The sequence below is a fragment of the Zea mays genome, chromosome 1, assembly GCF_902167145.1.
Source record: "Zea mays cultivar B73 chromosome 1, Zm-B73-REFERENCE-NAM-5.0, whole genome shotgun sequence".
Classification (NCBI taxonomy): domain Eukaryota; kingdom Viridiplantae; phylum Streptophyta; class Magnoliopsida; order Poales; family Poaceae; genus Zea; species Zea mays.
Genome location: NC_050096.1, coordinates 19,052 through 81,298, shown reverse-complemented (window position 1 = coordinate 81,298; position 62,247 = coordinate 19,052). Strand labels below are relative to the sequence as shown.

The 62,247-nt window shown below is 45.1% G+C and overlaps 2 protein-coding genes across 4 annotated transcripts; one reads left to right on the top strand and one right to left on the bottom strand.

The window, feature by feature from the left end:
* The first annotated feature begins 35,198 nt into the window (after positions 1-35,198).
* On the top strand, positions 35,199-40,045 carry LOC100382519 (uncharacterized). Of its 2 annotated transcripts, none has more exons than XR_004849689.1 (9): positions 35,199-35,706; positions 36,996-37,549; positions 37,779-37,981; positions 38,102-38,260; positions 38,382-38,537; positions 38,634-38,791; positions 38,924-39,042; positions 39,492-39,557; positions 39,711-40,045. XR_004849689.1 is itself a non-coding variant. In NM_001175256.1 (9 exons), the coding sequence occupies exons 1-9, from the start codon at positions 35,380-35,382 to the stop codon at positions 39,770-39,772; spliced, it is 1,560 nt and encodes a 519-aa protein (NP_001168727.1). In that variant the 5' UTR covers positions 35,371-35,379; the 3' UTR covers positions 39,773-40,002. The 2 variants fall into 2 exon arrangements, 1 of the variants encoding a protein (NP_001168727.1); NM_001175256.1 differs by having other exon boundaries at positions 35,371-35,706; positions 36,996-37,305; positions 39,711-40,002.
* A 1,045-nt stretch (positions 40,046-41,090) lies between these two features.
* Positions 41,091-46,692, bottom strand: LOC103644366 (uncharacterized). 2 transcript variants are annotated; one of them, XM_020544720.3, is made up of 9 exons: positions 45,981-46,692; positions 45,125-45,262; positions 44,795-45,040; positions 44,586-44,699; positions 44,295-44,477; positions 43,666-43,883; positions 42,817-43,278; positions 41,681-42,728; positions 41,091-41,598 (listed from the first exon to the last, which is right to left on the bottom strand). In XM_020544720.3, the coding sequence occupies exons 1-7, from the start codon at positions 46,668-46,670 to the stop codon at positions 42,933-42,935; spliced, it is 1,935 nt and encodes a 644-aa protein (XP_020400309.1). In that variant the 5' UTR covers positions 46,671-46,692; the 3' UTR covers positions 41,091-41,598; positions 41,681-42,728; positions 42,817-42,932. The 2 variants fall into 2 exon arrangements, with proteins under 2 accessions (XP_020400309.1, XP_020400304.1); XM_020544715.3 differs by having other exon boundaries at positions 41,681-43,278.
* Between the last annotated feature and the right edge of the window lie 15,555 nt (positions 46,693-62,247).

The following is a 62,247-nucleotide window of genomic DNA, read 5'->3' as shown; positions in this document are numbered from 1 at the left end:
TGCATATTTTCCGCATGCACAGTAAAAAGGGAATCCCTTAATTCATGGTGTTCGTAACTGCCATTAAAATCAAATCTCTTAATCAACTCCCCTAATCAACTCTTCTAATCAACCCCTAATCAAATCCATTGATTTATGGTGGTCACATGGACGTGGGAGCCGTTGGTTGAGAGTGAATCAACATTTACGCTGTTATCTATCACTATCTACGCTCCAACTTGAGAATTTTTATGATCAGTAATACAAGGCATCAGAGTTACCAACGTCTCTCACTTTAGCGTGGTATTTACGATCATAACTGAGGGTTTTTACGCTCAAAATTGAAGGTTTTTACGCTCGAACATGTAGATGTGTTCACCAGTGAACCACATGCAAGATTTTTACACAGTGTACCAAGTTGCATAAATACCTACATCGTGTAGCATGATTAGTATCAGTATATATTATAAACTAGTTATAACGAGCCTAGCTGCATGGCTGTTGGAGCGATCCTATATTTATGGAATCATCCATTTTTTTGCGCGCATGCAGTGGAAACGAAAATATCTTCCAAAATTTTCGCACATGCAATGAAAACTCCCATGATCTGCCATAATTATCAAATCTACCATAAAAATAGGATCTGCATGCATGCGCTTGCGCGTGTGCACGTGGTCCAGTGGCTGGGCGATGTTTTTATGCTATCTCTATGAACTATTTACGCTATTTCCGTGAAGTATTTATGCTATTTGCGCAAAAAAACAGAACCGTAATTTATGGCGTGCATCCCACGCGGGGTTGGGATGTTGGACGGGGGGTTTGACTGACGCGCAGGGGAGAGGTTTGACCTGGTGCACACAGATGCGGGATGTGGGTGGGCGTGCCGATGCGGTCCAACCAGGTCGTAGAGGTGGTCGGCCAGGGCTTCCTCTACCATTTGGAAGCCCTGGGCTTCCAATATACATTCTGTTGGATCTTTTATGGGCTGTGCCCATTTATCGAATAAACTCTATGGTGTGTAATGGTGGAGAATACCAATAGTACCACATTGGAAGTCCAATGGTCTTTTGCCTTGACTTATATGGTGGGATTTATTCCACTTAACTTGAGAAGTCAAGAAATGGACAAGGGCGTGCCACACGCGCGCGCGCGCGCCGCCGCCGCCGGCCGGGCCGGGCCGAGTGACCCTGTCTCTTCGACTGCCGAGTGACTCTGTCTCTTCGTCAGCCAGCCGAGTGACCCTTCTCCTTCAGCTGCCGACTTATGGCGTGACTCGGCAAGAGCTGGCCGACTCATGGCATAACTCGGCTAGAGCTGGCCGACTCTTGGCGTGACTCGGCGACCTTTCTCCTTCAGCTTCCCTCTGCGAGAGGTTAAATAGAGGAGCACCCCTGTCACTCGGTACACACAAGAAACACTTTTTTAGTCTCACAATCCAGCAGCCGAGTGAGGGTATTTCCATCTCGTGACTCTGCGCGCACAGAGAAGCGAGAGGGCAGGTGCCTCCGAAGCCGGTGACGTTCGAGACCTTGCACGGGGGATCGGCAATTAGGTTTTTGGGGAGCGTCTTCGCGACTGCCCAACGCGTCTCGATCGGATGACAAGAGAAGTTGGACAAGGATCAGGATCCTCGGAGCGCATGGGAGGGTATGATCAATTCAGTTCATTACAGTTTTATATTCTGCATATTATATATGTCGTATGTAGCTTTGCTCTATCGTATTATAATACGTTATATCTGTCTGTCTTAATTTTACAGTCATCCTGTTTATATCGTTATCTGTTTATTTCCAGTTGTTCTGCAATAATCCATGAACCATGTTTATATGCTTATTTTATTTATATGAGTTACATGTTTCATATGCTTTGTGTTCTCATGATCCATATTGTTATGGATATTTTTGAGATCACGTTTTCTATGTTTGATTATCTATTATATGTCATCATCATAATGTTAATTTATGGAATTAAAATAATACAGAAAATGCCTATATTTCTAACAATCCAAAAACCTAATGTTAGGCATTTTTCTGTCAGAGGTTTTGCTGCTGTGCTAAAGCCTGATCCTTTTGATGGTAAAAACTTCTTGATATGGAAAGCTAAAATGGAATTGTGGCTAACTGCAATGTCTTGTTTTCATGCCGCTGAGGGCAAGCCTGCAAACTTACCTCCTGAGGATGAGGCTAAGTTTAAGGCTGAAGACAACCTCTTTCGAGGAGCAGTAATTAGCGCACTGGATACTAAATTCCAGAAAAGCTATATCATCCTTCCCACGGGGAAAGAGCTGTGGGATGCTCTTGTTGGAAAGTTTGGAGTTACTGACGCTGGTAGCGAGCTGTATCTCATGGAGCAGCTGTATGACTACAAGATGGTTGAGAACCGATCTGTATTGGAACAGGCTCATGAGTTTCAGGCACTAGCTAAGGAACTCGAACTTTTTCCTTGTCCTTTGCCTGACAAGTTTGTGGCTGGCGGTATAATCGCTAAGTTGCCACCTTCTTGGAAGGACTTTGCTACCTCTCTCAAACATAAGAGACAAGAGTTCAATGTGGAAGAGCTCATTGGTACTCTTGATGTTGAGGAAAGGGCTAGAACAAAGGACAGCGGAAAAGGTGTTGAGACCTCTACTGCTAATGTGGTGCAGAAGAGAAACTTCCGCAAGTTTAACAAGAAGAAAAACCAGAACAAACAAGAGAATGCAAATAAGCCTGTTCATACAGCACAGTTTAAAAAGAAGAACAACAATAACAAGGGAAAGGGAGGATGCTTTGTCTGTGGCAGTGATCAACATTGGGCAAGAGAGTGCCCTGATCGCAAGTTCACTCAAGACAAGAAATCAGCTAATGTTGTAACCACTGAAACTGAAGAAGGAACATCTGGGTATGGTAATTCTTTACCATTTGTTCTTTCAGTCTGTAATTCACCTGAGTGGTGGATGGACAGTGGTGCAAACATTCATGTGTGTGCTGATGCCTCTATGTTCACTTCCTACCAGGTCGGGAGGTCTGGCGCCTTGTTGATGGGAAATGGGTCGCGTGCTCATGTTCTTGGTGTTGGTACGGTCATTCTGAAGTTTACTTCGGGAAAGACGGTGCCATTGAAGAGCGTGCAGCATGTGCCCTCTATCAAGAAGAATCTCGTTAGCGCTTCGATGCTATGTCGAGATGGATATAAAGTTGTTCTTGAGTCTAATAAATGTGTTGTGTCGAAACATGGTACTTTTGTTGGTAAAGGATATGATTGCGGAGGATTGTTCCGCTTATCACTGCATGATGTGTGTAATAAACTGGTGAATTCTGTTAATTTTTCTGATGAGTCAGATTTATGGCATTCACGGTTTTGTCATGCAAGCTTTGGCTGTCTTATGCGGTTAGCAAATATAAATTTAATTCCTAAATTTAACTTGGTCAAAAAGTCTAAGTGCCATGTGTGTGTAGAATCAAAACAACCTCGCAAGCCTCACAAGGCTGCTGAGGCGAGGAGTTTGGCACCTCTAGAACTTGTTCATTCTGATCTGTGCGAGATGAATGGAATTTTGACCAAAGGTGGTAAAAGATACTTTCTCACTTTTATAGATGACTCCACTAGATTTTGTTATGTGTATCTCTTAAAAACAAAAGATAAAGCGTTCAATTATTTTAAGGCCTATAAGGCTGAAGTTGAGAACCAACTTGAGAGGAAAATAAAACGGTTAAGGTCTGATAGAGGTGGAGAATATTTCTCTAATGTGTTCGATGAGTTCTGCGTGGAACATGGTATTATTCATGAGAGGACACCGCCATTCTCACCACAATCCAATGGGATTGCTGAAAGGAAAAACCGCACTCTAACAGATTTGGTGAATGCCATGTTGAGTACAGCGGGATTATCCAAGGCATGGTGGGGTGAGGCGATTTTGACAGCATGTCATGTCCTGAATAGAGTTCCAACAAAGAACAAAGAGATCACTCCATTTGAGGAATGGGAAAAGAGAAGAGTAAATCTCTCATATTTGCGCACTTGGGGTTGCTTGGCTAAAGTGAATGTGCCAATCAACAAAAGGCGTAAACTTGGGCCTAAAACTGTTGATTGTGTATTCCTTGGGTACTCTTTTCACAGCACTGGGTATAGGTTCTTAATTATAAAATCTGATGTGCCTGATATGTATGTTGATACTATCATGGAATCAAGAGACGCAACATTTTTTGAGAATGAGTTTCCCATGAAGAATACACCTAGTGATATAAGTCATGAGACTATAATTCCCCATGAGCACGAACTGTCGATTCCTATAGATCATGCTGAGGATTCTCACGTGCACATCCCTGAGGAGGATGACACTATAGTCACTCGAAAGAGCAAGAGACAGAGGGTTGCAAAATCCTTTGGTAATGACTTTATAGTGTACCTTGTGGAAGACACACCAACTACCATTAGTGAGGCATATTCCTCTCCTGATGCTGACTTATGGAAGGAAGCAGTAAGGAGTGAGATGGAATCTATTATGTCTAATGGAACTTGGGAGGTCGTTGACCGTCCTTATGGTTGTCAACCTATAGGTTGCAAATGGATCTTCAAGAAAAAGCTTAGGCCTGATGGTACAATTGAGAGGTACAAGGCAAGGCTTGTGGCCAAAGGATATACCCAAAAGGAGGGTGAAGATTTCTTTGATACCTACTCACCAGTGGCTCGATTGACTACAATTCGCACATTAATAGCCGTGGCAGCCTCTTATGGTCTTATCATTCATCAGATGGATGTTAAGACAGCTTTCCTAAATGGAGAGTTGGATGAGAAGATCTATATGGATCAGCCAGAAGGGTTTATTGCGGATGGTCAAGAGAACAAGGTGTGCAGGTTGATAAAATCATTGTATGGCCTAAAACAAGCACCTAAGCAATAGCATGAAAAGTTTGATAATACTCTTACAACAGCTGGCTTTGTTGTAAATGAATCTGACACGTGTGTATACTATCGGTATGGTGGGGGTGAGTCTGTTATGCTGTGCCTTTATGTTGATGACATTTTGATCTTTGGATCAAATCTCAATGTGATTGAGGAAGTTAAAAATCTTCTATCGAGCAATTTCGAGATGAAAGATTTGGGAGAGGCTGATGTCATTCTAAACATCAAGCTTGTTAGAGAAGCTGATGGTGGGGTAACTTTGTTACAATCCCATTATGTGGAAAAGGTATTGAGTCGCTTTGGTTTTAGTGACTGTGATCCTGCTCCAACACCTTATGACCCCAGTGTGCTATTAAGAAAGAATCGGAGAATAGCAAGGGATCAATTGACATACTCCCAGATCATTGGCTCGCTCATGTACCTTGCAAGTGCAACAAGGCCAGACATCTCTTATGCTGTGAGTAAGCTAAGTCGGTTTGTGTCGAAACCAGGAGATGATCACTGGCGTGCTCTTGAGAGAGTGTTGCGGTATTTGAAAGGTACTATGACATACGGTATTCATTATACCGGAAACCCAAAAGTGCTGGAAGGCTATTGTGATGCCAACTGGATTTCTGATGCTGATGAGCTTTATGCCACAAGCGGATATGTGTTTCTGTTTGGAGGTGGCGCTGTTTCCTGGAAGTCTTGCAAGCAGACTATCTTAACGAAGTCTACAATGGAAGCAGAACTCGCAGCATTAGACACTGCTGGGGCTGAGGCCGAGTGGCTTCGTGATTTCCTATTGGATTTACCGGTAGTTGAAAAACCGATACCGGCTATTTCCATGAACTGTGACAACCAAACGGTGATTACAAAGGTTAACAGTTCTAGGAATAACATGAAGTCTACAAGGCATGTTAAGAGGAGATTGAAATCTGTCAGAAAGTTGAAAAACTCCGGAGTTATTACTGTGGATTATGTCCACACATCGAATAATCTGGCAGATCAATTCACTAAGGGTCTATCACGCAATGTGATAGAAAGTGCATCGAGGGAAATGGGTATGAGACCCATGTGAGATCTACTCTAGTGGTAACCTGCTCTATGTGATCGGAGATCCCGTGAAGTAGAGTGGAGAAACAAGCTAGGAGCAGATTGTGAGGAAAGATCCCTTCTTTAACTCATTTCTGATGCACATCTTTCCTATCTGTAAGGCAGGATGGTTTTTACCTTAATGTATTCCAAGAGTCTTATAAAGGTGAGATGTTGTCCTACAGAACATCTTCTGAGGAATACACCTATATGAGTCAGACTGCTAGTCACAGTCTATGGGACTTGGGTAATCCCTAAATACTCATGAAAGGCACTGAAGTGTGACTTATATGCTTCTAAACAGCGGGAATACCCTTCTGCAGCCTAGTATCAGCAAAGGATTTGAGTGAATCTTATTTCGCACAAAACTGTCAATTCAAGGCATAGTCCATTGTTCAGTTGTGAATGAGTGAAACTCTTATTCTAGATGGATGTTCAACTTAATAGTCTCCATCGAAACACTGGTATATCAAAGGATTGTGATTCTGATACTTCATCATTACAAACCCTAGAGTTTGGTGGGGATTGTTGGATCTTTTATGGGCTGGGCCCATTTATTGAATAAACTCTATGGTGTGTAATGGTGGAGAATACCAATAGTACCACATTGGAAGTCCAAGGGTCTTTTGCCTTGACTTATATGGTGGGATTTATTCCACTTAACTTGAGAAGTCAAGAAATGGACAAGGGCGTGCCACACGCGCGCGCGCGCCGCCGCCGCCGGCCGGGCCGGGTCGGGCGTGGCGTGGCGTGGCGTGGCGTGGCGTGGCGAGGCAGGCAGGCAGGCAGGCGAGCGGGCGGGCGTGGTGTGGTTGTGTTAATTTTTAGCACTCACTAACCGCGTACGTCAGCCGAGTGACCCTGTCTCTTCGACTGCCGAGTGACTCTGTCTCTTCGTCAGCCAGCCGAGTGACCCTTCTCCTTCAGCTGCCGACTTATGGCGTGACTCGGCAAGAGCTGGCCGACTCATGGCATAACTCGGCTAGAGCTGGCCGACTCTTGGCGTGACTCGGCGACCTTTCTCCTTCAGCTTCCCTCTGCGAGAGGTTAAATAGAGGAGCACCCCTGTCACTCGGTACACACAAGAAACACTTTTTTAGTCTCACAATCCAGCCGCCGAGTGAGGGTATTTCCATCTCGTGACTCTGCGCGCACAGAGAAGCGAGAGGGCAGGTGCCTCCGAAGCCGGTGCCGTTCGAGACCTTGCACGGGGGATCGGCAATTAGGTTTTTGGGGAGCGTCTTCGCGACTGCCCAACGCGTCTCGATCGGATGACAAGAGAAGTTGGACAAGGATCAGGATCCTCGGAGCGCATGGGAGGGTATGATCAATTCAGTTCATTACAGTTTTATATTCTGCATATTATATATGTCGTATGTAGCTTTGCTCTATCGTATTATAATATGTTATATCTGTCTGTCTTAATTTTACAGTCATCCTGTTTATATCGTTATCTGTTTATTTCCAGTTGTTCTGCAATAATCCATGAACCATGTTTATATGCTTATTTTATTTATATGAGTTACATGTTTCATATGCTTTGTGTTCTCATGATCCATATTGTTATGGATATTTTTGAGATCACGTTTTCCATGTTTGATTATCTATTATATGTCATCATCATAATGTTAATTTATGGAATTAAAATAATACAGAAAATGCCTATATTTCTAACACATTCCCTATATATATATACATAGGGAAGGTATAGGGAATATATATATATTTATATATATAGACACACACACGTTACTGGAGGGTTACGGGGGCCAGGGCTGCTGGCCCCTGCCCTTGTTCTCGGGCATGTAGTTCGCGCACAAGGACTCACGCCCCATCGACCCTGCAAGGACTCCAGAGAGAGCTATCTAAATAGGCTAAAGTGATAGTCTCCTCTCTGTTAATAGAGCTGATATAGAGGAGTGGGTTAATCCCTCCCAGCACATACAACTTCGACCAACCTATATATACTTGCCTTGAAGAAGTTCTACGAACAAAGTAGGTGGTGTTTATGTGGTAGGCTGACTGAAGATGTTGAACTGAGTTTTTTTTCTAGAGATATTTACATTGTAGTATAAGTTTAGTTTTGTATTGGTTGTTGCCAAATATTTTTGTCAGTTATTGAAATCGATGATAATATATGTGTTGCTTATTTTCATGTAATTATTTTGCATTATTATTTTATCGAATAATTTGTATGTCGTCGCAACACAAGTGGTAGTGCTTCAAACTATCTTCAGCAGTTTACCCATTCCTATTTTTATATTCAAACTCCACTCTACGAACAGTACAGTGTACATTACAAAAGAATGTTTTAGGTGACTATATATCGATGAAAAATTTGTATTTTTGCCACTGCAAAGATTGTCTCTTATTTATAATGGCCACTGAGTATCTGACTTGTGGATCCATCTGAGTTTATGAAATGTGGGTCTGATGGCATTTTTGCAAAAGGCCATTGTTCATAATGGCAAAAATACAAATCTCTCATAACCGTTGCAGACAGCCTGCTGCTTGGGGAGTTAATTTCAAACATAGGACTCCGAAGGTGGTGCTTTTCACATATAGAGGAGCGCCTTCGTATCTTTCAAAAATAAGACTATCCCACAGCTCACACGCTTTCTTGTCTGCTAATGACCCGTGACCTTTTGCAAGGACGTTTCTGCCCCTCTCTTCCTCGAGTCTCTCACAACAGGAAAAGAAGAAACGTCCGACGGCCCCATTATTTCCGACGGTTACCTAGTAAACCGTCGGACGTAATATTATCTCCGAGGGCCTGAGGTAGCCGTCGGATGTGATGTTATCTCCGACGGCTAAACTGACAGCCGTCGGAAGTTAAGATTATCTCTGACGGCGTCTAGAGCTGCCGTCGGAGATTAATGATTTCAAGGTAACGGCGCCAGGGCCGTTTCGATTTTCATTTTCTCTCTCTCGCGCTCGCTGCTCTCTCTCTCTCTCTCCGCGCCGTCGCCTCGCCGCCGTGCCCGCTTCCTCGCCGCCGCGCCAGCGCGCTCGCCGAGGCCGCCGTCGCGCCTGCGCGCTCGCCGAGGCCGCCGTCGCGCCTGCGCGCTCGCCGAGGCCCCGGCCGCGCCCGTGCGCCCGCCGCCGGCCCGTCGCCCGCCGCCAGCCACCGTGCGCCAGCCCCGTCCGGCTCCCCACGCCCGCTGTCCGGTGTCTCCCCACTACCGCTAAGTGAGTATCCTTTTTCTTAGAATTGTATGTATTTATGTGTTTGATTGTTTAGTTTGTTATGTCCGACGGCCAAAATTTGATTATGTAATTAAATTAGCTTGTTTTAGTTCATTTAGTGGTGCTTTAGATAATTTAAATTTTTAATTTCCGAGGGTAATTATTATGCCCTCGGAAATAAGGTCATTTTATATGATTTGTCACCCATAACAATGTTATTTTTCGTATGTAATATTGTATTGGTGGTTTAATAGTTTAATTATTTAATAATGCACGATGATTCTCGTTATTCATAGTGTATCGTAGTGTCAACAAACGAAACCTAGGCGTCACCCGTTTCGGCCCAACATACCTCACATGCGTCGCAAGATGCCAAAGGACATGTACCAGTCCAAGAAGTTGCTCTCGGGTCTCGGTATGCACTACGAAAAAATCGATGTCTGTGACAATAATTGTATGCTTTTCTGGAAGGAGATAGCGAATGAGAAGAAGTGTACAGTATGTGGTGAGCCTAGATTCGTAGAGGTTCAAAACGAAGATGGTGTGACCGTGACGACCGAGGTAGCACGTAAGCAACTTCGTTACATGCCTCTTATACCTCGGTTGAAACGTTTGTTTATCTCGAAGAATACAGCCAGACACATGAGATGGCACAAAGAAGGCGTACGTGAGAATCCCGATGTCATGGTGCACCCAGCTGATACAGATGCATGGAAGGCACTAGATGCGTTTGATTCCAGCTTTGCTGCCGAAGTGCGAAATGTCCGCCTCGGTTTGGCAACGGATGGTTTCTCGCCTTTCAATCTAACTGCACCGTCCTACTCATGCTGGCCCGTCTTTGTTGTTCCATACAACCTTCCGCCAGCGCTTTGCATGAAATATGAATTTATTTTCTTGTGTCTTATAATACCTGGTCCGGATCATCCTAGAACAAAGATCAATGTGATGATGAGACCACTGATTGAAGACTTGAAAGTTTTGTGGGAAGGAGTCGAGGCGTACGATTGTTATAAGAATCAGAAGTTCACCCTGAGAGCTGCGTATTTGTGGTCGATTCATGATTTTATGGCTTATGGTATCGTTGCTGGATGGAGTTGTCATGGGATTCTAACATGTCCGATATGCGGTGAAGACACTTTATGCTTCCGGCTGAAGTTTGGTGGAAAGATATGTTACTTCGATTGCCATAGATGCTTTTTGCCTCAGGATCACCCGTTCAGGTTCGAGAGGAACGCTTTTAGAAAGGACACGATTGTGACGAGGGGACCACCCAAGCGTCTTAGTGGTCCAGAGATTCTTGCAAGACTTAATGATTTGAAACTAAACGAACATGGAAATCGGTTTGAAGGTTTTGGAACCGAGCATAATTGGACTCACAAATGTGGTCTATGGGAACTCCCTTATGTGAAAGCCTTGATTCTGATGCACAACATTGACGTCATGCACCAGGAATGAAATATGGGTGAAAGCATTATCAGTACTTGCCTGAATATCACTGACAAAACAAAAGATAACCCTAAGGCTAGAAAAGACTTGGCCTTAATTTGTAGCCGACCAACTCTGGAGCTAGGAGAGAACGAGAAGAAGCCACGTGCTCCTTACTGTCTTAAACCTAAAAGGAAGAAACAATTGATGAAATGGTTGAAAAACTTAAAGTTCCCTGATGGTTACGCCGCGGGCTTTAGAAGGTCTGTGAATTTGAAGACGGGCAAGTTTTCTGGATTGAAGAGTCATGACTATCACATAATAATGGAAAGACTCCTTCCTGTTATGTTCCGTGGTTTTGTGAAAAATGATGTGTGGAAAGCGTTAGCGGAGCTAAGCTACTTTTATAGACATCTTTGTGCTAAAGAAATAAAGAAAGAGATGATGGAGAAGCTTGAGCAACAAATACCGGTTTTGGTATGCAAACTTGAAAAAATATTTCCTCCGGGTTTCTTCAATCCGATGCAACATCTACTTGTTCATCTACCATACGAAGCTAAGGTAGGTGTGAAAGGGAAATGTGCCCTTGGGCCATTTCTAAGTATTTTGGTGATTGAGTGTGAAAGGGAATTAGGCTTACACCTAAGTCCTAAATAATTTTGGTGATTGAATTGCTCAACACAAATCTTTGGACTAACTAGTTTGCCCAAGTGTATAGATTTTACAGGTGTAAAAGGTTCACACTCAGCCAATAAAAAGACCAAGTTTTGGTTTCAATAAAGGAGCAAAGGGGCAACCGAAGGCACCCCTGGTCTGGCGCACCGGACTGTCCGGTGTGCCACCGGACAGTGAACAGTTCCTGTCCGGTGCACCAGGGGACTCAGACTCAAACTCTTCACTCTCGGGATTTCTCGGAAGCCGGCGCGCTATAATTCACCGGACTGTCCGGTGTGCACCGGACATGTCCGGTGCTCCAAGGAAGCGCGGTCTCCGGAACTCGCCAGCCTCGGGTTCGCGTGGCAGCCGCTCCGCTAAAATTCACCGGACTGTCCGGTGTACCAGCGGAGCAACGGCTCTTTCCGGCGCCAACGGCTCCCTGCGGTGCATTTAATGCGCGCACAGCGCGCGCAGACGTCAGACATGCCCATACCGGTGCACCGGACATCAAACAGTACATGTCCGGTGTGCACCGGACACCCAGGAGGGCCCAGAAGTCAGAAGCTCCAACGGTCAGAATCCAACGGCAGTGATGACGTGGCAGGGGCACCGGACTGTCCGGTGTGCACCGGACTGTCCGGTGCGCCATCGAGCAGACGCCTCCAGCCAACGGTCAAGTTTGGTGGTTGGGGCTATAAATACCCCAACCACCCCACCATTCATTGTATCCAAGTTTTCCACTTCCCAACTATTACAAGAGCTCTAGCATTCAATTCTAGACACACCTAAGAGATCAAATCATCTCCAATTCCACACAAAGCCCTAGCGACTAGTGAGAGTGATTTGCCGTGTTCATTTGAGCTCTTGCGCTTGGATTGCTTCTTTTCTTTCTCACTTGTTCTTGAGATCACAACTCCATTGTAATCAAGGCAAGAGGCACCAATTGTGTGGTGGCCCTTGCGGGGAAGTTTTGTTCCCGGCTTTAATTTGAGAAGAGAAGCTCACTCGGTCCGTGGGACCGTTTGAGAGAGGGAAGGGTTGAAAGAGACCCGGCCTTTGTGGCCTCCTCAACGGGGAGTAGGTTTGCAAGAACCGAACCTCGGTAAAACAAATCTCCGTGTCTCACTTGCTTATTCGATTGGGATTTGTTTTGCGCCCTCTCTCTCGGACTCATTTATATTTCTAACGCTAACCCGGCTTGTAGTTGTGTTTATATTTGTAAATTTCAGCTTCGCCCTATTCACCCCCCCCCCTCTAGGCGACTATCAATTGGTATCAGAGCCCGGTGCTTCATTAGAGCCTAACCGCTCGAAGTGATGTCGGGAGATCACGCCAAGAAGGAGATGGAGACCGGCGAAAAGCCCACTACAAGCCATGGGAGCACTTCATCGGAAGAGTCCCGCACCAAGAGGAAGGAGAAGAAGAAGGACTCCTCCAAACGGAAGGAGAAAAAGGCTTCCTCTTCTCACCACCAAGAGAAGAAGGAAAAATCTTCTTCCCACAAGCCGCATCGGAAAAGCGACAAGCACAAGAGGATGAGGAAGGTGGTCTACTACGAGACCGACACTTCATCAACTTCTACCTCCGACTCTGATGCGCCCTCCGTCACTTCTAAGCGCCAAGAGCGCAAGAAGTATAGTAAGATCCCCCTACGCTATCCTCGCATTTCCAAACATACACCTTTACTTTCAGTCCCATTAGGCAAACCACCAACTTTTGATGGTGAAGATTACGCTAGGTGGAGCGATTTAATGCGATTTCATCTAACCTCGCTCCACAAAAGCATATGGGATGTTGTTGAGTTTGGTGTGCAGGTACCATCCGTAGGGGATGAGAACTATGATGAGGATGAGGTGGCCCAAATCGAGCACTTCAACTCTCAAGCAACAACAATACTCCTAGCCTCTTTGAGTAGAGAGGAGTATAACAAAGTTCAAGGGTTGAAGAACGCAAAGGAGATTTGGGATTTACTCAAAACCGCGCATGAAGGTGATGAGCTCACCAAGATCACCAAGCGGGAAACGATTGAGGGGGAGCTCGGTCGGTTCCGGCTTCGCAAAGGGGAGGAGCCACAACACATGTACAATCGGCTCAAGACTTTGGTGAACCAAGCGCGCAACCTCGGGAGCGTAAAGTGGGATGACCACGAGGTGGTTAAGGTTATTCTAAGATCACTCATTTTTCTTAACCCTACTCAAGTTCAATTAATTCGTGGTAATCCTAGATATACTAAAATGACCCCCGAGGAAGTTATCGGGAATTTTGTAAGTTTTGAGTGCATGATCGAAGGCTCGAGGAAGATCAACGAGCTTGATGATGCCACCACATCCGAAGCCCAACCCGTTGCATTCAAGGCAACGGAGGAGAAGAAGGAGGAGTCTACACCAAGTCGACAACCCATAGACGCCTCCAAGCTCGACAATGAGGAAATGGCGCTCGTCATCAAGAGCTTCCGCCAAATCCTCAAGCAAAGGAGGGGGAAAGACTACAAGTCCCGCTCCAAGAAGGTTTGCTACAAATGTGGTAAGCCCGGTCATTTTATTGCTAAATGTCCTATATCTAGTGACAGTGACCGAGGCGACGACAAGAAGGGGAGAAGAAAGGAGAAGAAGAGGTACTACAAGAAGAAGGGCGGCGATGCCCATGTTTGTCGGGAATGGGATTCCGACGAGAGCTCAAGCGACTCCTCCGACGACGAGGACGCCGCCAACATCGCCGTCACCAAGGGACTCCTCTTCCCCAACGTCGGCCACAAGTGCCTCATGGCAAAGGACGGCAAAAAGAAGGTTAAATCTAAATCCTCCACTAAATATGAATCCTCTAGTGATGACAATGCTAGTGATGAGGAAGATAATTTGCGTTCCCTTTTTGCCAACCTTAACATAGCTCAAAAGGAAAAATTGAATGAATTGGTTAGTGCTATTCATGAAAAGGATGACCTTTTGGATTCCCAAGAGGATTGTCTAATTAAAGAAAACAAAAAACATGTTAAGGTTAAAAAGGCTTATGCTCTTGAAATTTAGAAATGTGAAAAATTATCTAGTGAGCTAAGCACTTGTCGTGAGATGATTGACAACCTTAGAAATGAAAATACTATTTTAAATGCTAAGGTTGATTCACATGTTTGTAATGTTTCAATTCCCAATCTTAGAGATGATAATGTTGACTTGCTTGCTAAGATTGATGAATTGAATGTATCTCTTGCTAGCCTTAGATTAGAGAATGAAAATTTAATTGCTAAGGCTAAAGATTTTGATGTTTGCAAAGTTACAATTTCCAATCTTAAAGATAAAAATGATATTCTTCATGCTAAGATTGTGGAACTTGATTCTTGCAAACCCTCTACATCTACCATTGAGCATGTCACTATTTGTGCTAGATGTAGAGATATTGATGTTAATGCTATTCATGATCACATGTCGTTAATTAAACAACAAAATGATCATATAGCAAAATTAGATGCTACAATTGCTGAGCACAACTTAGAAAATGAGAAATTTAAATTTGCTCGTAGCATGCTTTATAATGGGAGACGCCCGGGCATTAAGGATGGCATTGTCTTCCAAAGGGGAAACAATGTCAAACTTAATGCCCCTCCTAAAAATTTGTCTAACTTTGTTAAGGGCAAGGCTCCCATGCCTCAGGATAACGAGGGTTACATTTTGTACCCTGCCGGTTATCCCGAGAGCAAAATTAGGAGAATTCACTCTAGGAAGTCTCACTCTGGCCCTAACCATGCTTTTATGTATAGGGGTGAGACATCTAGTTCTAGGCAACCAACCCGTGCCAAGTTGCCTAAGAAGAAAATTACTAATGCATCAAATGAACATAGCATTTCATTTAAGACTTTTGATGCATCATATGTTTTGACTAACAAATCCGGCAAGGTCGTTGCCAAGTTTGTTGGGGGCAAACACAAGGACTCCAAGACTTGTGTTTGGGTACCCAAAGTTCTTGTTTCTAATGCCAAAGGACCCAAAACAGTTTGGGTACCTAAAGTCAAGAACTAAATTTGTTTTGTAGGTTTATGCATCCGGGGGCTCAAGTTGGATACTCGACAGCGGGTGCACAAACCACATGACAGGGGAGAAAAGGATGTTCTCCTCATATGAGAAAAACCAAGATCCCCAACGAGCTATCACATTCGGGGATGGAAATCAAGGTTTGGTCAAAGGACTTGGTAAAATTGCTATATCTCCTGACCATTCTATTTCTAATGTTTTTCTTGTTGATTCCTTAGATTACAACTTGCTTTCTGTTTCCCAATTATGTCAAATGGGCTACAACTGTCTCTTTACTGATATAGGTGTCACTGTCTTTAGAAGGAGTGATGATTCAATAGCATTTAAGGGTGTGTTAGAGGGTCAGCTATACTTAGTAGACTTTGAAAGAGCTGAACTCGACACATGCTTAATTGCTAAGACTAACATGGGTTGGCTCTGGCACCGCCGACTAGCCCATGTTGGGATGAAGAATCTTCATAAGCTTCTAAAGGGAGAGCACGTTTTAGGATTAACAAATGTTCATTTTGAGAAAGACAGGATTTGTAGCGCATGTCAGGCGGGGAAGCAAGTTGGAGTCCATCATCCACACAAGAACATCATGACGACCGACAGGCCGCTTGAGCTACTCCACATGGATCTATTCGGCCCGATTGCTTACATAAGCATCGGCGGGAGTAAGTATTGTCTTGTAATAGTGGATGATTATTCTCGCTTCACTTGGGTATTCTTTTTACAGGAAAAATCTCAAACCCAAGAGACTTTAAAGGGATTCTTGAGACGGGCTCAAAATGAGTTCGGCTTAAGGATCAAGAAAATAAGAAGCGACAATGGGACGGAGTTCAAGAACTCTCAAATTGAAGGCTTCCTTGAGGAGGAGGGCATCAAGCATGAGTTCTCTTCTCCCTACACACCTCAACAAAATGGTGTAGTGGAGAGGAAGAATCGAACTCTTTTGGACATGGCAAGAACCATGCTTGATGAGTACAAGACACCGGACCGATTTTGGGCCGAAGCGGTCAACACCGCCTGCTACGCCATCAACCGGTTATATCTTCACCGAATCCTCAAGAAGACATCATATGAACTCCTAACCGGTAAAAAGCCCAACATTTCATATTTTAGAGTTTTTGGTAGCAAATGCTTTATTCTTGTTAAAAGAGGTAGAAAATCTAAATTTGCTCCTAAAACTGTAGAAGGCTTTTTACTTGGTTATGACTCAAACACAAGGGCATATAGGGTCTTTAACAAGTCCACTGGACTAGTTGAAGTCTCATGTGACGTTGTGTTTGATGAAACTAACGGCTCTCAAGTAGAGCAAGTTGATCTTGATGAGATAGGTAATGAAGAGGCTCCATGCATCGCGCTAAGGAACATGTCCATTGGGGATGTGTGTCCTAAGGAATCCGAAGAGCCTCCAAATGCACAAGATCAACCATCATCCTCCATGCAAGCATCTCCACCAACTCAAAATGAGGGTGAGGCTCAAGTTGATGAAGGGCAAAATCAAGAAGATGAGCCACCTCAAGATAATGGCAATAATCAAGGGGGAGATGAAAATAATCAAGAAAAGGAGGATGAGGAAGAACCAAGACCGCCACACCCAAGAGTCCACCAAGCAATACAACGAGATCACCCCGTCGACACCATCCTCGGCGACATTCATAAGGGGGTAACCACTCGATCTCGTGTTGCACATTTTTGTGAACATTACTCTTTTGTTTCCTCTATTGAGCCACACAGGGTAGAGGAAGCACTTCAAGATTCGGATTGGGTGATGGCAATGCAAGAGGAGCTCAACAATTTCACAAGGAACGAGGTATGGCATTTAGTTCCACGTCCTAACCAAAATGTTGTAGGAACCAAATGGGTCTTCCGCAACAAGCAAGACGAGCATGGTGTGGTGACAAGGAACAAAGCTCGACTTGTGGCCAAAGGATACTCCCAAGTCGAAGGTTTGGATTTCGGTGAAACCTATGCACCCGTAGCTAGGCTTGAGTCAATTCGAATATTATTAGCCTATGCTACTTACCATGGCTTTAAGCTTTATCAAATGGACGTGAAAAGTGCCTTCCTCAACGGACCAATCAAGGAAGAGGTCTATGTTGAGCAACCTCCCGGCTTTGAAGACAGTGAGTATCCTAACCATGTTTATAGGCTCTCTAAGGCGCTTTATGGGCTCAAGCAAGCCCCAAGAGCATGGTATGAATGCCTAAGAGATTTCCTTATTGCTAATGGCTTCAAAGTCGGCAAGGCCGATCCTACTTTGTTCACTAAAACTCTTGACAAAGATTTGTTCGTATGCCAAATTTATGTTGATGATATTATATTTGGGTCTACTAACGAATCTACATGTGAAGAATTTAGTAGGATCATGACAAAGAAATTCGAGATGTCGATGATGGGGGAGTTGAAGTATTTTCTAGGATTCCAAGTTAAGCAACTCCAAGAGGGCACCTTCATTAGCCAAACGAAGTACACTCAAGACATTCTAACCAAGTTTGGGATGAAGGATGCCAAACCCATCAAGACACCCATGGGAACTAATGGGCATCTCGACCTCGACATGGGAGGTAAGCCCGTGGATCAAAAGGTATACCGGTCGATGATTGGTTCATTGCTTTATTTATGTGCATCTCGACCGGACATTATGCTTTCCGTTTGCATGTGTGCAAGATTCCAATCCGACCCTAAGGAATCCCACCTTACGGCCGTGAAACGAATCTTGAGATATTTGGCTTATACACCTAAGTTTGGGCTTTGGTACCCTCGGGGATCCACGTTTGATTTGATTGGTTATTCGGATGCCGATTGGGCGGGGTGTAAAATCAATAGGAAGAGCACATCGGGGACTTGCCAGTTCTTGGGAAGATCCTTGGTGTCATGGGCTTCAAAGAAGCAAAATTCGGTCGCTCTTTCTACCGCCGAAGCCGAGTATATTGCCGCAGGCCATTGTTGCGCGCAATTACTTTGGATGAGGCAGACCCTGCGGGACTATGGTTACAAATTAACCAAAGTTCCTTTGCTATGTGATAATGAGAGTGCAATCAAAATGGCCGACAATCCTGTCGAGCATAGCCGCACTAAGCACATAGCCATTCGGTATCATTTTCTTAGGGATCACCAACAAAAGGGAGATATCGAGATTTCATATATTAACACTAAAGATCAATTAGCCGATATCTTTACCAAGCCACTTGATGAACAATCTTTTACCAGACTTAGGCATGAGCTCAATATTCTTGATTCTAGAAATTTCTTTTGCTAGCTTGCACACATAGCTCATTTGAATACCTTTGATCATATCTCTTTTATATGCTATGACTAATGTGTTTTCAAGTCTATTTCAAACCAAGTCACAGGTATATTGAAAGGGAATTGGAGTCTTCGGCGAAGACAAAGGCTTCCACTCCGTAACTCATCCTTCGCCATCGCTCCAAGAAAAGGACTTTGTCTTTGGGGGAGAAAGTAAAAGTCCAAAGCAAAAGGACCGGATTTCGTCTTTGGTATAATCTTAACTCATTTACTTATGACCAAAGAGGAAGATAGTACTTCGAGGGCTCTAATGATTCCGTTTTTGGCGATTCATGCCAAAAAGGGGGAGAAATGAGCCCAAAGCAAAAGGACCGCACCACCACCAATTTCAAAACTTAGTGTTTTCCAAGAAGTATTTATCAATTGGGATCCTGTTGTGTTCAAAAGGGGGAGAAAGTAATATTTCAAAATGGTATATCAAAACCCTCTTGAACACTAAGAGGAGGATTTAATTTAGGGGGAGTTTTGTTTAGTCAAAGGAAAAGCATTTGAAACAGAGGGAGAAAATTTCAAATCTTGAAAATGCTTTGCAAACTCTTATTCATTTACCTTTGACTATTTGCAAAAGATCTTTGAAATGAATTTACAAAAATTTTTGCAAAAACAAAACATGTGGTGCAAACGTGGTCCAAAATACTAAATAAGAAAGAAACATTCCATGCATATCTTGTAAGTAGTTATATTGGCTAAATTCCAAACAACCTTTACACTTACATTATGCAAACTAGTTCAATATGCACTTCTATATTTGCTTTGGTTTGTGTTGGCATCAATCACCAAAAAGGGGGAGATTGAAAGGGAATTAGGCTTACACCTAAGTCCTAAATAATTTTGGTGATTGAATTGCTCAACACAAATCTTTGGACTAACTAGTTTGCCCAAGTGTATAGATTTTACAGGTGTAAAAGGTTCACACTCAGCCAATAAAAAGACCAAGTTTTGGTTTCAATAAAGGAGCAAAGGGGCAACCGAAGGCACCCCTGGTCTGGCGCACCGGACTGTCCGGTGTGCCACCGGACAGTGAACAGTTCCTGTCCGGTGCACCAGGGGACTCAGACTCAAACTCTTCACTCTCGGGATTTCTCGGAAGCCGGCGCGCTATAATTCACCGGACTGTCCGGTGTGCACCGGACATGTCCGGTGCTCCAAGGAAGCGCGGTCTCCGGAACTCGCCAGCCTCGGGTTCGCGTGGCAGCCGCTCCGCTAAAATTCACCGGACTGTCCGGTGTGCACCGGACTGTCCGGTGTACCAGCGGAGCAACGGCTCTTTCCGGCGCCAACGGCTCCCTGCGGTGCATTTAATGCGCGCACAGCGCGCGCAGACGTCAGACATGCCCATACCGGTGCACCGGACATCAAACAGTACATGTCCGGTGTGCACCGGACACCCAGGAGGGCCCAGAAGTCAGAAGCTCCAACGGTCAGAATCCAACGGCAGTGATGACGTGGCAGGGGCACCGGACTGTCCGGTGTGCACCGGACTGTCCGGTGCGCCATCGAGCAGACGCCTCCAGCCAACGGTCAAGTTTGGTGGTTGGGGCTATAAATACCCCAACCACCCCACCATTCATTGTATCCAAGTTTTCCACTTCCCAACTATTACAAGAGCTCTAGCATTCAATTCTAGACACACCTAAGAGATCAAATCATCTCCAATTCCACACAAAGCCCTAGCGACTAGTGAGAGTGATTTGCCGTGTTCATTTGAGCTCTTGCGCTTGGATTGCTTCTTTTCTTTCTCACTTGTTCTTGAGATCACAACTCCATTGTAATCAAGGCAAGAGGCACCAATTGTGTGGTGGCCCTTGCGGGGAAGTTTTGTTCCCGGCTTTAATTTGAGAAGAGAAGCTCACTCGGTCCGTGGGACCGTTTGAGAGAGGGAAGGGTTGAAAGAGACCCGGCCTTTGTGGCCTCCTCAACGGGGAGTAGGTTTGCAAGAACCGAACCTCGGTAAAACAAATCTCCGTGTCTCACTTGCTTATTCGATTGGGATTTGTTTTGCGCCCTCTCTCTCGGACTCATTTATATTTCTAACGCTAACCCGGCTTGTAGTTGTGTTTATATTTGTAAATTTCAGCTTCGCCCTATTCACCCCCCCCTCTAGGCGACTATCAGAGTGTCAACACAAGTGCTTAAATGTGAATCAATACCCATGGATGAACAAAGTGCAAATCTAGAGCAAAGGTATGTTTCTAAGTCTTAGTACATTGGTTTTGTGTACTAATATACTTGTCTAAGTATTAGAAACAGGAAGAAGAAGAAGAGAAGAAAGTTGGCTGTGTACAGCCAACAGGCTGTTTCGGTCTGGGGCACCGGACTGTCCGGTGGTGCACCGGACAGTGTCCGGTGCGCCAGGCTATCTCGGCCGAAGAGGCCGCTCTCGGGAATTTGCTGACGGCGTACGGCTAAAATTCACCGGACTGTCCGGTGTGCACCGGACTGTCTGATGAGCCAACGGTCGGCCAGGACCAACGGTCGGCCGCGCGATCAGCGCAGGACACGTGGCCGAGCCAACGGTCGGAAGGGGGCACCGGACTGTCCGGTGTGCACCGGACATGTCCGGTGCGCCAACGGCTCCCGCATCTGCAACGGTCGGCTTCGCCATTTAAGGAAAGGAATCGGGCACCGGACACTGTCCGGTGTGCACCGGACTGTCCGGTGCGCCCGACGACAGAAGGCAAAGATGGCCTTCCAGATTTGTTCTCAACGGCTCCTAGCTGCCTTGGGACTATAAAGGGACCCCTAGGCGCATGGAGGAGTACACCAAGCAACTCTTGAGCATTCTTGATCATCCACACTCAGTCTTTGCGCATCCGTTTGTGATTCTAAGTGATTCGAGCTCTGTTCTTGTGAGAAACTGTGAGATAGTCTTTGAGCTCGATTCTTGGCCGTGTGTGTGCGCATTTCGCTGTAGATTTGTGTGTGTTGCTTCCCTCCCTTACTCCGTGTTTCTTTGTGAATCTTAAGTGTAAGGGCGAGAGACTCCAATTTGTGGAGATTCCTCGCAAGTGGGATAAAGACAAGCAAGGCAAAATACTGTGGTATTCAAGTGGGTCTTTGGACCGCTTGAGAGGGGTTGATTGCAACCCTCGTCCGTTGGGACGCCACAACGTGGAGTAGGCAAGTTTTGTACTTGGCCGAACCACGGGATAAATCACCGTGTCTCCTCTGTGTTGAATTCTCTGTGATTGTCGTATTGTGCAAGATCTTCTCTTTAGCCACTTGGCAATTATTGTGCTAACCTCTAACAAGTTTTTGTGGCTATAAGTTAAGTTTTTACAGGATCACCTATTCACCCCCCCTCTAGGTGCTCTCAATTGGTATCAGAGCCGTTCTCTTCACAAAGGGACTTACCGCCCGAAGAGATGGATCCTAAGGGGAAGGGAATCGTGATCAACGACAAAGAGAAGGAATCCTTCGTCAACGAGCCGAAGGACGACAAGCCTACCGACTCCGGCTCGGGGCATAGACGGAAGGAAGGGAAGAAGAAGAAGACAAGGCGCATCAAGGAGATCATCTACTACGACGATAGTGATGAGTCTACTTCTTCCCAAAAGGATGATGACAACGACTACAAAAAGACGGTCAATTCGAACTTTTCATTTGATTATTCTCGTATTCAACATAGTTCGAATTCGCATTTGCTTTCCATTCCTCTTGGCAAACCTCCACACTTCGATGGGGAGGACTACGGATTTTGGAGTCACAAAATGCGTAGTCACTTATTCTCTCTCCATCCAAGCATATGGGAGATTGTGGAGAATGGAATGAAATTTGATAGCTCGGATAGCCCTATGCTTATAAATGAACAAATTCATAGAAATGCGCAAGCTACTACTATTCTCTTAGCGTCTTTGTGCAGGGAAGAGTACAATAAGGTGAGTGGCTTGGACAATGCCAAGCAGATATGGGACACCCTCAAGATCTCTCACGAGGGGAACGACATCACCATGCTCACCAAGATGGAGTTGGTGGAGGGCGAGCTTGGACGATTCGCCATGATAAGGGGAGAGGAGCCAACTCAAACTTACAACCGGCTCAAGACTCTTATCAACAAAATAAGGAGCTACAGAAGCACACGTTGGACGGATCACGACGTCGTCCGCCTAATGCTCAGGTCCTTTACCGTTCTTGATCCTCATCTCGTGAACAATATTCGTGAGAATCCTAGGTACACGATGATGACGCCCGAGGAAGTACTTGGAAAATTCGTGAGCGGGCGGATGATGATCAAGGAGGCAAGATACGTCGACGACGCGTTGAACGGTCCACTCCATGAGCCTCAACCCATTGCTCTAAAGGCAACGAGGAGCAAGGAGTCGCTACCTAGCAAGGTGGCGCAAGTTGAGGCGGCCGGGCTCAATGATGAAGAGATGGCTCTCATCATCAAGAGATTCAAGACGGCGCTAAAAGGTCGAAAGGGACAGCCAAGCAAGGCCAAGACCAAGGGAAAGCGATCATGCTTCAAATGCGGTAAGCTTGGTCATTTTATTGCTAACTGTCCCGAAAATGATAGTGACCAGGAGCAAGGGAAAAATGGGAAGAGAGAGAACAAGAAGGTTTACAAGAAGGCCAAAGGCGAAGCACACCTTGGAAAGGAGTGGGATTCGGATTGCTCTTCGTCCGACTCCGACGACGAAGGACTCGCCGCCACTGCCTTCAACAAATCGGCTCTCTTCCCCAACGAGCATCACACTTGCCTCATGGCAAGGGAAAAGAAGGTAATCACTCGTAATGCTAATACTTATGATTCTTCTAGTGATGATGAATCTAGTGAGGATGAAATTGATTACTCTAGTTTATTCAAGGGATTGGATAGAACTAAGATAGCTAAGATTAATGAGTTGATCGATGCCCTAAATGAAAAGGATAGAACCTTAGAGAAACAAGAAGACCTCTTATATGAAGAACATGATAAATTTGTTAGTGCACAAAACTCACTTGCTCTAGAAGTTAAAAGAAATGGAATACTTTCTTGTGAACTTTCTACTTGTAATGAAACCATTTCTTCTTTAAAAGGTGAAATTAACGATTTAACTGCTAAACTAGAAGTAGCAAGTAACTCGTATGTTGAAAATATTACAATTTGCACTAGGTGTAAGGATTTTGATGTTAATGCTTGTAGTGAACACTTAGTTTCAATTTCAAAACTAAATGATGAAGTGGCTAGTCTTAATGCTCAACTTAAGACTAGCAAGAGTGAAGTTGATAAAATAAAATTTGCAAGGGATGCCTACACAGTGGGTAGACACCCCTCAATTAAGGATGGTCTTGGCTTCAAGAGAGAAGCCAAGAACTTAACAAGCCATAAGACTCCTATCTCCACCAAGGAGAAAGGGAAGGCTCCTATGGCTAATAGTGTTAAGAAGAATCATGCTTTCATGTACTATGATAGAAGATACTCTAGAAATGCTTTTAGAAGTAATGATGTTTTTGATTCACATGCTTATGACTCTTATGCTATGACTGCTTCTAGTTCTCATGTTATGCATGGTAGAAATGTGTTTAGAAGAAATGTTGTTCACCAAATGCCTAGGAGAAATGTAGTTCATAATGCTCCTAGGAAAGTAGTGAATGAACCTTCCGAAATTTATTGTGCTCTAAATGCTTCCTTTGCTATTTGTAGAAAGGATAAGAAAATTGTTGCTAGAAAGTTAGGGGCAAGATGCAAGGGAGATAAAACTTGCATTTGGGTCCCTAAGAATATTTGTGCTAACCTTGTAGGACCCAACATGAGTTGGGTACCTAAGTCCCAAGCCTAAATTTGCCTTGCAGGTTTATGCATCCGGGGGTTCAAGCTGGATTATTGATAGCGGATGCACAAACCATATGACGGGGGAGAAGAAGATGTTCACCTCCTACGTCAAGAATAAGGATTCCCAAGATTCAATTATATTCGGTGATGGGAATCAAGGCAAGGTAAAAGGGTTAGGTAAAATTGCGATTTCTAATGAGCATTCTATCTCTAATGTATTTTTAGTAGAGAGTCTTGGATATAATTTGCTATCTGTTAGTCAATTATGTCATATGGGGTATAACTGTCTATTTACAAATGTAGATGTGTCTGTCTTTAGAAGAAGTGATGGTTCACTAGCTTTTAAGGGTGTATTAGACGGCAAACTTTATTTAGTTGATTTTGCAAAAGAAGAGGCCGGTCTAGATGCATGCTTAATAGCTAAGACTAGCATGGGCTGGCTGTGGCATCGCCGCTTAGCACATGTGGGGATGAAGAACCTTCACAAGCTTCTAAAGGGAGAACACGTGATAGGTTTGACTAACGTGCATTTCGAAAAAGATAGACCTTGTGCAGCTTGTCAAGCAGGTAAACAAGTGGGAGGAGCGCATCACAGCAAGAACGTGATGACCACTTCAAGACCCCTGGAGCTGCTGCATATGGACCTCTTCGGACCTGTCGCCTATCTGAGCATAGGAGGGAATAAGTATGGTTTAGTTATTGTTGATGATTTTTCCCGCTTCACTTGGGTGTTCTTTTTGCAGGATAAGTCTGAAACCCAAGGGACCCTCAAGCGCTTCCTCAGGAGAGCTCAAAATGAGTTTGAGCTCAAGGTGAAGAAGATAAGGAGCGACAACGGGTCCGAATTCAAGAACCTTCAAGTAGAGGAATTCCTTGAGGAGGAAGGGATCAAGCACGAGTTCTCCGCTCCCTACACACCACAGCAAAATGGTGTGGTAGAGAGGAAGAACAGGACGCTAATCGATATGGCGAGGACAATGCTTGGAGAATTCAAGACCCCCGAGTGTTTCTGGTCGGAAGCCGTGAACACGGCTTGCCACGCCATCAACAGGGTCTACCTTCATCGCCTCCTCAAGAAGACTTCGTATGAGCTTCTAACCGGTAACAAACCCAATGTATCTTACTTTCGTGTATTTGGGAGCAAGTGCTACATTCTAGTGAAGAAAGGTAGAAATTCTAAGTTTGCTCCCAAAGCTGTAGAAGGGTTTTTGTTAGGATATGACTCAAATACAAAGGCGTATAGAGTCTTCAACAAATCATCGGGTTTGGTTGAAGTCTCTAGCGACGTTGTATTTGATGAGACTAATGGCTCTCCAAGAGAGCAAGTTGTTGATTGTGATGATGTAGATGGAGAAGATGTTCCGACGGCCGCTATACGGACCATGGCGATTGGAGAAGTACGGCCACAGGAACAAGATGAACGAGATCAACCTTCTTCCTCAACTATGGTGCATCCCCCAACCGAAGATGATGAACAGGTACCTCAAGTGGAGGCGCTTGATCAAGGGGGAGCACAAGATGATCAAGTGATGGAGGAAGAAGCGCAACCGGCACCTCCAACCCAAGTTCGAGCGATGATTCAAAGGGATCATCCCGTCGATCAAATTCTGGGTGACATTAGCAAGGGAGTAACTACTCGATCTCGATTAGTTAATTTTTGTGAGCATTACTCCTTTGTCTCTTCTATTGAGCCTTTCAGGGTAGAGGAGGCCTTGCTAGATCCGGATTGGGTATTGGCCATGCAGGAGGAGCTCAACAACTTCAAGCGCAATGAAGTTTGGACACTGGTGCCTCGTCCGAAGCAAAATGTTGTGGGAACCAAGTGGGTGTTCCGCAACAAACAGGACGAGCACGGGGTGGTGACGAGGAACAAGGCTCGACTTGTGGCAAAAGGTTATGCCCAAGTCGCAGGTTTGGACTTTGAGGAGACTTTCGCTCCTGTGGCTAGGCTAGAGTCCATTCGTATCTTGCTAGCATATGCCGCTCACCATTCTTTCAGGTTGTACCAAATGGATGTGAAGAGCGCTTTCCTCAACGGGCCAATCAAGGAGGAAGTGTACGTGGAGCAACCCCCTGGCTTCGAGGATGAACGGTACCCCGACCATGTGTGTAAGCTCTCTAAGGCGCTCTATGGACTTAAGCAAGCCCCAAGAGCATGGTATGAATGCCTTAGAGACTTTTTAATTGCTAATGCTTTCAAGGTTGGGAAGGCCGATCCAACTCTTTTTACTAAGACATGTGATGGTGATTTGTTTGTGTGCCAAATTTATGTCGATGACATAATATTTGGTTCTACTAACCAAAAGTCTTGTGAAGAGTTTAGCAGGGTGATGACGCAGAAATTCGAGATGTCGATGATGGGCGAGTTGAACTACTTCCTTGGGTTCCAAGTGAAGCAACTCAAGGACGGCACCTTCATCTCCCAAACGAAGTACACGCAAGATCTGCTAAAGCGGTTTGGGATGAAGGACGCCAAGCCCGCAAAGACTCCGATGGGGACCGACGGACACACCGACCTCAACAAAGGAGGTAAGTCCGTTGATCAAAAAGCATACCGGTCAATGATAGGTTCTTTGCTTTACTTATGTGCTAGTAGACCGGATATTATGCTTAGCGTATGCATGTGTGCTAGATTTCAATCCGATCCTAAGGAGTGTCACTTAGTGGCGGTGAAGCGAATTCTTAGATATTTGGTTGCTACGCCTTGCTTCGGGCTCTGGTATCCAAAGGGGTCTACCTTTGACTTAGTTGGATACTCAGACTCCGACTATGCTGGATGTAAGGTCGATAGGAAGAGTACATCGGGGACGTGCCAATTCTTAGGAAGGTCCCTGGTGTCATGGAACTCTAAGAAACAAACATCCGTTGCCCTATCCACCGCTGAGGCCGAGTACGTTGCCGCAGGTCAGTGTTGCGCGCAACTACTTTGGATGAGGCAAACCCTCCGGGACTTTGGCTACAATCTGAGCAAAGTCCCACTCCTATGTGACAATGAGAGTGCTATCCGCATGGCGGAGAATCCTGTTGAGCACAGCCGCACAAAGCACATAGACATCCGGCATCACTTTTTGAGAGACCACCAGCAAAAGGGAGATATCGAAGTGTTTCATGTTAGCACCGAGAACCAGCTAGCCGATATCTTCACTAAGCCTCTAGATGAGAAGACCTTTTGCAGGTTGCGTAGTGAGCTAAATGTCATAGATTCGCGGAACCTGGATTGAATTGTAGCATACATGTACTTATGTTTTTGATCATGTTCCTTTTTGCATTTTGTTGCTTATTATGGTGCTCAAGTTGTACAAACACTCCCTGGACCTCACAAGTCCGTTGCAAAGTGATGCACATGTTTAGGGGGAGATGTGTTACAACTTGACCCTTTGCAACTAACCATGTGCTTGAGTTTGATAATTTAGTGTCGAAGGAGGATTGAAAGGGAAAAGGTGGACTTGGACCATGAAAGACTTCCACTGCACTCCGATGAGAGGGTAACTAATTCCAAGTTCATCTCATGAAATCTTATTGCCATTTGCTCTTAATTGAAGACCTTGGTGAGGCAATGGGGTTAAGAGACCAAGATTGATCCCGTTTTGGTGCTTGATGCCAAAGGGGGAGAAAATAAAGGCCAAAGTGATAAATGGATCAGCTACCACTTGAGAGATTTTGAAAATAGTAGAATAGAGTTTTTGTTGTGTCAAAAGGCTTTTTTTCTCGTATTGTCTCTATTGTCAAAAGTTGGCTTCTTGTGGGGAGAAGTGTTGATTATGGGAAATAGGGGGAGTTTTTGAAATCTTTGATCAATCTCTTTTGGAATGACTCTCTTTATGCCTCAACATGTGTGTTTGACATAGAAATAGAGATTTGAGTTTGATTTGCAAAAACAAACCAAGTGGTGGCAAAGGATGATCCATATATGCCAAAATTGAATCAAAACCAATTTGAGTTTTTATTTGAAGTGATTTTGCACTTGTTCTAGTTGCTTTATGTTGTGTTGGCATAAATCACCAAAAAGGGGGAGATTGAAAGGGAAATGTGCCCTTGGGCCATTTCTAAGTATTTTGGTGATTGAGTGTCAACACAAGTGCTTAAATGTGAATCAATACCCATGGATGAACAAAGTGCAAATCTAGAGCAAAGGTATGTTTCTAAGTCTTAGTACATTGGTTTTGTGTACTAATATACTTGTCTAAGTATTAGAAACAGGAAGAAGAAGAAGAGAAGAAAGTTGGCTGTGTACAGCCAACAGGCTGTTTTGGTCTGGGGCACCGGACTGTCCGGTGGTGCACCGGACAGTGTCCGGTGGTGCACCGGACAGTGTCCGGTGCGCCAGGCTATCTCGGCCGAAGAGGCCGCTCTCGGGAATTTGCTGACGGCGTACGGCTAAAATTCACCGGACTGTCCGGTGTGCACCGGACTGTCCGGTGAGCCAACGGTCGGCCAGGACCAACGGTCGGCCGCGCGATCAGCGCAGGACACGTGGCCGAGCCAACGGTCGGAAGGGGGCACCGGACTGTCCGGTGTGCACCGGACATGTCCGGTGTGCACCGGACATGTCCGGTGTGCACCGGACATGTCCGGTGCGCCAACGGCTCCCGCATCTGCAACGGTCGGCTTCGCCATTTAAGGAAAGGAATCGGGCACCGGACACTGTCCGGTGCGCCCGACGACAGAAGGCAAAGATGGCCTTCCAGATTTGTTCTCAACGGCTCCTAGCTGCCTTGGGACTATAAAAGGGACCCCTAGGCGCATGGAGGAGTACACCAAGCAACTCTTGAGCATTCTTGATCATCCACACTCAGTCTTTGCGCATCCGTTTGTGATTCTAAGTGATTCGAGCTCTGTTCTTGTGGGAAACTGTGAGATAGTCTTTGAGCTCGATTCTTGGCCGTGTGTGTGCGCATTTCGCTGTAGATTTGTGTGTGTTGCTTCCCTCCCTTACTCCGTGTTTCTTTGTGAATCTTAAGTGTAAGGGCGAGAGACTCCAATTTGTGGAGATTCCTCGCAAGTGGGATAAAGACAAGCAAGGCAAAATACTGTGGTATTCAAGTGGGTCTTTGGACCGCTTGAGAGGGGTTGATTGCAACCCTCGTCCGTTGGGACGCCACAACGTGGAGTAGGCAAGTTTTGTACTTGGCCGAACCACGGGATAAATCACCGTGTCTCCTCTGTGTTGAATTCTCTGTGATTGTCGTATTGTGCAAGATCTTCTCTTTAGCCACTTGGCAATTATTGTGCTAACCTCTAACAAGTTTTTGTGGCTATAAGTTAAGTTTTTACAGGATCACCTATTCACCCCCCCCTCTAGGTGCTCTCAAGGTGGTCCTGTCCAGTATAGATGGATGTATCACATCGAAAGGACACTAAAGAAGCTACGTGCAATGGTTGGTAATAAGAGACGAGTTGAAGGGTGCATCGCCGAGGAATTCAAATACAAAGAGATAGCATCGTTCACGGGCCTGTACTTTGCAGAGGAACACAACGTCAACGCGCCTGCGTTGCGGTACCATGTCGACGAAGAGCCCCCTTGTAGTGATCTTGAAATTTTTCAATGGAGGGGCAAAACTGTAGGACCCAGCACAGCATACTGTTTCACCAATGACGAATGGAAGACTGCTTTGCTCTACATGTATAACAACATGGAAGAGATGAATCAGTTTCTCCTGTAAGTGCAATCTTAATTTTTAGTCATTGTCGCTATCCTGTTTTTTTCTTATCCTAATAGGTTTGTTTCCTTGTACTAACAGTGAATTTGATTCTCAAAATTGGATGTCTGGTCGTGAACCAACATCGAACCAACGTGATCAGATTCGTCGAGAGGGAAAAGATGGGGGACCTAATTTCTTGTGTTGGTTTCGAGATTATGTAGATAGGAATGACAATATACACCCGGACCTTCGACAACTGTCCCTAGGAGCAGTAACTGTCAGACGTTATGGTCGGTATGATGTCAATGGTTTTCGTTTCCGTTCTACAAGGTTTGAAGATGCTCATCCTCTTGCAGCCACAACCAATTCCGGAGTTGTAACTAGAGCTGTCGATGATGAAGGGAAAGTGACTAATTATTATGGAGTCATTAATGATATACTTGAGTACAAGTTTTTCGGAGATAAACAACTAAAAGTGGTGTTCTTCGATTGTGATTGGTTTACTCCCAATAGTGCAACGCGAGAAAACCAATATGGTATGGTGGAAGTCAAACACAATGATCGATTACAAGGCCACGACACTATAATCCTTGCCCACCAATGCGAGCAGGTGTATTATATGACATATCCATCCAAGAAGAAGAGTTTGGTTGATTGGAGGGTAGTGTACAAAGTTAATCCTCGTGAACGACTATATGCTCCTGGTGATGCTGGTTATGTTGAAAGTCAAATCGAGCAGGAGGTGGGGGCTGCTGAGATTTTCCAAGATGATGAACTTACCGGCACGTTTAACGTACAAACTGAAATGTTGGAAGAATCCTTACTAGGCGATCAAAATGATGTAGAGGTTCCTCCAAAAAGAAAACGAGTGTCGAGAAAGAAGAAAGCTACTTGGCGTCCATTGAATCGACAGAAACAACTAGATCCTGATTTTGATTACGATTACAATTGATGAGTATGGAATTGCATTTCATTATTTGTTTCATTTTTTTACTTTGTTTCATTATTTTATATTTCATTATATATTCATATTTCGATTGATGTACTAACTTTTTTTTGTTAAAACAGGATGTCAAAGAAAATGCGGTCTATTGCTCGGAGTTTGCTTGGGACGAGGAGCAGCTCGAGGAGCGAGGACTCAGTGTTTCAGGGTACAGGTTCTTCCATGAGCAGACGCAGAGCGTTGGCACAACTTTTGCCTCCATACGATCAACACGATGTAAGTTACTTGTTAAATTACATTATGTAAGTTACTTGATGTTGCATGACGTAAGTTACTTGTTTCATAGGATGCTGAAATCGAGCGACAGTCGAGAGAAGATGCTACAGTTGGTGCGGTGGTAGAGGACCATGCGGTAGATGATGCGAGAGACGATGCGGGAGATGATGCTGAAGACGATGCTGGTGGAGATTCAGCAGGTGTGGATTCTGGTGCTGGTGGAGATTCCGCAGCTGGGTCTGGATCTTCTCGAGTTAGGAGAACGAGGAAGCTGCATTTTGTTGGACCACCTCCGGAGCTTCCACCCGAGTCCCGGTTTTTGATAAAGCCAAGTGGAAAGTGAGTGACATAGTCTTTGTTTAATTGTTATCGCAAGTTATGTATTTATTTCTACATTGTTTTGTGCTTGCAGGACTTGGATCGACGACTCATTCACAGGCACAGGACACTATAGGCAGGTGAACATGGTCCTTGGTAATCTTGTTCGTCTCCACTGGCCTGGTCTTGTGACTTTGCCTAGTGGCGAGTCTGTCCCCGCCACAACTTGGGAGCACTATCGCTATGGTGTGTGTAGAACGTTTGGCAACACACAGGCACTAGTTTGGGATGCATTCTGGGTATGATTTTTCTTTACTAATTTCTCTATCTCATTTTTGTTTCTAATGGTTGCTTGTATGATATAACACTGTTTTTTGCAGAAACGGTACAAGTTGCCCGAAGATGGGTCATATGATCTGAACGCTCGTTACGTGTTTGAGTATAACGCGAACGATGTCGTTGCAGATGCAATGTACTATGCACGACTTCAGGCTATAAAGGCATGGTACAGGGCAAGTGATGATGACCGGCCAATGCCAAAGACCAAGGCGGAGTGGTCATCAATTTACCTTACGGAGGAGCAATACCTTGAGGTAAACAAGTTGTTGCATCAATTCGTTTGTTTTGGGTACATGTTAATGCATCAATTCGCTTGATTGAAAAACATTTCATGTAGGTGTCTGTGCCTTGGATGGCCACCCGATCAGAGGGTTATCAGGCCTTGTGCAGGTGGTGGGCTTCCCCTGAGTTTCGCACCATTTCCGAAAGGAACAGGGGAAACCGTGGTACTGAGTCGTTCCACAACTACGGCGGCGACGGACATGTGCGCTTGGCTAAGCGAATGGTATGTCATAGTATGTTCTAACTTCGAAATACATAGAAGTGTGTTATTCTAACTTGTATGTACAGGAAGTCAAATCCGGTCGTACGCCCACGGATGTGGAGGTGTATATGCAAGGGCATAGGAGTTCTGATCCTCAGAATCCTGATGTTTTATGCACTCAGACTGCCACGGACCGTCTAGTGAGTTTTTGGTACTCGTATGTGTTTGTGCATCAACTTGATGATGCATTTATATTTGGTATGTTTGCCTCCAGGCTTCATATGGGCAGGAGATGGTTGAGCGCCATGGGCAGGACTACGACTGGAGGAGCCAGCCAATCGACCCTCAGGCAACATATGCTAGCGCAGGAGGACAAGCCCATGGACGGTGAGAGTATTTCATTTGGATTTCAAAGCTTGCGATTGAACTGAGTCCATGGTTTACTCTACTAAGTCCATGGTTCACTCTTGTAGGTTGGGTATTTTTGATTCTACGATTGATTCTAGGGAGCTGAGATGCCGTGGACGACAGTCCGCATCCTCGTCCTCACAGGCGTCTCGTTCTCGATCCTCTGCCCAGGACATAGAGATTGCAGTGTTGCGGCAGCAGGCAGATTATCATCAAGCAGTTTTGAGGCAACAGATGGAGTACCAGAGGCAGCAAGCTGAGTACCAGAAGAAGAAGGACGAGTACTATACGAACCTCTTGGCCCAGAATCAAGCTCTCCTCTCGGTAAGTTGAAGTAATATTTTGTCCGTAACCAATACAAACACATGATGTGTACCTTATTTTCTCAACAATTACTTGCATCTATTTTGTAGCAACTGGCACAAAATGCGGGCGTCCACATGCCAACATATGGGATGCCGCCTCCGGACCTTGCACCGCCGCCGCCAATGCTGTCGCCTCCACCTCCGCCACAATTCCCTGTGGTATGTACATATATGCCCTTATGTGTTTCAAATAAAGAACTTAGTGGTTACTATCTCATATGCGTGTGTTACAGGGCTTTGAGACACCTCCCGCTTCGGTTGCAGCACCTGGAGATGCATCTGGCCATGACGATGTCGAGACTTCGTGGGTGAACAACCTCTTCACCACCCAAAGTCCAGCCGGAGGAAGTGGCCACAACTCTAACCAACCAGGTGACGACTGGCAGGCTTAGTTGGTTTGGATTCAACTCCAATACACTTTTCTGGAACTTATTAGTTTAATTATGATATTTGAATGAATTTGGAACTATATGAATGTGGGTGAACTTAAGTTCGATATGTGGACATTTGCGAGATGTGAATGTATTTGTGGGATATGTGGCAATTTGTGAGATATGTGCTTGTGGATGAACTAAGTTCGTGATATGTTTGTGTATGTGATTGTCGATGTATATGTGTTTGTGGATGTGTATATGTTTGTGATCTATGAATGATGTGAAATCTGGAATTTTATGGCTGTTATATTGTATTTTGTGAAAAACGAACAAAAAACAGGGAAGTTTCTGGCTTCCCTGGAATTACTTATTTCCGACGGCCAAAAATCAACCGTCGGACATAATATGGTATTATCTCCGACGGCTTGCATGGTTCCCGTCGGAGATAAAATTATAATATCCGACGGTTTGTCTGGTCCCCGTCGGAGATAACAGGTGTGGGCCCACTGACCGCCGTGACGGCCGTTACACGGAATTATTTCCGACGAACACTGTGAGCCGTCGGACATAGATTAATTCCGACGGCTGCCGTCGGAGATAGTACTATTTCCGACGCTTTACAGCCGACGGACACCTGCCGTCGGAGATACGTCTTAAGCCGTCGGAAATAATCTATGTCCGACGGCGTAGGTTTTACCTCCGACGGTTTAGGTCGTCGGACGTTTTAGGTTTTCCTGTTGTGTCTCAGCTCCATTACTGAGGACAGAAACCTCTCCACGCCGACGCCAGAGTTCGTCCACGCCACTCGAGCGGCGGCGGAGCTGCCTACGCCACCGGCCACTCGAGCGCTCCTCTCCCTCTCGAGCTCGCCATATATCTAGAATGGTTGTTGTTTTCTGCTTTCCGGTGCTGCTGACATGGTGCCGCATATATGGCGTCAGTTTGCTGCTTTCCGGTGCTGCTGCATATATGGGAGTTGGCGTCAGTTTGCTGCATATATGGTGCCGCATATATGCTGCTCATATGCTACTGCTTGCTGCTTTCTGGCATCAGTTTGCTAGCTGCAAAAATAAAGGCAATCACAGGATTGAACAGCACCCTTTTCATAAAGTCTCAGGTTTGAAACAAGCCACAGCTTAATTTCCATACAGTCACTGGTGGCATACATAAAGTCGCCATACAAAAGGAGGCTCCAAAGCACAGCATACTACATATAGTCTTCAAACCAGCATACTACATATAATAGTCTTCGAAGCATTGGTGGCATACAAAAGGAGCAGCATCAAACAACCTGAAGAGGACAAAGAGATGAAAGGTGCTGGGGGTTCATCACCGACGGCGAACTGTGGGGAACGATGGCCGGGGAAGGATGCAAGGCAGCCGCCATGAGCGACGACAGATCCACGGCGCCATGGCAACTAACTGTGCGGGCGCACACAGAGCTTCCAGAGGACTCACAAGTTGACGTTAGTGAAGGATCCAAACCGGGCGCCGTGGGGACGGTGGATCCATGCCGCCAGGGCTCTCCGGCGCGGCGATGGCGACCTCCAAGGCAGGCTCGGGACCAGAGCCCAGTATGCCAGTAAGTGATGGCTGAGGAGGGGCAGCCTGGTCCAAAGACGCAGATGCTTCAGTAGTTACGACTTACGAGTAACAGCCTGTGGGTGCGTGGAATAGTCTCATTTTTGAAACATACAAGGAGCTCCTCTACATGTGAAAAGCGCCACCTTCGGAGTCCTATGTTTGAAATTAACTCGCTGCTTGGGCCGTGCGCCTGGGCCCGCCAGCAAATCAAAAAGCGTGGCAGTCCCTGGGGGGGGGGGGGGGGGGGGGGGGGGGTCGCCGCCTGAACCATTTGGATTCCCTCACCTGGAATTCGAAAAACGGCGACTACTCCCCTAGAGCAGATCCATCTAGACTCTAGAGTACATCCGAGGGGGAAGCGAGCAGATCGATGGCGATGGCTGAGAAGGTGAAGGAGAAGATGCTGATGCTCCGCAGCAGCGACAACCAGGAGTTCGAGGTGAAGGAGTCGGTGGCGATGCAATCGATGACCCTCAAGAAAATGGTCGAGGACGGCTGCGCCGACAAAGGCATCCCGCTCCCCAACGTCACCTCCCACATCCTCGTCAAGGTCATCGAGTATTGCAACAAGCACGCCGAGCCGACCGGGCCGGGCGACGCGGCCGGCACCACCAACAGGTCCGCCGAGGATGAGCTCAACATCTTCGACGCAGACTTCGTCAATGTAGAGCACTCCACCCTCTTGGACCTCATCCTGGTGAGCCCCCTCCCCCTTCCTCCCCTTGATGGAAAACCTGGATACCTTGGATATGATTATGCGTCCGTTGGACGGTTGGTAGCCAGATCGGTGATTGGTTTTTGAAATAATATTAATACCGTTGGGTTAGGTTATGGATTTTTGTTGGAACTGTTGATTCTCCTGGATTATACTTGTTGAGATACTGTGTCACGGTTATTCTTTTGTGATTTTTGTGTATTTGCTACCATCTGGCGTTGGTTAGGTCAAAATTTGTCACTTCCTTTTTGTTGGTATGACTATTGAAATACCTGTATAGAGGATAATAAGGGTGGTGTCTATCCGCCTTATGATCGATCCTGGATATTTTGTCAGTTGCACAAATTTTTGTTTACCATGGATTTCACCATTTGGTAATTTGAGCTACTAAAGTAGATTGGAATGAAAACGTGCGATCAGTTTATTTCAGATACCCTAATTATGTGTACCAAGTATGCTGTTGCTGTGTTTTCTAAGGTAGACTGGATTGGAACGAATAATTTTGTGCACCATACAGTAAATGTTGCCGAAGTTACTCTTAAGGACTCCATGAGATTTTTTCTTCGGTACATTTGGCCATGTCATGATTATTAAGCAATGTGATATCTCTTAATGTTTTCCTTCACTCCTGTTGTGTCATTGTAGCTGAAAACTCGGAAATAGTAATGCAATGTCTGTTCTTAGGCTTAGTATGAGTGTCTTAATTAAGTACTGTGAAACTGGTGATTATTGACTCGCAGCATTAATGCATCATGGTAGTCAGGTAGGAATTGATACCATATATTCAAGTAGTTCGTTTGATGCTTAAGGTATCTGAAATGACACTTGTGCCTGATGCATTGCGAATGGATCTAACTGTTATCTGATACCACCATTCTTTATACATCCTTAGAGAAAAAAAGAATTACTGAAACTAAATTACATGACTTATGCTTGGCCATGGAGCCCTCGAATTGATTCATATAAATGTTTAGCTGCTACTACTTACTAGATGTTGGTAGGATTATATTTTTGCATCTAGGAGAAACCCATACACTATGGGATCATAATGTGCTGTAACTACATTAGATCTGATGCTCGGATGCTAGCAAACAAGGTGCTGAAAAATTATTACTCAGACATTTAGACACTTGGTTGCTTGAATGTATGCGTCTATCTGCGCACCCCCATCTATTTGTGATTGATTTCCTTGCTGGTGATTGTTGACCCTTTTATTGATGTTTCATATTCACTGCTCAAAATACATATTTAGTATATGTTTGCCTTGACAGGCTGCAAACTACCTGGACATCAAGGGGCTCCTGAACCTGGCCCGCCAAACCATTACAGACTTGATCAATGGGAAGATGCCTGAGGAGGTCTGCAAGACCAACATCAAGAACGACTTGACCATCCCTTCCACGTCGGCCTTGGCCACCACAATGCCCTCCTCCGAGCGAAAGCAGATGGAGGCCAGGTTTATCGCCTATATGCAAGAAACTGCTGAGGAGAGGATGACTGGGTTTGCTGTTCGTGGTGAAAAATACAGAAAGCATGGTGAACGTCCGCCACAACCACCATTGGAGATAGTTAAATACCCAGGTCTATCTACCTGTGCTTATCCTCTCTTGGAATTGAAAGTGGAATTGGAGTTAATTGTTAGCTATGCTTTCCACCTGTGATTTGCGATCTAATTTATTTTACCTCTGTAGTTCTGTTTGTTGCTCTATCCCTTCCCGTTCTCTTTCCTTTAGCTTTTATTTCTTTGTTACTATATTAAATGATAATTACAGAAAGCATGGTGAACGTCCGCCACAACCACCATTGGAGATAGTTAAATACCCAGGTCTATCTACCTGTGCTTATCCTCTCTTGGAATTGAAAGTGGAATTGGAGTTAATTGTTAGCTATGCTTTCCACCTGTGATTTGCGATCTAATTTATTTTACCTCTGTAGTTCTGTTTGTTGCTCTATCCCTTCCCGTTCTCTTTCCTTTAGCTTTTATTTCTTTGTTACTATATTAAATGATAATTTTGTTTGCTTCTAACATATTCATTGCTCGCTCTCCTGTGCAGCTCTTTTGGAAAGAGCTTGGGGATGGGATTCGATACTGCCGTACTGTCCTGTGAATTCTTGGCCCCTATACAAGACTTACCTCCAAGAATATTATGAGCGCAATTCTCGTGAAGTATTGGCTCATCAAGTGGAAGCTAATGCTGCCTCTGGTCCCAATCTCAACGGGGCTGATGAGAATGATCTGGCAACTCTGTTCAACTTGGTATCTTCCTGCCTCTGACTTTCTCCCTCTGCCCAAAACCTTGTTGTCCTGCTAACTATCTGTAGCCCGATTTCCTAATTTAATTTGTATTTGCACAAATTTTGAAATGGTGGTATCAAGTGTATCAGTAGGGAGGTTCAACTTTTGAATCTGCTGAAGCGCCGTGATCAAAAACACAATGTTGATGAGATCAGCCTGAATGAAAAGCTCACCAACTGTGCCCGTCAGATAACTTTTGTGGAATATGCTGGTTTTCCTTTCCCCAGTGTTGCCTTAAAGGTTTGTCCATCCCTGCTCCAACAAACGAAGCCAGAATGCCTCCTTAATTTATAGATATATTGTTCATTCTTCATTGAAGTTTATTAACTCTATTGTGCCTATTGCAAACCATGGCTTCAAGTGCATCATGGCGGAGTCTGATCTGTTGTGCATGTTGCTGATGTGTGGGACTGGAATGATATCCCAAGTCAACATTTGCTCCAGGATTCGAAAGGTGGCCTTCAGATTTATGACCTACAAAGGACCTGGATGTTTTGCTGCTGCTGCCACCATGATGGTACAAGCTTTGCCTGTGCCAAAACACAGACTGTTACCAACTTAATCTGATGTTTTATATTTATGAACTTTGCATTATTTGCAAACTAATTTCTAGGCCACCACAAAGGAGGCCAAGTTGATGAGTGGACTGCTGAGGAACAGATGTAGGGAAAATAATGGTCCATTTTCAAGGAGTGTCTTTATCAGGAAATGGACCATTGCAGCTATGTTCAGAATATGTGAGGAATGTTCTCCTGTGGAAGAGTCTACAGGGTATGATCTGCACAACGGCATAATCCTTTTGTTGCGCATATATTATTGTTTTCTCTCATTATATACAAGTTTTATTTGCAAAATCGATTTTCTTTGCTGAGAAGCTAATGCATCGCTATGCACTATAACCAGGGGCTACACTGCTACTAAATTGATACTTGATGGATCTGATGACAAGAATCCTTGTGATAAGGAACTAGTTAATAAGGACAACCTGCTGCAGAGGAACAAGATAAATCAAAAATACCAAGGTAGAGGTTTCTCTTAAAATCGGCTGCTAGCTCAAATACGTTGGCACATTTATGTTTTCGGTTGCGGAACCCCGTATCAATGAGCATTCTTCTCTTAAAATCGGCTGCTACCTCAAATAAGTTGGTATGTACTAATGAGCACTGAATTATGACAATGACAAGATCTCCTCTGAGGAGGAGGAACTACCAAAAGAAAACCACCTGGAGGAAAGGAATGAGGCAAAGAAAGACGAATGCTGTCTCAATGAGAATTGCACTGCTATCTCAAATATGTTAACTGATAATGTTTCTTTCATGGATATCCTTGCTGACACTGGTAAAAGAGAAAATTCAAAGAAAATTGTGCGTCTAGCTTGAATGTGTTCTCTCTTTTATGTTCATTTTTTAGAGAAAAAAATTTCTTATGTTTGTTACACGGATATCCTTACTGACTTCACTGAATAATATAGGACTGTTCAAAGGAAAAACAACTAAATGCCGACACCCTGTACAAAAGCAAGAACCAGGAGATGGAGGTACGTGCTTCAAAGAAAATTGCATTACACTCTGAAATGTGTGAAACTCTGCTAAGAGACAGGCATACTGACTTAATATGTTCACCGTTTTTGTTTTAAAATAGGTTGTGGAAATCACAGTTCTAACGAATGTAATATGATACTTTTATGCAGCAACGCCCGCATCACCCAGTCCGGCCAATCCCATCTCAACTGTGGTGCAAAAACTTTGGTAAGAAGGAATACTGAAGGACCTTCCAAACTAGCATGAAGTGCGGGCACCTTGCTTTTCTTTTGCCTTCTTTTTGTGAAAACGTGTGCTTAGCGACAATGCTGGCTAAGTGTTAGAAGCATCTCTGGAATGCTTCGTGTAGTATCTTTTGACTCTCTTTTCTTTTGTCGTCTCAATCATGTTACATGAGAAATGCCTGATGGACTCAAATAATGAACCGGTGATTCAAAAACCAAAAGCCTCTGATGAATCTATTTGAGGGTTTGGATCTTGATCATGTGATTGTAAACATGGCATGTCGTTTGCACACTTAGGGGGTGTTTGGTTACACCCCGCTAAAATTTAGCTCATGTCCCATCGAATATTTGAACCTCCGTTTCGGGTATTAAATGTAGTCGGATTATAAAACTAATTTATCAGCCGAAGATTAAAAGACGAGACGAATCTAGTCCAGTTGGTTGGGTCTATATTTCATACTCCTATTTGAAAGTCAAACGCTTGATGTGACCCGGGCTAAACTTTAGCAGGGGTAACCAAACACCCCCTTAATCGTTTTAGTAACATGGCAAGGTTACTAAAACGATAAAACGTTGAAACGCTCATGGGTGAAGTTTTAACTTTTAAACGTTTCAACGAAGTTTAAACGTAGTTTTAAACAACATAGAAAAAATACCAATATATCATAATTTCAGACAATAACATGAAGTTAAATATCAAAATAGAGAGGTTAGTGGCTTACTAAAAATTCACCCATGAGCCGGATTGGACCCAAAAGTAACTAACAGACTGGACCTAAAAGTAGCTAATGGTCTAAAACGCAAGAAACACCGCGTTTTACAGTTTAGAACGCGAAAACACCAAAACACGGTTTCAACCTCTAATTCGAGTTTTAACGTTTAAACGTAGTTTTAATAACACTGTTCATAAGCCTCGTGTATGTGTGGTTGGCTGACGGTGATGGTGTGCCTACGCAAGTACGTATCAAGGTTCGTTTTCAGAAGCGAATGTACTCCCTTGCAAATTATGCTGTTCCGACTTTGCTACTACATATTTAGACATGATTTGTATATCTAGGATTCTAGGTAGGTAGCAAAAGCTACTGTTAAACTAAAGTTGTTCTGACTTTTTTTAGCTTTTACTACTTGTCCATGTTTTAGTTTTTAAGTTTGGTCAATTCTAGATAAAAAAGTATTATTCAGGCACCGTTTGGATCTTTTGAATTGAATTCCATTCTAATAATTGTAATTTAGACAAAGATCAATTAATCAAATATGGTTTTATGTGGAATATATTTATATGCTACATTTATACTGTAAAGGAGCGAGCCAAAAAAACATGTTATAAATTGTAGAGTAGAAACGTAGTTTGAAGATACATAAAGTCAATTCCATTCTATAAATTTGAGATAACTTATTTTTTAACATTGTAAAGTGGTGGAATGTCAAATTCCAAGCTAAATAGCCTACTCTATTAAATAGATTCTAATTCCTCCAAAATAAACGGATCCAAACGACACCTAAACGAAAATATGAAATGCAGAACCGTGAGTCCGTGACCCCTGCACCGGCCAGTCAATGGACTAGCCGACTAGCTACCGCTGGCTCTGCGGCTGCCCTCAGCTCTGATTGGCGATGATGCTGGACTGGGCCATGGAGGCATGGACAGGCTTCAGTTCAACGAGAAAGAGATGATGGCAGACTTGGGTTGCCTTATACTTCAAGGCCTTACTACAGCTTGCATTGGTTCCTGCGCGCATCCACTCAAAGGTGTGGGGCATCCTTCACTCCGTTTCCTAGTTTGAAACCGCATCTTTGCAATTTCTTCTTAAACCTGTAAGAACAATATGGTAACGAAATTAGCATACAACTGAGATTGAAAGACTTCACATGGCGAAAACTAATTTCTTCATCACCTTGAATGAAGTATTCTCAAAACCCAATGCTTTGCTGTTTTGGTATTGAGTTAACAACATCACTCCAGTCTATATTTGTACCTATAACTTTTGTTAGGTCACTTTCATGAGAACAAGTATTACCTTTTTAATACTAAGCACCAGAAAAGTGGCCTCCCGTACAAGTTTTACCCCTCATTCCGGACCGAGCCCGAGCCGTGAGGGGCTGTGCTTACAAGAACAAAACTCTTACAGCAAATAGAAATGGTGAGACCAGACCAGGAAATGCCACCTAACCGCTCAGGGAGCCCAGGCCTAAACTCTGCAGTCCTTGCACTCCGGCGAGACACCAGAGATGCTGTTCATCTTCGAGAGCATGCAGAACATTCCACATACTCAGCTGCAAACCTTCGAAGACGCAGGCATTGCGATGCTTCCATAGGATCCAAGCTCCCAACATAATCATCGAATTCATGCCCTTCCCTTTTTTTCTTTTGGGAGATGTTTGCAAGCCTTTCACCACCAATCTGCAAGCGATTGCTCCTGGGACCCCGGCACACGGTCAACATACACCAGCCAGGAGAAAACTCTAAACCAGAATTCCCTCAAGAAAACATAGGAAAACAAATTGTGATTAATATTCTCCTCTTCCTGGTCGCAAAGAATTCAATGGACTAGGTGTGCCAGTCCTCTCCGAGCCAATCGGTCCGCAGTCCAACAGCGATTTCGGACAGGTATCCAAAAGAAAATCTTGCAATTAGGTGGAGTCCAAGTTTTCCAAATACGCTTCCAAGGATCAAAGGAGACCAAACCATGGAAGAAGACTCTGTAGGCCGATTTCGACGAGAATTCACCCCAACCAGAGAATCTCCAGATATGGCGATCATTGTCAGTGGTTAAAGAAACTCCATGTGTGGTGTCCCATAGCTGAAAATTTCGAACAGACCAATCATGGACAGTCCTCCTTTAATATCTGAAACCCAACTGTTGTTTGAGAGTGCGTCAGCCACAGTCCTTGTTTTAATTATTTTTGCGGGTACCATAGCAAGAACAGCCAGCGACACATCTCCTATAGAGGAACCAAGCAGCCATTTATTGGTCCAGAAAAGAGTGGTTATCAGAGCTGCGGCATTTGAATACAAAGAAACACAACTCACCTCCGTTTTCAAAAAAAAGTGACCTCCCATCTGAAAAACAGCCTCACCAATCCAAGCATAAAGCTGTACAGCTTCGGCATAGTGCACTGCATGGTTCAATCTTATAAGTCCAGAAATTAACTGCCTATGCTTGATTGTAGAGGTTTCTCGAGCAATCCTCCAAGTCCCAAGTACTCTTCAGCAAAGAGTTCATCGTTCTTTGCTAACATCTCTGTCAGAGTGCAGTCTATGTTTCTACTCTGCAATACCCAGAACCGCGGTTTGATCTTCCCCTCGAGTGAATAACTGAAGTACCTTGGGTATTCTACAACTGCTTTAAGTGGCTTCTTCATGGTTCTTAGCAGAAACTCAAGCTTTGGTTTCATAACAAGTTCAATACTGTAACCTAGAAGTGGGGAAAATCTAAAGATCATTGAGCACAGATCTTTCTTAGACAAACCCATCTCCAATAAGTAGTTCATCCTGTAAACATTGGAATAAAGTTAAATGCATCAAACACTTATAACAGGATTTTGTTGATATACTCCATACTTAACTAGTGAAGTATGTCAATAAATGGTTGAATTAGAAATTAAGTACCACGGGTAAGAAACAGACAATGAAAATGGAATATGGCATTAACTGCAATGACTACAGATCCTTCCAATATTGCAAAAGGTATCTCCAAAAGATGGAGCCATAAATGTAGGTTGTAGGGAACCAACAAAATTAACAATAAGTGCACCAAAAATTTGCAGCTTGAAGAGAAGTTAAAAGTAGAACATGGCACAATTATGAGGCACACTAAGTTTTGTAAAACCAAATCTCTCCTTGTACTGTATTTTATATCACACCAAGTTGCAGTCATACCTAGGGAGCAATGTACAATTTATGTCCAACAATAAAAGTTCTGGATACTTCCGAATGATGCGAGGAAGATGATGTTTAGAAACACCAAAGTTGGTAAGAAAATCGATTTTCTTCTTGAGGGTGTTATCCACGTTTGAAGCAAATATTTCAGGCGAACGACACAGAATTTTTCCTGTTGTTTTCTTATCAACACCCATTTCTCTGAAAAACAAAACATTCTGAAACACGAGGCACAAAAGTTAGTATTAAGATATAGTAATTGGAGGGTTAAAGATGTAAAACGGATATAACTCAAGGGTCAAGACACAAGACATCCCCAACTCAGGATATAACTATATAAATATGACTACTGTGGATGCAATTACGACAGACAGCAAGATAAAAACATTGATGTTAAGCACCACATTCTGATTGGAAAAATATGTGAATCTGTAAAACACAATGTACTTTTGTAAGAGTCATAATCCATGTCAATTTAATGGAAGACGTGATATTAAGTACACAAAACAATCCCTTTGCTGAACTCTGGTTCCAATTTGCTTCGAAACTTATATGCAGCCAAAAATAGTTTATATCCATTACCAATGAAGTTTAAATATATAAATGCAACCTCAATAATCGTTACACACCTGCATAAACTGATCAGGTTTTCTCAGTAATAACTGTGGACTTGATGTAATGACTGGAACCACCATTTTTTTACTGATGCCCAGAACATGAAACAGCTCCAAAACTGAATTCATTCTTTTTGAAGAGGAGCCAAGAATATGAGGCCAACTTTTCACAGCAATAGCGAGGACTGTACTGGAAATCTGAAAGGAAAAAGTTGAATACTCCCAACAGCAAAAGGAAGGCAAGACACGGCAAACAAATTAACATGAACTTGAGGCACAGCATAGTAAGTATTCTTTTTTACTTACCCTTTTTTGGTTGAAAAACAACAGCATTTGACTGTAGTTCTCTATCACACTCGTTGAAAGAATCCATGGATACTTCAACAACATCCTACTAACATAGTCTTGTTCAATGCCAGCCTAGGAAATTTAAAAATGGGGTCACTAATATTAATATATGTTATTGTCAAGTGTACAATCTAGCAGGTTCCAATGACTACCATGAACAAAAATACCTTCTCCCATTCACGAATCCTAGGCTTAATATCATTTTCAACATCAGAAAGAATGATAGGAGGAAATAGCAGCAGAACTGATGCAATCTTTGGCTTTGGAATTCCAATGTGCTCGAGAAAATCAACTAACGGCTTGAGATGATTATCTTCTGAGCAGAGAAGAAGCATCGGAAATGATTCAATGAGGTAAGGAAATGACACATCTCCATGTCCCAACATGCTAACACCACCATACCTAGCCTCCATCTGCAAGCGAAAAAATCTTTATTTTTGCTGCTACACAGTGCAATGAAGTGGCATGCGAAACACTAATTGGGACTGTGAACTTACTTTTTCAAAAAAAGATAAAGTACTTTGGAGTGCATCATCTGCAGGTATTGATAAGTATGTCATCATCCGCTTAGCATTCCTTCCAATTAGTATTGCATAATCACTGCTTGAAAATAACATTTCCTTCAAAAACTTAACCTATATGTGAATAAACCACGACTCCATAAGAAAAGAGTGTTGTGATATAATGAACATATTATAGTGCCAAGCACAGCTGCAACTGTTGAAGAAACATATTGACCACTATCATAATGTCTCCATAGACTGGTGTTAAAAAACTGCATGTGTTCTAAATTTATAGTGTTATCTATCAGAATGATTCCTTTAGTTAGTTTTGTGCCATGGTATTGAAACTGAAGTACTATTGAGAATAGAAGAGACTCATGACACATGCTTGAGTGCTTTGTTTCTTAGGAACAGAAACGTGTAGCTGAACAGAGGCAAGGCTTAAACCAGGCCAACAGAAGCCATGGCTCCTTGTCAACCTTGAAATTTCTTAAGAAACCACTTGATCTTGGTTAAAAAATTTGCAAAATAGAGGAAGCTTTTCATAGCTCCCCCTCCCCACCCCGCACAACTGCAGCTGAGTACAATATTTGTTGAAAAAAAACTAAGGATTTAAGTGTTCTCTGTTTAATACTAGGATGATCAAACTTTACTCAGATTCAACCAAATACAAGCCATAAGACTATAAGAGGTTATGGGCAACAACGACTACAATTGAAGTTTGAATTTCAGCAGAGGAACCAATGACACAATTAAGAAAATAAATACTGGCACTCCCTTGTAGGGCACACAAATGTAAAGTATATTTTCGATCTACGCATGGAATGCAAGTAAATTGAGCATCTCTGACCCTATCAATCAGCACAGTAAGGCCCGCAGCCGCGACGTAAGGCGCGATGAGTTTGGCCGAGGAGAGACGCATTCCCAAGCTCTCGAGGAGCGGCACCACGCCGTGGTCAGGCTTGCTCCGTCCCATGAGATACACCTTCCTCCTAAAACCGAGCCTCCCCATCTCCATCTCGACGACCCCGCTGAGGCCCAGCCGGGCCCTGGCACCGGAGCTCCACGACGCCCAGAGGCCAAGCTCGTCCAGCTCGCGGACGCCATCGGCGAGCATAGCGGCGTAGGCCGGCGCGCGCGCGGCGATGGAGGCGGCGTCGTCCGCGGAGGCGCCGCCCTCGCGGAGGAGATCCGCGACGGCGGCCTCTGCCTCCCGGACGTCGTAGGTGGGCGAGGCAGGGGCATTCGTGGATGAAGATGTGGTGTTGGGGAAGGCGGCGATGGGGCCTCCCCGGCGGCGGCCCAGGAGGAGGAAGAGGAGGGGGGGAGAACGAGGGTGCGTTTTGGAGTGGGGTTTGGTGGGAAGCCGGAGAATGTACAGTGGTGGGACTGCAGGTTTCCGGATTGGAGGATGGAGGAAGCCGAAAGTGGCGGCGGCGGCGGCCATGACCACCGTCGAGGGCTGGAGGGAAGACCAGAGGAGCGAGGCCCCGCACGCCGCGTGTCTTTGTTCCGTTCCCGCGTGCATTATCCATGGCATATTGGCGTGAGAAAACTTCTCCCAGAAAATGTAGGGATTGCTTTTGTTACTGAAGTTCACCTCAACAAATTGGGCAAATTAAACCGAACTTTGTTATTTTTTGTGCTAATAATTGTCTGAAAATATTTATTCTATGACATGTATTTTTCCCTCCAATTTCCTTTGCACAGGTTGATGATAGTGAATTTTTGTTGTAAAGGTATAAGGACAAATTAATCACCGGATGAATAATTAGATTTCGACGAGCAAAATAGATAAACTAGGCAAGCCTTGAGCCTTCTCAACATCGAATTGAACATGGAACAAGTACGTGCTCTCTCGAATGACAAGTTATGCAAGTAAGAATAATCCTTAATTGTCTCTAAAACCAAACATATACTAAATCACATGATCCATTGTTAAACGGCAAAATGTCTCGGTACCATTAAGTTGTCGATATAATTGTCAAGATACACGTGTAACATTGCAAAAATAACTTTGTCTATGTGCACATGACATAGACACTATCTCTGTTATTTTCTTTATTTTTAGACAATCAATGTTATTTTGACGATGTCGCAACTGCAAACATGTTTCTAAAGTGCTACGCAGATTATAAATTTAAGCAACACCTAGAGAAGGTTCAAAATAGTTTAGATTCTCTTCAACCATTCCTCTCTCAAATCCCTCCATTCGTACTTTCTATTCATATTTAAATACCTCCCCCTCAACTATTATTCTCCATATTTCATCTCCACTCCAACCATTCCCCCCTATTCAGCTCCCATTTACTCTTTAACTGAGCTATTTGACTTTTTTACATCAGTTTTTGGAGTTCTAAAAAATACTACCATATTTGTAGTATCATAATACATATTGTTATCAGGTAATTATACTAAAAAGGAATTCATTTTACAGTTAAAACATAGATTACCGAAATAGGGGAGATTAGAACTCCCCCATGTACAGAGGGAGCAGCCTCTCTCTTCCTAGAGAGGGTGCCGAACTCAGGGCACCGTTGGACTGTGAGGGGGTCGGGCTGTACCCCTCCGGCGGACAGGGGGAGCGAGAGGGTGTCCTGTTGGAGAGAGTCTTATTGCGGCAAGGGTGGAAGTTGCCAACCATAATCGCACCGATGTTGATGGTACCTTTTTGGTTCATGATCTAACGTTGCAACAACGTGGTTTAGGTAATACTCAATCAGTTTTAAATTATATAAAATATTTTAGTTCTGTTACATACATAGCTTTTTAGTGATAGCATCGTACTAAGATATGAGATGAAACCAAAGACACAGAGGGACATAGCTTGAGACTGTTGGATCAGGGTACCGACATGGCTATAAGCTCACGCACGATGTGGAGAGGTTCGAACCACGTGAATATAGTTACATGCATCTTTTCTATGGTTAATACTTAAATGCAAGTGTGGGAAGAAATTACACGCTCAGATGTCTGATCTAGCGAGCGAGGAGGGCCCTAGCTGTCTCTTGCGATGTTTATTGGTGAGCCGAACAAGAGAGTTCATACTCAAGCGAGAGTTCTTTCTATATGCTAGCTCCTAGCTACTAATAAAGTTAAGTCTCTAAAAGTCGAACCCTTTCCATACTGATCTACATCTCTTTTTCAGCATAAGGGAGGAGCGAGTTACATCTGTGCGTGGGTATAGGGCCCTACTTAACAGAGGTCCAACCAGTGATTGCAAGTCGTCCGACTAATCGCGATTAGTCGGGCTGGTCGCCTATTTATACTCTATTAGCTGGACGACTCGATCTGGATGTCTAGTCGTCCTAATTGTCCGACTAGTCGATTAGGGCAATTAGTCGTCCGATTTGTACTTCCTGGTCGCCAGCATCTAGGGTTTTTCTATTGGGCTATTTTCGGCCCATCTACAGTAATGTTCAGTCTGGCCTCTCCTCTGTCGATACCCTAGCCGCATCTAAACCCTGTCTGCGCCTCCTCTACCGCCCGACATGTGCTCGCTTCCTCCAGTCACCGGCGGCTGCTCCAGAACTCCAGCAGATCACCGGCGGCTACTCACCTGTGCCCCTGCTCGTCTGCTCCAGTCACATGCGCCCCTTTGCCTGCTCGCCTGCTCCAGTCCAGATACCAGCGGTTGCTTCGGCCTCCAGATCACCGGCGGTTGCTCCAAATCACCCACGGCTGCTCTAGATCACTGGCGTCTCCACTCTCCAGCACCATTGACGAGGTGAGCTTGTCATCTCAAGGTTCCTCCTGCTTCCCCTTCTCTCCCCTCTCTGTAGTTCAGTTAGTGCTGAACTAATGGATGGTTGTGCTCTAATCCTAAGCCAGTGCCGAGTAGTGACTTATACATTTGTCTGTGTTTCACTTGTACAGAGTTTGATGTTGGCCGTGCACAAGTGGTAGTTATTATGCCTAATGTGGAATCATCGGCTGCATCAGGTGGTGCTCCTGGTGCTGGTTCAACATCTTTTGTTACTCTAGACTCTTATGCTCTTGTTGAAAAGGCTGTAGCAGCACTTCCACCAGAACTTGCATCCCGAGCTATTGATGTGAAGAGGAAAGCCAAATCACAAGACCCGGAATGGAAATATAGTTGGTGGCCAGATCTTACAAAGAAGGACTTTGTGCAGTGCATTTTCTGTTGGAAGGTCATCCCTTCAGATATAAAAAGGTTCAAGCAACATCTTGCTGGAGGTTTTGGTGATACAATGAAATGTGCTAGTGTGCCTGAATTGATTTCAAAAGAGATGCATGCTTACCTAAGGAAGAATGCAAGGTCTGTGGTTGTGCATGTGGATGAAGATGGTGGAGAAGATGAAAATGAAGGTCAAAAAGAACAAGTTGCAGCTGAACCAAGTTCTGGGACTAAGGTTAAGCAAGCGAAGAAGAAGATAACTCAGGCAGCCATTAGTTCATTTGTTGTTTCAGCACCACCAAAACCACAAACTCAGAAGCACTCTAAGTCAGTGAGTTCTATGCTTTGCAAGACACCAGAAGAAGTGGTTGCTGAGAGGCATAGATCTAAAACTTCTCAACCTACACTTGAGCACTGCACCAAAAAAGATAAGGAGGCCAAACAAATAGTTGATGACCATGTTGCTGATTTCCTTTATGAGAATAATATTCCATTAAATGTTGTTAACTCTATAAGTTGGGAGATTATGCTTTAGTCAATTAGGCAGTATGGCTCTGGATATCGCTCACCATCATACCATGACACTAGGGTTCTTTGCTTGATAGAGTTGTGAATAGGACATTAGAATTGAGAAAGAAACAGGAGGAGGCTTCGAAAGAATATGGGTGCACTCTTATGTCTAATGGGTGGATTGATATGAGGCAGTGCCACATAATCAATTTTCTTGCCAATAGTCTAGTAGGGACCTTCTTTCTTGAGTCTGTTGATGCTTCAAGTGAGGTAGCTAATGCTCAAATGTTGGCAGATTTATTAGAGAAGCAAATCAACAGGATTGGGAAGGAATATGTGATGCAGATTGTCATAGACAATGGGGCCAACTTCAAGGCAGCGGGTAGGATTCTTGTGGAGAGGATGCCCCAGTTGTTTTGGACACCTTGTGCTGCCCACCGCTTGGATTTGATGTTGGAGGACATTGGCAAGATAAAAGATTTCAGTAGTTGTATCAATATGGCAAAGAAGGTGTCAAGGTTCATCTACAAGCATGGGAGACTTCTTGACCAAATGAGAGAGAAGATAGGTGGGGATCTTGTGCGGCCAGCTGTGGCTCGCTTTGCTACCTCATTCCTTACATTGGCAAGCATGTATAGGCATAGGAATGGACTGAGAGCTTTATTTTATAGTGAAGAATGGCATGTTAGTCGTTTCTCTACTGCCACAGAAGAACAATAAGCAGAAAATATTGTCTTGCCAGTGCCATTTTGGAATAAAGTTGAGAATTGCCCTAAAGCAACACAACCACTACTTGTTGCCTTGAGGATAGCTGATGGAGATGAGACACCAGCAGCTCCTTAAAATCTTGCAGCCATGGATGTGGCAAAAAACACATTCAAGAAAGCTTTGAAAGACAACCAAAGATTACTTGCAGAGGTTCTAGATTGCTATGAGAAGAGATGGGAAACCCAAATTGAGCAAAAATTGTATGGGGCTGCACTATTCTTGAATCCAAGGAAGTTTTTTGCCATACGGGACAAAGAGACATGAGACAAGCTGCAAGGCTAAGATCCATGTTCAATGATTGTATGTGGAAGATGGTTGCCGATGATAATGAACAAACGGTGATTAGTAAGCAAGCTGATGACTATGAGAGATCGGAAGGGGAGTGCTTCTCAAAGCAAGGAGCCATAAGAGATAGAGATAAAAAAATCCTAGCAAGTTTTTTTATTCAAACTATTTCCTTTTCTGCATGAAATTGTATATTTATATTAGCTTTGCAGTTGCAGTTCTTTGGTGGTGTTCATATGGTGGCCTAGCATATGAGCTCTAATGTTTAGCAAAAAGAATTATTAGTCTTTGCTGTTCAACATCTGGTTGTGAGTGTAATTGGAGTGTATTTGCTAATGTAAATAAAGTCCTGCACACCTGCTGTTCTGAATTACCTCTTGCTGTCCTGCTGTTATGAATTACCTCTTGTTGTCCTGTAGTTCTGAATTACCTCCTGCTGTCCTATGGTTCTAAATTTTCTAGTTTTTAATTTCTTTTAGATCCACACCAAAAAGAGGAACAAGTTGGAGCACAAGAGATTGGATAAATTGGTGTATGTTAGCTACAACCGTAAGATGCAAAACAGATTTCAAAAAATCAGAGAGCTCGGTTCCAAAGGAAAGAGAAGCAATCCACTACTGCTTGATGACTTTCAATGGGAGAGTGAATGGGTTGCTGAAAACAATGAGGTTCATGCAAGTGATGGTGCTGATATTACTTGGGCCAATGTGGATGAAGTTGTTGGTGCAACGGATAGTCTAAGGGGCCGTAACTTGCCTTGTGTTGCTTCTACACATGCTGCTGTAGTTTCTAGCCATATTATTTCTTATTCTCGGTCTGGAAAGCGATAAAGGGACACAACCCAACAGCCTGAAGGTGATGCAATAGATGAAATGGATGAGGACAATGATGATGAATCTGGATCTGCTAAAGTTGTTGATGTAGGCTTCCATTTGGATGATGATTTGCTTTGGATTATTCTAGGCTTCAAGTAGGCTATTTGCTACATTTGTGTTCCTGGACTTCCTGCTCAATGCTCATATCTTTTGTGCTATTGCTCACTGTTGGACTTGACAGTTGAGACATGAACTTATTTTATCTTATCATAATATCATGATTGGAATTGGGTTATTACTTGTGGCTTGTGCTTTTATGTTGTTATTCAGGAATCAGGACTTCAGGAGGAAGGGCTGCAAGGCTGATAGAGAGATGAAGAATTGGAGATTATGGGATGTCAGGTTCATGTCAGTCACAACTCACGCTAAAGCAATCTGTTATTTTATATATCCTAGCTGTTTGTTCCAATTTATATAATGTATATAGGTATACTTATATATATACCTATATAAGTTTAACTACTAGTCTAAAAGGTCTAGGACGACCAGGGACCGACTAGGACCGAGATTGATTAGTCACCCTGGTCATCACCTAATCACGATTAGTCGCCTGGTCGACAGGGGCGGAGCTACGTTGGTGGCTGTGGGTGTGGCTGCACCCACATCAAAACCAGAAATCAACGCTTAGTGCTAAATGTTCACCTCTTTTGCACCCCCAAACTCAAGATCATGCACCCAGGCCCATCAAACAAAGTCAGCTAGCTAATTAGCCCAACATATTTAGCCCATTACACCACCACTCATCAGGAAAACTGCATATAGGAATCGATCGCTTCATCTTTCCTCACTAATTGTACCTGTCTATTTGCCTACTACAGCACTAGACACCCACTCGCGGATGCCCGACTCTTTGCCTCTCATATTCTATACGTCATGCATCCACCTCTAGGTGCTTAGCAACTAACCATAGTAAACAGCGCTATAGCAGCAGAATGACAAAAAGTTTATTGCCTTGCCGGTGCCTTAGGCTACAGCCACCGCTTGGGGACCGTCCAACTCGGCAAGATGGTAGCTCGTCTCCATGCTCCATCATTCCATCAGACCATGAATCCTTATTCTAGTGTTGCTTTACTAGTGTCTTTCCCCAATGTTGATAACAAAGAAAAGCAAGGAAAGAAAATTAAAAGACTACCACTTTTATTTTAATTCCCACCAAGTTAATTAAGTGGCTAAATTGAGTTTCAATTGTAGAATTCTTGATCATTTGTCTAGATTGTAAGGTTAGGCTATTAAGTTCTTAACTAAAATATTATTGATATTTAATTATTTATTCTAGCAAGCAACACAGATTTGATCTCTACCAGATAATGCTAGTCTTTTTAATGAGCCATTTTATAATTTTTACGTAGTTATTGAATTATATTCTTCTTGGGTCAGTGTTGACATCCTTATACATTCACAAGAATTGCTCATTATCTATGAATGTATATGGCATGAAAGAAGTGTCACACCCCCCTTAATTTTTCTCTAGCTCCGCCCCTGCTGGTCGGTCCTAGGGATCGACCAGACGACTTGCAATTATTGGGTCCAACTACTACTATTTTGTCATAATTATTGTACCATACACAAGCACATCTCTGATGTGCCACAACAGTGAGTGTGACATGTCATTGTGGCAAGTATGAGTGTCCACACCATCGAGTTCGACATACCTATTAGCTGTTGAAGGTGCATGTACTGCATAGTGTTCATGGGTACACATGCAACCTAAGATGCGCTACAGTGACACCTTTGACCGCTTCATCGACTCCCGCAATAAATGTGACAGACAAAAGCCTTATCTTAATCGCTCGATGCCATATGCGGTCGACTAGGTCGAAGACGCACATGGTGCTGGAGCCATGGCATCTAGGATTGTCTTGCCATGGATACATTTTAGGAAGTATCAGGGCTCTTGTGTAAGGCCTCGCACTCAATAGGGCTCCAACACTTTGATACTGCTTGCTTTAACCGTCTTAACCAACAATCAATGCGTGAGACAGTAGTCATGTCGCATGACTCTAAAATTTCAAGGGTCGTGTGATGCTTCGGGTGTTGTGTCCGATTGTTGTAAGAAAGGGAGAGAAGGATGCCTGAAATCTGGGGTGTGTGGTTGAAGCGTCCCAATCCTCTGGGACTCAAATGTGATTCAAATACTAGTCCCAGGAGGCTAGTATACACATTTATACATCAGATGGTTCCAGATCTGCTTAAACGAGACAAACCTATACAGGTGGCGATCAACTTTAAGAGTTGGTCCACAACTCGGGACATGTCATCAGAGTGGGGCTGAAGCAGCCCGATATACGCAGCGAAGCAAATCAGCGGTCCAACAGCCACAGGCATGGTTGGGAAACATGCGTAACTCTTACCCGATCAACGATCTCCTTCTCTGAAAAACAACAAATAAGCAAGAGTGAGTACTTACGTACCCAGTAGCCACCTTCACCCACGGAATGGGGAAATCAGATATAATGCATGGAGTATGTCGAGCTCAGGATATTTTTGCAGAAAAAGCAGTTTTTGATGCAGGGCTATTTTGCAAAACATTTTATCATTTTCAAAGCGCATCCTCTCCCAAAGGAGCAGAAAGTTTTTCAAAATAGAACAAAATCCTCTGGACTAAACCATCCAGGAATCTCGATAGTTTCCCACCGGTTTTCATTTTTAAAAAAACAGCTACTGGACTTCCCGTCCACCATAGCTAACGGCTCAACCGTCGGACCTTTCAAAAACTAATTTTCAAAATATTTTGGAAAACAAAACACTAATTGTCAAACCAAGCCATAACTCATCCATATCCGTGGACGCGGACTATTCGAATAGGTTTTTGAACTCTGCGCAGAGGTGTACACTTTACCCACTAGTCCGGTTCTGCGATCTCATGGCCAAGGAGACCCGAATCCGAAACTCTTTCCTCCCTTGCATGACTTTACCTTAACGGTTATATCGAAAGGAACAAGGCCACCTCCATGCCCAAACCAGGACAAAAACATTCCCCCTCCTTGTTCTCCTGGTGCTCCCCAGCCACCATAACCCTGGGGTGCAGACCGTGCAAGTTCGGATCAAGCGACTGCCCATACAGTCTCGAATGGTTGTACTTGATAAGAGTACAGGCAGTTAAGAATGACAAACTAGTCCTTATACGAGAGGGACAATCCTTCATGCTCACACCTAACCCGGCTGAGCCAACACCTTAAGGCCCTCCCCAAACGGGGGAGTCCCTGATCATCCCACTCAAAGATGATAAGGGTGATAACCCTTCATCATACCCATTTTGAAAAACATTTTCTTTTGAAAAACCCACACATTTTCCCAAATCCTTTTGTAACAAAAATGTCAAGGAGTATAAAGATGAATTGCGGCAAAGTTCTAAGGCTGGGTGGCCATATTAACATGTCTCTTATTAGCAAAATCATATAATGCATAAAATAACAGGCTGAGGGTTGTGTTTGAAAAACATAGGTAATTTATGCATCAAAGGGATCCAGTGAGCTTGCCGTGCTTTAACCAGCGAAAGGGTGAGAGCTCGCGGAACTGGCTTCTGGCTTCACCGTCTGGCGTAGACTCGCGGAACTGGCCTTCACGAGACAACACGAATGCTCCGATAACTACGCAGCAAGAACAAGCAAACATACAAACCAGCAAGTATATCAACAAATATTCAATATAGTGGTCAAGAATGGTGATATATGGATGGGTAGAGTCTTGAGCAAAATCTGTGTCATGTGGTGTGGTGATATTACTTGTGGTGGAGTGGAGGTGCTTACCAGAAGGGTGGATTGGAGGCGAAGCGACACTAGGCGTGTGGTCGGCAGAGCGGGGTAACTGAGTGGGTGGGGGTTTGCCTTGGCTCAGGGTGTTGAGGGTGCGGAGAGGGAGAGGGTAACTGGGTGTATTTATAGCTGGGTACATATGGTTTGGTACGGTAGAGTTTACTGTTTATGGGAATAGTGGTGAAAGAATTGTCTGACTTAGTTCAAATGGGGAAATTATAGGCAGAATATGGGACAAGAGTATTTTTGGAGTTTTCTGGAATATGAACCATGCTTAAGGGATGACATGGTTGGATAGGGAATAATTTGATAAGAATTTAGAAACAAGAATTATTGAAATCTGAGTTTGGATGGAGAAGTTTTGGATTTTATAATCATAGGAATTAGAAAAAAGAAAAGGAAAAATGAATATTCCTGGAATATTCCAGAATTTGAATATTTGGAGATATTTGGAAAATCAATTGTATTTTTAGCAGAGTGCCAGGAATTATTTCTGGACTGTTCATGAGCAGAGGCTTATGTTGGTGGCAACTGTTCCTACCTACTGTGTCACATGGGACAATAGTAAGGCGGGACCCAGATGGCTAGAATACTGTGATTTTCTGGTCCGGGTGGGCTGTGGTATCTTAGGCCAGGTTTTATAGGATTGACGGCGTATCCATACAAACATGGTTCGCCTTTCTTTTTGGAAGCCTGGTTCGAAAGAACCTCAAAGTTAAGCGTGCTCAACTTGGAGCAATTCTGGGATGGGTGATCAAACGGGAAGTTCTTACCGGAAGGAAAATCACAGTCACCGGAGTCCGTATGACTGAGATATTGGTCTGGCAGGTCTTAGGTGAGCTGATCATCATGATGGATGAGCAATTGAATATTTGGGCGATCGGATGAATGATGAATAGTAATGATGAATAGTAGGATGAACGGTGAATAGTGATTATGAATGATCCGATGAACGATGAATAGTTCGTATGAACGAACGATGAATAGGGATTATGAACGAACGATGAACAATGAATAGTTCATATGAACGAACGATGAACGATGAATAGGGATTATGAACGAACGGACGAACGATCGAATGATCGGACGAACGAACGATCAGAATTTCGGCAGCATAACGGCTGAACAAAGATTAAATGGACGAACGAACGGACGAACGATCGGACGAACGAACGAACGAACCATGAACGATCGAACGATCGGACGAACGAACGAATAAACTATGAACAGTTGGACGAACGATCGAATGGACGACCGAACGATCCCTTGTGCTTGTGTTGTGCTTGTGTGGGAGTGGGTTGCCATGAAATGGCTTGGGATGGCATGAGGGGAGCCCCTTGCCCCTCTATTTATAGGCAAGGTGGGGGGATTAGGGAGAGGAGGCGAGGATTAGTGGGAGATAAGCATGTATTAGCCATGGATAAGTGAAATTAGCTTGTAGAGCTCACTGTATGACACTGGAGGCGTATGTATACGTATGAGCATAAGGAAAATTATTAAGAAAATATTTGTAGGGATTTTAAAAATGATTTCGATGGTATTTCTCAGGAGAAAATATTTGGAGAAATATCGGTGGAATATTTAGGCGGTATTTCTGAAAAGAATTTGAGGGGGATCACTAGGGAAATATTTGTAGGATATTTTGAGGAGGATTTTGGAGAGAATATAGACCACTATATTTTATTTGTTGGGATCAACTCGCAAACAAACATTTTGAAACGAAATTTAAAATTCATTTTGAATTTAGAGCGAGTTTAAGAAATTTTCTAGATTTGAATTTTCGGGGTGCTACAGTGGTTCCATATTATCTCTTGTTCACTACTCTGCACAATCTCTTGCACTTGCCATCAAGCACTTTCTCTCTCTTAGCTATTATCAACCAACTGTAGTCGGTCTATCCCTCGATCCATCACGGTGTCATGGTAGCTACCTCTCTATTGGACTCATTGCTGAGCAAGCAGATCCTGAACCAGGAGGAGTTGGACAAGGTGTGTCGGCTCCTCGAGTGGACCTCGCCACCAGCCTCAAACAATATGCGTGTGGTGATGATTCCACTGCGCATGCTCAAGAGAGTGTGGGGAGTACATCTTCTACTCATTCGTGATGGTGAGGACTATCATGATTGTTCCTTCATATCATAGAGTTCTACGGCCTTCAGATCGGACACCTCACCTTAACTTCATTATTGCCTTGTCGCCTTTCACCTACCTGTATAAGACGTTCGTGGGAGTGAGGTCCTCCGTAACATTGTTTTAACACTTCTTTGTTCTGCGGATGTCGAGCAGTCGGAAGTCGTTCAGGGAATAGGGGATACTACACCTGTGGAACGAAGGGAATAGCAATACTGTCGTGGTTTTGGAAACCGAGGGACAATGAGATTTGTGTCTGGCAGGGGTGCTAGCGCGGACTCACTCCGAATGGTGAATCGCTGTGGATTCGATGAGAGACATGGGACACGGGGTTTATACTGGTTCGGGTTCACACCCTACTCCTGTGTAATGCTGATCGTAGTATTGCTTGGAGCGTGTTACAACTGGTGTGCTTGTGTGTAGAAGAAGAAAGTGACCTTTGCCCTTTTATAGTCCAAGGGCAGGGTTTTACAGTGGGGACTTGTATTCTACTAGTGGGGAGCCCGACTGGTTGTCCTTGGATGGCGTAGTCCTTCCGACGTCACCTGTAGGGTCGTGCGTTGCCATACTCTCGGCATGGCAGACTGCCTTGTCCGTTCGGCATACGGGTCCCTGTAGCAAGTTCGATGTTGATGTAGCGACGTCCGGTGGCTCCCGTGGAGTAGACTTACGGTGGGGTTTAGGGTCGTGTTCAGTACAGCTTCATCTTCCGTCATGGCCCTTGCGTCAGCCTTCAGCATGCGTAGACATACACCCAGTATGGGGTATTGTCCCATCCTTTCTCGTATATGGGCCATTATAGAGACTCTGATGCTGAGGCCCGTACAACCGGGGTTGACTGGCCCCGTCCGTCAGCGGGGGTTCGCCTGGGATCGTACGTGGTGGCATACCGTTGTGTCTGACAAAGACCTCTCGGCGCCGTACTCGCGGCCCAGTCGTGGTTTGGTGGTGACTCGTCCTGTCACGCTGACGTGGATCGGTAGCATTGGTCCTTCCCCTTTGCTAGTTGACTTGGCCCGTAACCCGGTTGTTTGCTCTGCCTTGCGGGATTGCTCGGCAGAAGGTTGGTCGTTCGGTCTGCCTCGCAGGTTGCTCGGCAGAGTTGGTCGCCTGGTCCGCCTCGCAGGTTGCTCGGCGGAGTTGGTCGCCCGGTCCGCCTCGTAGGTTGCTTGGCGGAGTTGGTCGCTTTCCTGGGCTTCCTTTGGGGCACCCGGTTCCTGGGTACCCAACAGCAGCTCCCGAGCCTTTGCGTAATTCCTAGGAGTTGCGCGGAGGCTTTTTGTCTAAAGAATGGCTTTTTGTAGGTGCGCGCAAGCGCATCTGCTAGATGTAGCCCCCGAGCCCCCGAGTAATTCGTGTGAATTGCTCGGGGGTTTACTGGGTTAGTTTCGCAGCTTCAGGGGCGAACCCTTTCTGCGGTGGTCGTCACGCGTTGAGCGTGAGCCCATCTGCTACTGTCTCGTCCCTTGCTTATGACCAAAGTCCAGGGCGCACGAGCGCATCTGCTAGATGTAGCCCCCGAGCCCCCGAGTAATTCGTGTGAATTGCTCGAGGGTTTACTGGGTTAGTTTCACAGCTTCAGGGGTGGACACTTTCTGCGGTGGTCGTCACGCGCTGAGCGTGAGCCCATCTGCTACTGTCTCATCCCCTGCTTATGACAAAAGTCCAGGGCGCGCGAGCGCATCTACTAGATGTAGCCCCTGAGCCCCCCGAGTAATTCATGTGAATTGCTCGGGAGTTTACTGGGTTAGTTTCGCAGCTTCAGGGGCGGACCCTTTCTGCGGTGGTTGTCACGCGCTGAGTGTGAGCCCGTCTGCTACTGTCTCGTCCCCTGCTTATGACCAAAGTCCAGGGCGCGCGAGCGCATCTGCTAGATGTAGCCCCCGAGCCCTTGAGTAATTCATGTGAATTGCTCGAGGGGTTTACTGGGTTAGTTTCGCAGCTTCAGGGACGGACCCTTTCTGCGGTGGTCGTCACGCGCTCAGCGTGAGTCCGTCTCGCCGGCGTCGGGCGTGATTTCTGGCCTTTGTTTCTTCGACCGTCAGTCTGACTCTTCATGTGTGTGCACCCCCTCCAGAAGAGTTTTCTGAACTCTCTCTTTGAGGGGAGGGCCATCCTCCTCCGACCTAGTCGGCGTGCGGAGGAGGCGCCATCGAGCTACGAACGGGTTATCCAAGTGAGATCCGACCACCCCTTTACTGGGCGTAGTCTCGGCAAGTGGTCCCACTGGGGGGTTCGACCCGCTGGGGCATCTCATTAAGTCCTTCCTTATTCAATCTCGTATTGGCCCTTTGATCGATCTTGCCGACCAAAGGGGGGCACCGTGGCCACCCCGTCAGCCGGGGTTCCCGCGGGAGAATGTGAGGTGCGACCTTAGACATGGGTATGAGCAAATGACCTATGGGCCGGTCACCTAGCTTGCTGCTCACTGGGAGCTTGCTCAGCCCACCCCTCGCTCTGCGCGGGGAATTTTGAGCGCGTTTCGGTTTTTACCTGGTTGGTGTAAGGCAATTACTGCGGCGGCGTGGTAAAGCGAGGTGGCCATCATGACTCTGCTCGGCGTGGATGGCTTGATGGGATGTGAAATGGCCTGCCTGCCGCATCGCGCCTAGGTGGCGTGTCGGTCCGGCTAACCGTCCTGCCCGTTACTGGTGCAATTTTGGTGGCGTGTTCCTCCGGCGCTCTGTCCCAGGTGATGGAATCCTGCAAGTTACGCGATTTTCTCCGCCCGACTCCCAAGGTGACCCTTGGTCGAAGAGGCGGATCCCCCTGCGTCGTTTATGGTGGTCCCACCTTTTGGGCACCATCCTCCCCCCTGCATTTTCGTATAAGTAGACTGGGAAGGTGCTCGGGGTCGTTTACGCTTACCGTATTTCCTCGCCGTGCGCCAGCCCTCTCGATTGCTTTGTCTCCTTGCAACCTTGCGCCCATTCTTTTGCTTTCTGCTTCGCATGGCGTCGTTCCCCTTCTGCACGATCCATGAGAGTCGTCTCCGCGGCCTGGAAAAGAAGGGGTTTCTTCCTCCTAAAGACGTGTTGGGGTGGAGGCTGGAAGGCGAGGGCGAGGTGCCTCGTCCCGGGGATGATGAAGTGGTCGTACTTGCGTCCTTCTACGAGCGCGGGTTCGGCTTACCGCTTCACCCCTTCATGCGCGGGCTCCTCCACCACTACCAGTTGGAGATCTAGAATCTCCATCCCAACGCCGTTCTTCACGTAGCGTGCTTTATTACGCTATGTGAAGCGTTCATGGGGATCGACCCCCACTGGAGGTTGTGGCAATATTTCTTTAGTGCGCGGGTGTCCCCGGGCCGCGGCGATCAGTTGTACGTCAGCTCAGTCATTATCCAGCTCCGCTCCGGTCGAAAAGCGGAGTACTTCAAGATCCCCCTTCCTTCCTCAGTCCAGTATGAAGGTGAATGGTTTTACGCGAGGAATGTGGCCGGGAGCGCCCCGCCATTCATCGGTCGGGAGCCGGTGTCTACGGAGGAGTGGCAGCATGGTGGGGAGGCAAGCCTCAAAATTGAGGTGGAGAATCTGCCGATGACCGTCAAGACGCTGAAGCAACGGGGTCTCTCCGGTGCGCGGCTTATGCGTACCTTCATGCATCGCCGGATCCAACCTCTGATGGCTCGCTAGAGACCGATGCACCAGTACTCCGGAGTCGATAATCCTGACCGCCATTCCTCCGTGCCTCTTGCGCTGATGGAGATTGAAGCCAGAGTCAGGGTCATCACGACGTTGTCGTCGGGGTCCTTCATGGACGGGATTCGCCCCTTCCCCTCTCCAGGGATGTCGTGAGCACCTTGGTGAGTTTCTTCCCTTTGGTGCGACGCCCCTTCTGTTGTTGTTTTTTAATCTGATGCTGATTTTGCAGGGGATTGGTCCCCTGGCGCCGTGTCTCCCGCCCCTCCCCGAGGTCATCGTAGTTGAGGCGAAGCGGAAACGAAAGAGGGGGGAGACCTTGGCGGAGCGCTCGAGGCGCGTTTGGGCGAAGGAGGGGAAGAAGGTCTCCCAGCCAACTTGCGAAGAACCGGGGGTGAGTGTTTTTCTTTCCTCTGACTCGGAGGATGTGTCCTCCACTATTTCTGGGGGGATGGAGGTCGGTGCGTCGGTGGGCGGTCTGTCTCACTATGGCGATGCGCAGGCCAGCTCCAATGTTCCCCTCTAGAGGGGCGAGTTGGCCGGCGACCCTGCGGCGCTGGCGGCGCCCTTGGAGATCCGCGCGGAGATTGTTGGAGCCGGGTGAGGTGATGGGGGACTGGCGCGAGCGGCACTGCTCCCGTTGGTGTCTTCGGCATCGTTGGCGTATCATGTGGGGAAAGAGCCCACTGGGGCTTCCTCCCGCGTGGAGGAGACGGCGTCGCGGGTGGTGCTTCAAGCGGCGCTGGCTCCCCCCGTTCCCTCGGCAGTGGCCCCGAAGAAGGTCACCACGCGGAAGCGTTCCTCCCGGTATGTTGGGTCTTCTTTGTGTTCTTCGTCCTTTGATTCCTGTCCTCGTCTCATCTCTTCTCTGATTTCCTTGCCTCAGTTAGCACGTATGTGCCACGTAAATCGGTAAAGGACGCGGCCGCAGCGGCGAAGGGAAGCCTTCCGGCTCCTTCAGCCTCTGGGCCTCCGGCCCTAGGGGGAACGACCACTGACATGACGACCCTGCCACC

Coding starts and splice junctions, on each gene's coding strand:
- LOC100382519 (NM_001175256.1), top strand. CDS start 35,380: ATGGCGATGGCTGAGAAGGTGAAGGAGAAGATGCTGATGCTCCGCAGC. Junction 38,261..38,381: donor TCCCCAGTGTTGCCTTAAAG/GTTTGTCCATCC, acceptor CATGGCTTCAAG/TGCATCATGGCGGAGTCTGA. Junction 39,558..39,710: donor GCAAGAACCAGGAGATGGAG/GTACGTGCTTCA, acceptor ACTTTTATGCAG/CAACGCCCGCATCACCCAGT.
- LOC103644366 (XM_020544715.3), bottom strand. CDS start 46,670: ATGCCATGGATAATGCACGCGGGAACGGAACAAAGACACGCGGCGTGC. Junction 45,263..45,980: donor TTACTGTGCTGATTGATAGG/GTCAGAGATGCT, acceptor ATTCACATATAG/GTTAAGTTTTTGAAGGAAAT. Junction 43,884..44,294: donor AACCTGATCAGTTTATGCAG/GTGTGTAACGAT, acceptor CTCGTGTTTCAG/AATGTTTTGTTTTTCAGAGA.